The sequence below is a fragment of the Gastrolobium bilobum genome, unplaced genomic scaffold, assembly GCF_033153095.1.
Source record: "Gastrolobium bilobum isolate Gb01-03AN ecotype WA unplaced genomic scaffold, APGP_CSIRO_Gbil_v1 utg14484, whole genome shotgun sequence".
NCBI lineage: Eukaryota > Viridiplantae > Streptophyta > Magnoliopsida > Fabales > Fabaceae > Gastrolobium > Gastrolobium bilobum.
The window spans coordinates 28,996-89,943 of NW_026898077.1; the positions used below are offsets into that span (position 1 = coordinate 28,996).

Sequence of the window (60,948 nt, forward strand, 5' to 3'; positions counted from 1 at the left end):
CACAATGAGCCATTATACGAGAAGCATATCAGAGACATATAATACAAAATTATTAATATATCTTCATCTATCGACTTAAATTTTTAAGTTAAAGTGATTATTTACACGTAATCAAAAAGTTCAGATCCTACCTAGCTTAAGCACATGCTGGCTATTGGGAGAAAATCACAAATGACGTGATATGAGTTTCTTTTCCTAGCTTATGTAGTCAGTTGTTGTCTTTTTGCTTTCTTTGATTTTAAATAAATAAATCACAAATCTTCTATACTAATTTTTTTATATATAAATAACCTATTAACACTCCATGTTTACACGGTGGAAATGCCTATCTGATGCATGCAGAATTAATGCAATACACACCAAGAAAATCTAAATCTAAATAAATAACGGTTGGTACATTATTTTCAAGTGTATATCACCATATATTACAGTAAGATGGTAAATTTTAAGTTTAAATGTATAAAAAATATCAGTTTCAGTTAGATAATAAAAATTATAAATATAAAACAATATATTTAAGTGTAGGTGATTATAATTAGGGGATTGATTTAATTTTCTCATATTACGCACACGATACATGAATGAGATAAAAAAAATATATATATATGATCTACCTTTTAATTATAAGTGTAACATGAAAAAAGTTTGAAAATTTTTTTTCCTTAAAATTATGTTATCTAAACGTATAATCATAAGAGCTTGTTTTCTAGAAGAAAACAACTAAATAAAATATGATTACTATCTTTTAGTAGACTAAAATATGATTATTTAGCATGCCCGCAAAGTAACAGGCACGGCACAATAAGCGTCATCTATGACCTCATGATATATCATTGCATGGTCATTCCATGACGTCAATGAAAAGCACATTTTAAAAAATTGATTTAATGTCTATACGATAAATTTTTTTTATATATACATAAAAATGAACGAGGTTCATATTTATTTTTCTCTGTTTTTTCTTCATATGACACAGGATGGGTTCCATATTTTTTATATATGTATAAAAAATAATTTTATCTTTTGTAATATCAGAAAAATCAAATTCATTAAAAATACATGTTTAAAGTTAATAAATATGGATGCTTGACATGTATTGTAAATTAAATCGGGGCATCAATTTTTATGTTGGAGATATATTCCTTTTAAAAAATCTTATTCCAATTTTTATTAGTAATTATCGTTAACAACGTTTATTCCATATATGCAAACAAACCTTTCATCATCGCATAATTATAAGAAAACAGAGTCAAAAATTTAAGTATAAAAATTAATTTATGCCCCATAAATAATAAGAAGTATACAAATATAAAATGATACACGAGAATGTATAATATTTTTTTTATAGCCAAATTCATTCTCATTATTAAATGACCCAGTTTAGCATCGGTAAGGTAGTGAATTCTAATTTTAATTTAATATTTAATATTTATGTTGTTATTGCTTCTGACAAAAATATCATACTTTAAATGTAGGGCCAGAGATTGAGCCATTTTAGAATAAAAGCCACCATTATTTTTTCGTTAATTGGGCACTTTCTAATGAAGAGATGGAAATGTTGTATAGTGATGATGACTTGTACAATAGTTAGCAATCAAGGGATCCATTATATGTGCAACAGGAGTTTGGTTCCAAATCTGAAATGCAACATGCATGAAATTACATTGTATAAAGGGTCATCATACAACCATAGTTGCAAAAAGCGATGAGCATAAATTCGTGATGAAGTGCCGAAACTATGTTGACGGTTGTCCCTAGTATATGAGGGCAATCATGCCCAAGCATGGAAATACTTAGGTGGTCCAAAAGTAAGGTAAACACCACACCTGCCTGAACCATGGTCTTGCCCAAGATCATAGACAACTGGATTCAGAGGTTATATGTGCAGCCATTATAAGTATATTTTATATAATGTGCAGTTACATATGGTTTATTTGTTATTTATTTAGTGAAAAAATGTTTATTGATAATATTGAGAACTTGCTTTGTTTTGTATAGGTATGTTAAAGGAAGATCCAACTTTAAAACTAGTTCTGATACAAGAGAAGATACAATGTCTATATGGATACAATATAACCTACGGGAAGACTTGGGAGGCAAAAAAGAAGGGCATTGTGAAGCTTTTTGTGACTAGGACAAATCGTATGCATTTTTGCCCAATTGGATGACGTACATGACGTAGTGTAATTTGGGTTTTATCTTCAAGCTTGATACGTATTAATATTTTGACGAACATCGATTTTACAGCGACAAGGCCTTCTTTCATAGGATATTTTGGATATTTTATTAGTATATTGAGGCCTTCAAATATTATAAGCCAACACTTCAAATTGATGGTACTCATCTGTACGGGAAATATAAATGAACTCTTTTGATTGCGACGTTGCAAGATGGAGATGAATATGTGCTGCCAATTGCCTTTGCTATTATTCCTCCTGGTGAGAAGTTGGAAGATTGGTAGTGGCTTCTTAGCTTTCTACGTTTTCATGTGACACAGAGGCAGGGTATTTGTCTAATATTTGATCGCCACCATAACATCGTAAGGGTGGTCAGAGATCATGCTGGTTAGAAGCCTTTATTTTCCTATCACATGTTTTGCCTACGTCACATTGGAAGCAACTTTAATATTTGGTTTAGGGATGTGGAATTGAAGAAAATGTTGATGAAACTAGGCATAAAATTTCATTAATATGAACTTGTTATCTATTTTGATTCTTTGTATGGTAAATATGCTAATGCATTGAAACTCTTTGTTTTACAAGGTACACGAGTTCAAAGATTCATTTTGACATGAAATTTTTGGAATTTATAGCCACTAGCCCAGAAGTTGTAGCATGGATCGGATCTCAAAAGAGCAATGGTACAGGTCTTATGATGAGGAGGGACGCATGTTTGATCACATGATGACTAACCTATCCGAGTGTGTGAATAAGGTCCTCATGGATGTACGTAATCTGCAGATAACGGCATTAGTCAAGATGACATGTAGTAGACTTGTTGAATATTTCATTAGGAGACGTGATGAGATCCAGGAAGATATGACAGAAGGTACGGGAATTTCAAAGAAGGTTGAGGAAGCCATACAAAAGAATGACTAATTGATAGTAATGTACATCGTGCAGGTTTATGATAGGGATTTACACTTGATTGAGGTTCAAGACGCATATAACCAATCTACACATGATGCTAGTCACATAATGAGGGTGGACTTGATCAATCACAAATGTCAATGTGGTAAGTTCATAGCAAGAAGGTATCGTTGCAGCCACGTCTTACAAGTGTACAAGGTAGCAGAGTTGAACCACTACGATTATGTTGACCCTGTATTCTCTATCTTATACATTGCTCAGGTATATGTCTCACACTAGTGTCTAATCGACAATGAGTTGTTGATTTCACCAGGCGATGTTCGAACTGTAATCCCGAATGCAAATTTGGTACGCGCATAAGGAAGACCAAAGTCCTCAAGAATACAGAATGAGATGGATTGGGTTGAGTCTCAACCCTCAAGTAGCCAGGGTAGATGTAGGCATTGCAAGCAAGTTGGTCATTACATATGTACATGTCCAATGAGGATTAGACAAGCTTGAATACCATGTGGTTTGTATTGTATTGACAAGCAAGACGAATTGTGCTTTGTAACCTTGTGTTTTGTAATCAATATCAATTATCATGTGTCGTTCTTTTGATACTATCATTTATGTCCAAATATAGTAGTACATATAGAAGGAATGAAGTTTGCACCATTAAAGAAGGTAAATGACACTTTGGTGTATCAAAACAACCTTAAACTTAAGACTAGGTACATTTAGGGCATCGGTAATGCAAGAAAGGTCCTTTGATACCAAAAAAACCCCTCCCCAAGTCACATGGGATAAATTCATGATGATCCAAAATCATTTATAAAAAATATACGTGTAAACAAATTGATATGGTCAAAGCTAGTGGTGTAATCGATTAACTCATATCGGTGTAATCGATTAACCAGTAAATGGTAGTCGATTGCACTAATGGCTTTGACCATATGGATTTGTTTGCATGCATTTTTTTATCAAATATTTTGGATCATCGTGAACTTATCCCATGTGACTTGAGGAGGTTTTTTTGGTATCAAAGGACCTCTCTTGCATTATTGATTCCCTAAATGTACCTAGTCTGGAGTTTAAGGCTGGTTTTGACATACTAAAGTGTCATTCAGATTCTTTAATGATACAAACTTGATTCATTGCAGATGTACTGGTATATTAGGACGACAAAAACTCATTTGTGGGTCTACATGACATTTTAGGTTAAAAGTACCAATATTGAGGTTTCTTTCCAAAGTACGTAATTCAAAACTAGCATACATGAACAATAACTCATTTAAAACTTCAACAAATAAACATCAATGACATCAAAATAGACATAACATTCATTAATCAAAGTTTGTTACATAAAGAAAATCAACAAAATAAATGAAGAATACAATAACATCCTAGCACAACACAAAAAACGTGAAAAAACCCTAAATCGACTCTGACTGTACCTCTGTCTGCTACTCATCCTCAACTGAAATAGATGCGACCTTCGCATCAACATCGCTTGCCTCCTCACGATCTTTTCCGAGTGCAATCTGTAGCTGACCAAACCTATCTGATAAACCCATAGTTTATCTTATTTTAAGGACCGAAAATCACTTCTATTATATGGTCAAAGCATGAAACTTAGGGTTCTTTAGCTAAAATACATGAAGATTGAGTTATTGATTAATATGAGAGATCATTGCTTATTTTGTAGGTAAATTAAGGGAAAGATAGACCTAGAAGACTTAGAGCATGAAAGTGAAGATAAAAGAAGACACCAAACGCATCTTAGAAGCAACCCAAGTTCAAGATGAGGGTGCTTTAGCGCAGAGTAGTGAGCTAAAGCACTCAATAAGCATAAAATTGAAGAAAAGCTTCTGGAAGAGCGCACTAATGCACTATCATAAAGAAATTCCCCTCCGAAGAGTGCAGAGCATTTTAGCGTGATATCCAGTTTCGCAGTATATTTTCAGCGCGCTAAATTGCACAAGTCAGCACTTTAGCGCCCTACTGCGACCCATTTCGGCCCAATTCTTTGTTTTTACTTAGGGCACGAGTTCTATACTATAAAAAAGGATTTGTCAGAAAGAAAAAGACAACTTTTGATGGCTGAATTCTGGTTTTGGATAATAGAAATGCATTTTCCTGCAGATATAAATGAGTTTATTTACTAGGAAATATGTACATGTAGTGTGCCATCCATTTCTCGGCTCTCATGAAAGTAATATTTTAATATTGTATCGATGAGCAAAACTTCAGCATTTTGTCTATGTAGATACACTTTCACGATGCCACGTTGCCATGTTTTAATATTTTAATAAATGAATAGTACGTACACCATTTGTCCAGAATATACATGTCTTAGGAATATATTATTTCAAAGGGCAATTGATGTTTACGTACATATGGCTTCGTCTCAATAACTTTCATTTCCATATTTTTTTGGGTTTAGTATTAAGAAGGGGCAAGGCCCAAACCAAAGAACTACAATCTGGAGAAATCTGAGTCTAAAAAGTGACTCAAAAAATTGAGAGCTTCAGGAAGCAACAAAAAATCTTCCCTTGAGTCAAAAGCTTGGTTGGCTAAACGGTCAGCACTAAGGTTGCCCTCTCTCCTAACATGGCAGAAGTGAACATGCCAATCTTTGATATACCCAATGATATGTCTATACCCTCAGGCTCAGACTCCCGTGTCCTCCAAGAAGAAGGATGATCCTAAATTTGCTTGGTTCTTTTTTTGGTTCCAGTTGCGGTGTTCTTCAAAGATCATCTACGGCCAGCTATGATAATGTTGGAGAAGTGGCTTCAATACTTAAGATGGGGGTGAATTGAGTTTTACAAAATCTTTTCGCAAAGTGCCTCATTTGATATTTTAAAGAGTGTTTCTTCAATAAAATGATTTAATAAAGAAAAAAATCTAAGTGCGAGATCAAGTGTGTGATCAATAAAGTAAACAAGCAAATAGATAGACACAATCTAAAAATACAATTTCAATACTAAAGTAAGGAGTTTAAGGTTAGAGAAATTAAAAATTAGATGTATCCTGGTTCGGTCACCACCACCGTGACCTACGACCATATTGAAGTCGCTCGATCAATCTTTTTCACTAACTATCAAGCTTGAGGGTGCTTGGCAAACCACTACAACCTTTCAAGACTTCGAGTTCTTGATGCCTTACAATTTTTGTCTCCAAAAATTCTTAGAAATTTGGTGACCTCTCAAGTGTAAAGGGTTCACTCCCCTAACTGTTCAAGAAATCAAATGGAGGTGTTTAACAATGGCTAAGTACTCTCAAAGTACAAATTATAAAAGTTGAAGAACTATGGGTGTTGACACTCTCACAAGAATAAAGCTCAAAGAGAATTTATGATCAAGAAGACAAGAATAAAGCAAGTAGATGATTTAAATGAGTAATAATGATCAAGAAGAGTTGTCCAATCAATGAAACAGTAGTCTCTATTTATAGAGGGTCCCCATGAGCCTTTGTACAACCATTTTCGCAAAACTAACCGTTTATAGCCGTTATTTTCGTCCTCTGGTGCAAGAGGGAATCGATTCCCAATGAGTGAGAATCGATTCCCAACTTTTTCAAAGAGTGGGAATCGATTCTTGCTCATAAGGAATCGATTCCCAACCTGTTGGAAAGGTTGGAAATACGTTCATAAGCATCCATCTTTATTTTAAACCCTTTCAAACATGTTTAATTGCTTGATTGAATCTTGAAACATGTTTTTATAAATATGTGATGTATAAATCCTTTGTGTAATCAAATGATGATTTAATGCATGTACTTTGACAGAAATATTTTTGAGCTTACTCATGTAAGAAGTCAATTACCCTCACAATTAATTCTAAGTCCTAAAGTATATTACTTGGAATTTCTTAGACTTAGATTCTTCTTTTGAAGCTTGAATCTTGAAGAACTTCATGAATATTAGTTGTTTGTTTCTTTTTGATTGTTGCAACTTGATGTCTTCCTTCCATGCTTTGTTTGTTATCATCAAAATCCTAGAATCTTTATATTCTGCATTGGTTCCACAGATAACAACGAAAACCTACAAAAACATATGATAATTTATCAACAAACAAAAAGCAAACATAATAAAAAAACAAAAATCGGACCTGAAATTGGACAAAAATAAAATAAAACCTATGAAACCTAAACCCTAAACTACATACATAACCCTAAACCAAAATTAAACAGCCATCAAACCGAAGAATCAAAGCAAAACAAAAAATGTAATCGAACCAAACTATAGTGAATCAAACTACGGTTCATAAATTAGAAAAGAAAACAAAGAAAAATTTAAAAATACCAAAGAATACATACCAATAAGTGAGAGCAATGAGCAATTGATATTGTTTTGTGAACCCACCACACGATTTCAAGAAGATTTTGGATAAAAGTCATGAAGAACAAGCTTAATGTTTGGGGTAATTAATTATAAGCCCCCTCGGCAAATGAGGTTTTTTTTTAAAACACCTCTGACGTAAGTTAATCAATTACACAACAGTAGTGTAATCGGTTAACTTACGGGGTCAATGGTCAAAGATGTTTTTTGAACATTTAGATTACGTACGTGTTGTAATTGATTCAATAACCAAGTCAACTGTCAAATATGAGCAAATTGATGAAAAGTTTTTGATGAAAGACAAAGTGATTATTTTTTAATTAATTATAAGAAGCACAATGATAAAAAAAAAAAAAGCCATGATCTCTCGTTTGAGATGGAACAAGTATGGATCCTTTTGGTTTTTCTGTTGAACACGTAGTGGTATGTATCTGACACTTAAGTAAATTTATGAATGAAGTTGAGTTATTTATATTAGAGAAAGAAGATGCATAAACCCAAAGCATGAGCCCTCTATTTACTAATCACATTGCTTCCAGAAGGACTCGTAAGATCCAATATTGATTCAATTAAATTACATATTACCCATTTTTTTTATCTGATTGACCAACATTTTTATAAAGGCAATTTGTTTCCAAAAATTGGGATTATATAATTTCTGAAGATGGCAAGTGGGAACCAACAAGTTATAGTAAACAGGCTTTATAGAATTGAACCCGGTATAAATCATAAGATTTATGTGGGTCACGCATTGACTTGATAACAACCAGAGAAAAAAACGAAGAAAGAAACCGATACAAACACGGCATTAAAATATTACACTTATGGTAAGCACTTATAGGAAACCTAGCGTGATGAGTCCCCATGTGGTCATGTCCCACAAACGCATTGGAGCCACGTATTAGATCTATCTTATTCTCTGTTTGGACGTTATCAACCATGTCAACTTCACTGAAGTCATGACATTGATAGGAAAAGATGTGTTTCGCATCCTCCATCAATTCATTCTAGCTGTTTTAACGTGGATGAAAGGCCTTCCCTTGACCTATTGTTAAATGTCTTATTCTTAGCACAGAAAGGAACGAAGGATAATTATTTGGTTTTTATTTGGGTTTGGAAATATGCAACCGGACAAGAGAGGTTGGTTAATTTCTTAATTGGGTTGAATCGATCTATAAAATAATTTTGCTTCATCGCATATCTATCTAATTGTTTGATTGAAAAAGAAGTGTCCAACTGGATTTGTGGTTATGTAGTTAACTTTATTAGTAGTTTGGTTGATTCAGAAGGGTTAAAGTTGCATTGAAATCTCAAATGTAATAAATCATAATAATTATATCAAAAGAAACTTTATGAACGAGTGCTGTTGGTTTTATCTTCAATTCCTTAGCGTAAGGTTTGTGCCATGGAAAGATTTACCATATGTTGATTACATGCAGTGTATATGTACTAAACATCAATTTTGTTTTTGTTTTGTTGGTTATAATAGAAATATCGAGGCTTGAAATCGAACATCAAATGCTTCTTCCAAAAATTAAACATTATCAACCATTAAGTATCTGAATCAACTAGCACAAGGTCTTCTCGTTTTGAATTTGAGTCCTTAATAAGCAGTTACTCGATTAATCAGTAGAGAAACCTAAAAAAAATACAAAATACAAAATAAATGCTATCAAAAGTACAAAATCATAGCCTGCACATCCATCAAATTGGATATAAATATCTTAGTAATTTAATTACACATATTACATTCGGTCAAAGTAACTCATTTCTCTCTCTCTGACAAACAGAAAAAACAAATGACCTGTTTTTGTCAATATGTAAGCAATTTACTTATTCTGAACTATATATGTTATTCTTTTTTCAAGCTAAGTGCATGTTTGGATCCTCTTATTTTTAAGTTAGAAGCTACTTATAAGTATAAGCTAAACCAAACAGGTTTTGGAAAAAGCTCTTATAACGAAAAGCTCTTTTTTTTATAATAAAGAAAAAAACTGAAAATTAAAAGCTCCTAGGAGGAGTTTTTTTAAGCTCTTATATGTTTTTCTTGAATTGTGTGCTTTTTTTTTTAAAATGAAGAGTGATAAAGATAGAGAGAGAAATAATTTTCTTGAAATATGTGCTTTTAACTAATTTTTAAGCTAAAATTTTTATGTAATTTTCAAACAGCTTTTAGCTTTTTTTTTAAGCTCTTTTTTTTAACTTTAGCTTATAAGTAGCTTCTAGCTTAAAAATAAGAGAATCCAAACAGGCTCTAAAATAACTTTTCTTAATTAGATGCTTTTTATAGTGTTCTTTATTCCCTGTAGAGTTTCATCCAGTAGTCCTCCACCGAAACTAGTTCAAGCAAATCATTTTAGTATAGGGCCTAGAGAATTTTTTTAAAAAAAGTAGAGTAAATATTTAAATTAATCTACCAAAGTTGCATACAATACCAACTATCACGTTAGTTATTTAAAGATTTTCAATATTAAATAATTATTTTGTATAATATACAATAATCATTAATTCAAAGACAAATAACATTTGAAGTACATGTTAAATCAATGCTTGTTTTAATTACAAAAAATTAAATTAATATCAAAATATTAAAAAGAATAACTTAATAGCTTATATATTTTAAAGAATTAATTTAAACACTTTCTCGAAAATTTTCATCGAATTTGAGATTTTAAAATGGAAAAAAAAAAAAACCTGCGCATTCTATCAGCAACATCACTAATAATAATAACAAATTTGTGCATGTCCTATGAGAAAATGCTTTTCTGTTATTTTCTTTCATTCAAACGCTTCCATAAATTGTTATGTTTGTTGAATTGATTTATGGGAGTGTCATTATTGCACAAATAGAAATTTCAGTAATGTCAAACACTATAAAAGATAGTCAAAGGCAACCCTTTTATATATAACGCCTCGACAATGACTCAGCTCGCAATGACGCAGAAGCTATACTGACAATAATGTTTTTTTTTTTCTTTTAATAATCTAATGAACCAAGCATCTAGAAGTTTTTCATTTTATATATATATTTTTTATTGATTCATCATTTAATCGATTAATTCGATCCCCCGCAAGGCTACAAGGGCGGCAAATTCTCTTTATCAAATTTTTAACATGACTATTTATTTAAAATTTGAATTCAAAATCACTAGTTAAGCTGGAGAGTAACTTTTCTCTCATATTCATTAATCTCTTGGATAATTTGATAAAACCCAATTTTTGTGCTAGAACTTGGTATATTATAGTTTCTGGCATTTGGAGACTTCATAACGGAGAGAGAGTAGTAGCTAGTATCGAATATCCATGCTAACCATACACAATGAGTGTACACTATATGTGGTCCACCTTCAAAATGTAACCCAAGTTTGATGGACCAAAAATTATTCAAAATTATCGTGTATCACAAATTCAGAAAATTAAGGGCATAATTTATTAGACCAAAATTTCTAATATCTCCTCTTTTGTGTGTTGTGTGGCTTGTCCGGGAGAAGAATTAAAAGAAAATTGAAAGCAAGAAAAGAGAAAACCAGAAAAAAGGAAAATTATGAAAGGTTACAAGTTATTAGTTTTTTGTTTCTTTATTGATAAAAGCTAATTGGGTGAATATAAAAAGGACAATAGGAATGAATGATCCCATGATAATATGGTATGCGTTCGGGCGAAGGAAAGGATATATAAAAATAGAAATAAAGAACAAAAAGCAAAACAAAATGAAAGCAAGTCTCTTTCATCCCCAAAATCTGGTTTCTTTTCCATCAAGATATTTTTTGAAATGGAGTCTTCTTGTCCTCACTTTTTGGGTACAGAATTTGATTTAATGATAAATTAAACAGGAAAAGGATAAATTAGCTCGACAAGTTTTTTTTTTTTGGAACAAAATTAGCTAAACTAGTTAAATATATATTGCAGGATATTCTTTCACCGAGAAAGTATGAGAAATATTGGAAATTTATTGGTATCTGTGGTTTGTTAGTAGGGATAATAACGACTGAAGTTGAGTTTTGGTTTTAAAAAGTTAAGTTTGTGTTTAAATGTGTCAGTTTGACCAAACTTATTACTTGTTATAAATATAATTATCGGTATGTGATCTGACTTATTTACAAAAAATAAAAGTCTGTTTTAGTCTGTTTAAAAAAAAAATAAGACAACAAAAATTTATCCAAACAGAATATACAATCAACAACACTAGTAATTTCATAAATATTCATAAATTCAATGTATATCCAAACAACATAATATAGAACAAAATTATTCAAAAAGTCTGTTTAACCAATAAAATGGGATGAAATGAATTGAGGAGAAAGAGAAAGTTTATTACAAGTAGTATAAAAAATTAAAATAAAAAAAAAAAATAATATACTAGCTCAGCCTGAGAGGCTCTACGGCCGAGCTTTTGAATTGGAGCCTGAGGCCTTTTTAAGAAACGAGCTTTTATACAAGTTTAAACTTGATGCCAACAATCAATTTTAGAGATATAAGCTCAAGCCTTCATGAGCCGAGCCAAATGTCCCTAGAAGGCTCCTGATTCATTTAGCACACTTTGTTAGTTTGCTTTTCTTTTTCTTTTTTCCAATGGAATCTTAGATGACTTATTATGCGTGAATGACTAGTACACATATTTTAGACCATTATATTAATTGATGCTTAGGTTTGTTATTGTTATATTTAAAGCAATTTCTTACTCTAACGAGGGTCACATTCAAGAGGCGAAAAGTAGTAATTATATTTAACGTTACTTGGAATTGAAAAATATGATTTGCCAGTTTAAAAAAACAAAATCCATTCCAGGCTATTTTCTTCATTGATGTTTAAGTTTGGCTTTTTTTATGTTTTAAAGTAATCTTTCACAGTATTGAATAAACTATAAGACAGAAGCCAGATAGCAAAAGTTAACTATTAATCTTTTATAATTGAAAACTACCAAAATGTTAAGAGTTAACTTACACATATATTTTAGGTATTCATTATTTAATTCCATAATTATATTATAGTATATTTTACATTCATTAATTTGATTTGTACAGTTTTATTTTTCTCAAATCTTGAAAAATCGAAATTAATAAACAGTCAAAAATAAATTATTTTTAGTTGAGATTAAAATCTTGTATAAGAGGATAACAGTGTATTTAAGGTAAATCAGATTAATTCAAGTTTCTTTACAGTTGGTTAAAAAAATAAATAAAATTTATTACCCAAGCTGATTAAGATCTAGTTGTTTGAGTTATACAAAAATCAATCTAACTACTCAGTTCATTCCATATTTTATGGATTGATTCGAGTAAGTTGGTGATCAAGCAATGCCTATAAGGTGGTGTTTGGTTGGAAGTTTTTCAGCGGATATCTATGTTTCTGAAGTATGGCTTTTAGAAACACCATGTTTGTTTCAACGTATTTTCACAAAAATCCATCTATCCAATTTGTCTGGATTTATGAGAAACATAGATATCCGCACTGTTTAGAAACCCAATTTGAAGGTGAGATTTTTCGGAAAACCGGTTATCTGACTTTTAATGCACGGTTGATTTCATAAAGTTACCTAATTTTTCCAGTAAAGTTTTTCCCCACCAAACAATTTTTTTTTACATTTTTCTACCTATCTCACTTTATCTATCTTTCCAATCATTTCTCTATCTATTACATTTCTCTACTATTCCAAAAAAATTTCCTCAACCAAACGACCCCTAAGTGTCTATGGATTATAGCGCAAATTTCAAAGCGAAAACCCATTTAAATGTTTTTGCGAGAAGAATGTATTGTTCTACCACTTCTTGGGCCAATATATAACGTTTTTTAAATTACATTGGGAAATAATGGGCCTTTTTTTGGTAAACATAATGGGCCTTTTTTATTCTGTTTTTTTTATTTGTTTTCAAGTCAATTATTTAACACAACACTTTCAATAGTAAATTTACTGAAACAATATAAAAAAAAGGAAAAAAGTTTCTGATGTTACTTTAGATAACTTCATCTAATGTTCAACGAAACGACGTCGTTTGGGGTTGAAAAATTAAAAAATTAGAGTGAAAAAAACTATTATAACCCTGAAATAAATTAAAATTACAAAAATACCATGATTTCTGTCCCAAAACGACGTCGTTTTGATGAACATTAGATAAAGTTATCTAAAGTAACATCAGAAAAACAAACCCATAAAAAAAACAGTTTGGTTCATTTATTCTTTAAATAATTTTTAATAACAAAAAAAATTGTTTAAAAATAAAAAAAGGCCTTTCGGTAATTGTTTTTAAATTTATTCTATAATTTTATAAGGGAGAGGTTATAGTTACTATTTTTTTCTTACTACTTGTTACTGCCAAATCTTGACCGCTGATTTCTGTCAATCTAACGATTATAATTTATCAGAATTAATAATTAATTAATAAATATTATCCAATAAATTATAACCGTTAGATTGACGAAAATCAACGGTTAAGATTTGATAGTAACAAATAGTAAGAAAAAAAGGTAATAACTATAACCTTTTTCATTTTATAATAATTAATATTAAGGAAAAAATGTTTATCCTTTTAAAGGATATAAATTTGTGTTATTTAGATTGTAACCGTTGATTCTTATCAATCAATAGTTAGGATTTATTGAGTTTTATTGTCAATTAATAATTAATTAATAAGTTTGACCCCAAAAATCCTAACCTTTGATTGATAAAAATCAATAGTTAGGATCTAAAATGATACAAAGTTATATCCTTTAAAAGGACATATCCTTTACAAGGACAAATATTTTTCCCTAATATTAAATGTGTTAGTCCCATATGAACTCAAGAGGGGGGTAAATTAAGTTTTATAAAAATAATTCGCTAATTAAAAATTAACTCACAACAATAAATCAAGATAAGGGTAGAGAGATATTAACACAATAGTTTTTACGTGAAAAACCCAAAAGGGAAGAAAAACCACAGGCCCTAAAATCGAATACTGAAATTCGACGGGCAACTCCACTATGAAACGAAACTTATGTACAAAGAGTTCTCTAGTATCCTAGTTTCCTAGTCTACCCCTTACACAAATTCCCAAACTGGTATCCTAGTTTCCCAGTACGAAACCCTAACCCTTTAGGATTCCGAAACCCTAACCCTTTAGGATTCCGAAACCCTATCACACAAGGGTTCTCAAGTTACTCTCAATTTCCAAGAAAAAGAGACATGCTGGTATCCCAGTTTCCCAGCACAAGAACTGGTATCCAAGTTTCCCAATACAGACCTTCAAAAAGGTCAAGAAGAAAATTACAATTAAATGACTTACACGAGTGCTTCTTTTCCTCAAGCATATAGGTAATCTGAATTCCTATGGAGAAATATTCACTTTGCCAAAGGATGAATGTATGAATGAATGTTCTTGAGAAAGCTCTTCAATTGATGCACAAGAAAGAATCCTAATCTTGAAAAACTAACTCTCTCTTTTCTTTCTTGTATATTCTTCTCTCTTTTCTCTCTTGTCATTTTTCTTTTTTCTCTCTCTTGTTTTTTCTCTACAATGAAATAATATGCAATGAGCCCTATTTATAATAATACCATCTTAATCTATTATGCAATGCAATCCTAATCAAATCTTTGGCAAAGAATATTTTATTTCTCTTACATGAAATCTAAAAAGATAAAATCTTTCCTAATCTTTAGTTGATTCTATGCTTTTATATCTCTTCATGATATCTTCTTCAATCTTTATGCAATCTTCAATTATCTTGAATATTGATCCCGTAATATCTTCCATATCTTCTTTAATCTTTATGCAATCTTCAATTATCTTGAATACTATTTCAAATCAGAATAAATATTATTCTGAAATCTCAAACAATCAGCTCATTAATAATTTCAAGACAATAAAATATTATCAATTAAATTAACATTAAATTGATTGTAATCATCAAAACATATTTTAAATCAATTAAACAATTGGGGTATAACAAATATCCAACAAAATGCTTGAATTCAATTTCATTGTTATTATCTAATAAAACAACTGAGATTTAATGCATTATTACATCCTAGCTTATGATCTTCACACAAAAATTTCCCCTTCACACGGGTTACCCTTTTTACAATAGAGCCTATGCTCAGTTTTCCAATCGAAATTCACGGAAGTCTCTCTCTTACATTGCTTCTGTTATTATATGATATAATCTAAATTTTTATCTTGACAATAATGTGTATGAAAAAAATATCACATCTTTGGTACTTTATGAGAAATTTGTCTCACGACTAATGGGTGGGCCATTACAAATCAGTTTGGGAGACTTTTCTATCGTTACACATTCAGAGCTAGAGATGGCCCAAGGCGCTAATTCATGAGCCACGACATTCCCAATTCCCATTTCTCTTTATATGAAGATCAGAAAAGGATCGTGGAACTTGATTGTAGGACCATAATTGGATAACTAATCATGAGTGGAAAAATACGAGAGTATAATGAAGTGATTATCGTAATATTGTTTGAATATTTTCTCACGAAATGAAATAAAGTTTTGAATTTCATTATTTCAATTGTGTACAAAATAATAAAAGATTAGTGAATTGTAAGTTTAGTTGCTGTTGAGAAATATAGGCCCACATTGGTTGTGTGAGCAAACTAATGTGGCCTTTATAAGGCATTGGGCACTCCCACCCTTTGAGCTTGCTTTTGGGGTGGTGTATCCCAAGGCTCTGATACCATGTAAAGAACCTTGAGATACACCACCCCAAAAGCTAGCTCAAATATGTTAAAACTTGATCAAGAGAGCTTTGTCACCCATATGATTTTACTCTCAAATCGGATTAATCAAATAATTGAAAAACAATGGATTATATATTAAAAAAAAATCAATAAGAAAGAAGAACAGCTTTAAAAAAATATATAGATAATACAAATTAAAAGAGGCTGGTGAATACCAAAAAAAAAAAGAAAAAAAGAGGCTGGTATACCCATACATGATACACTTAGGCTCAAACCAAAGCATGATGGGATCAGAAAATTAAATTGCGAATTTAGTGATCAATGCGATCTTTATTTTCCTTTTTTATGTATCTATTGTATTAATGTTTTGTCCAATTATATTAAACGTCAGGAAATATTTTACAAGGTAGTAGAACTTGGGAAATGTATATTTGAAGAATTGTCAAAATGTTACATTTATCACACTTTTCATAGTCACAAATGAGTTCAGTAAACTTCTATCAATGCAATTTGAAGGGCATTTGAACATTCTTCAACTTTTTTTTGTTTTGTTTTTGGTAAACAACATTCTTCAACTTTTAGACAGATCAAGTATGCGATATTAAAAACCAACATCCGGAAGATATCTACAAAACGGCAGCAAATTAAAAATTCAACATGAGGGAAATAGAAGCACAAAAGTCAAGACAACACCTCAATGACTTATTGCACTATATGATGCTGAAGAATAAATGCAACTTCTTCAAATAAACCCCACAATGACTCATGTTTTGATGTTGCGATAACTCAAATTCTATATAGAAAAATAAAAATCATTCATTATTTAAAGGGAAAAATGTTTATCTTTTTAAATGACACAATTTATGTCATTTCACTCTCAGAAAGAGGTGGGACCCATACCTTTATTTTATTTTTGTCAACTCTCTCCTCCTTTATCTATCTCTCTCTCTTAAAATGACACAACTTTATATCCTTTACAATGACACACATTTTTCTCTTATTTAAATCCAAATTAATTTTTAAACCTCTAGTTAGAATAAATTTTCAGTACTACTAAAATACAGAGACATTGTCAGGCCTACTAAAATTAGAAACATATGATTCATCTCTTCGGTTTTTATTCTACTTATTTCTTTATTTTTAATGCCATATGAATTCATATATATTTCTGATTTTAGTGAAAGGGTACGTATTGCAATAATACTGAAAAATTGCGTAAACTGTGGCCTGGCTAGACAAAATTAGTTAATTAATTTGAAAGCATAAGAAGTATATAAATTTCTTGTTTGACTTCTTTTTCCCTTTTTTTTATAGGGTGAAATTCAAAGTACTGTAGATATTTGGGATGTAAGCATGGGGAAAAAATGATATGTTCCAAGTAAATTGCAGGTGACAAACAAAATAAAGTAAGAAATTTCTTTACCTGAAGTTCAGTGCAAATAGTAGGGTTCAACATTTGCATTTTCTGCAATCATCTTAGACATGGCTTCAGGATTTGAAATGCCAAACTGCAGGAAACAAACAACAACAATACTTAATGCGTAGTTAATATTTTTAGTCCAAAACACTTCTGGATATAAAACCTAAGCTTATCAACAGTAATGGTTTGGACAACTTGCATTAAGGTTCTAAGATTAACTTGATCATGGGCGCAGGGTGCAAAGTTAAGATGTATGCTTGTGTAAGACAGGACATTTGGTATATAAGCATCAAAAATCAATAAAATGACCCAGTTTTTAATTAATTTGGTCTATATAATTGTTGTGCAAAGCTAGGAATAAAAATGCTAAGGATGACCACCTATTTAATTTGTTTCTTTCATGACAACCCTACCTTTCAGAAGAGAAAGAGCGGCATTTTTGTTGTTGTGTGACCTTATTAACATCTTTGCCTCTATGAAATGGTGACTTTTCCACATATGAAGACCAAATTTGTAACAAAAAGTCTCCTTCTCTAGGGATTCTTTAACGATTATCTGGTAACACCATGGCAGCACAACATAGCAAGAGCTTGGACAGAAACAGTTAAGGCTGGTTTGTTTCTTAAATTTGATTTCCCACAAAGATGTGAATATGATCCTAGCTTTTATTGGTTGTTGTTCTTGTACAAAATTATTTTGGATAATCTCCTTCATCTTGTTGCATATAGACAGTTCATAGAAATTCGGAAGGCTTTTGGTTATGCAAAGATCAAGAAATAGAGATTTTAATTACTGTCACCCTGTGATCATTAGAATTCTCAAAGTTATTTCAAATAATTTTGTGATAATAAAAAGATAAAAAAATTAAAATTAAAAATCCTATGAAATTTTTTTAGTGAATTATAAAAGATTGCAAGGCCTAACCTCTCAGGGTAGTGATCCTTAGGATTTGGCCATTACTCCGAGTGACATTTAGTGATATGGATGGTATGCTGTGCTCTTGAAAATCAATAAACCAAACCATTTGTTCCTGAATGGAATTTATATTCCATACAACATTTTGCAAGCAGTAAACCGAGTATTAGATCTGCACAATTTGCTGAGTTTGTATTCTAAATTTGATAAACTATATCTTAGTTAAAACAATGAAATTAAGTTCAATTATGTTGACAATGACATCCAAAAAAGAGAAGGCTCTAGCTAAAACATAATGAAAATGAAATTGATGTGAATTCTTATCAAGCTATTTAGACTACCTCAACACCAGGTTTCATGACAAGATCAATCCTCCTTTGCTTGTGCAAGATATGATCTCTATATAGCCTTCACATCACTGCTTCTTGAGTTACATCAGCCTAATTGCACAAAAAGTAAAATGAAAAAATGGACAATTATCTTTTAGTTTCACTTATCTAATTAAGAGTGAATAGTTCATCACTATTTGAAATCTCACAATCATGCCCAGGGATTCTATCATGTAACTGGGAGAACAGAATAAAAGCTTAGAGAAAGAGAGAGATTTTGTTGAATCTTCGTTGGCTTGAACTCCTGTCTCCATTTTATCCTGCCTTTCAACATTTCTTAAAATTATATTTTTGTACTCTCAGGAAAATTTAGCTTTGATGCATCGAAACAATGAGCTAGGAACTTTCCAGCACTTGGAGCAATGATCTATCTTTCTGACATCTCCAATTTAAAAACACAAAGGAAAAAAATCGTTTTGGAATACAAATTTACTCCATAAAATTCTATCACTACCTCAAATAACATCTTAGATAACAAATAGTTTCCCTGCTAACCCAAATTCAAACAGAAACCAGGAAGAGTGAATTTCATTTATTTGAATAATACATACTTTTGGTAGGTTGGGGATTTTGTCAGAAACTTAATTGATTGACTAACATATACTGATGCATGCACATTTTAGGATGGAAAAACATCAATGTGACTGCGCAATATGCAATAACAATAAGCATCAAATTTATCATTACCTTTTTCATAAAATTGAGCCAAATCAATGTCAATTACCTTCTTGGTTTGCTGCTTTTCAGGAAACACATTTTTTCTTTGTTGCACCTTCTTTCAATTTCTTCAATGACATCTTTCTTTTCAATTCCCTATAAAGTAAAACAACCTAAAATATGAAAGACCAACAAAATGTCTTACTCCATCTGTAAATTCATAAGGTTGCATGGTATTTGAATATATTAAAGAAGTGTTCAGCTTACTAATGCCGAAACACCAATTGGAACTCAACAAGTTTCAATTGTAATATATTCCATAGCATTCATTACTTAGAGATAGAGATAAATTCTATAGCATTCTATTTTGTTGCTCTATTGTAATTCCAAACGGACCCACCAATTGAAGCACACCCAGTTTCATATTCAACCAACATGATGAGGAACAAGCTCATAAATCAAAATATTAAATGAGCATTAGAAAAAAAATAAAAAAGAGAAAAAAGTGAAGAAATTCATGCATTTATAACCTCTTCCTATACGAAGATAGGCTCATTCCACTTTCACCCAACAAGTAGGACAGAGAATTCGCAAAAGCAGATGGAAACAGTGGGAAGAGAAAAAAAAATGAATGGGGAAGGAGACATAACAAAGGTAGCAGTGAGAGAGAAACGTGAACATGAAATGTGAAATGCTGAAATTCAAAATGAATCATGATTCTTTCTTAAATCATACCTCACACCAACACTCGCCCTTATGATCATTCACGATGTCGTATGACCTCATTCACCTCTTCGTCTCTGAAAAATTTCGTGTGTTCCAGAAATAATGACTCAAGATTTGGGGTATAGAGGGGTCCACCATAAGAAAATGTCTTCATATTTGGGCATTCTTCAATGATTATCTCGTAACAATCAGGCAACTCAAAATAGCAAGAGCAAGAGCTTGGAGAGAAACAAGTAAGGTTGGGTAGCTTCTTAAGTATGATATACTGCAAAGATGGGAATACGATCTTAGCCTCTTTTGGCTCTACAGAATTAGAATTAGAATTAGAATTAGAATTACTCTGGATGATCTCCTCCATCTTGTTGCATTCTCTCATTTCAAGCCATGACAGACTTTGAAGGCTTCCTTCGACCATGGAAACATCCGGAAACACATATTTCATACCATTGCATTGTTTGATAATTAGATTATTCAAATCCTGAAAGCCTAAAACTCGAACATGATTTTTCCAAATGTGCTTCAGTGTCGGCAGACGATCCAACTCTACTAACAACAAATCATATTGAATTATATTATCCCCTTCGTATTCGTAATCATTTGTTGATTCGAATATCTCTTCTAAGCTGCCACATTCTCGCACAGTGAGTTTCAACAAATGAGAGAATAAGTGACTCATGTTAGATGGGATGCAATTCAATAGCTTCTCACAGCTTTTACTAACAAGGATTGTTTCTCTTGTGATGTAGCCCAGAAGCCCTTCATCTTGCTCAATACCTTTAAATGTATCTAATTTTTACAACTCCACCTGCACAATCACCAACGTACGTCTACTTTAAATTCATATTAATTAATTAATTGAGGAAATCCATATATATACTCATGCATATATGTACATACATACATACATATATACATACATACATACATACCTTGTATTTCACTGAATTTTGTATACAATGTATTGTCAAGTTAAGGTCTCCCAGTGTGCACATTGACTGCCATAATCTTCTTCTTACTTCAAGAAGGTTGGGTGTGCTTAGAGTTACATTTGTGATGTTTGGAGACTCTTCAATTATTTCTCCATTGCAACCCATCATGATGTCATAGTCGTATGCTCCTGAACTAAAACACTTTATCTTCGGCACTTCATAAAGACTGAATTCCTCTAATTGTGGCAGTAAAATCTGAACTTTATTATTCACATCCTTGTCCTCTCCAAAATCGTACAATATGATATCATAGTCATAATCTACTGAACAAACACATTCCAGATTTGGCAGATGACTAAGATCCAAAGTCTTCAATTGAGGAAATAATATCTTGATTTTACTCCCTCCTTCGTTATTCTCCTTTTCCTTTGTAACTATCTCTTCCATCATCTTGCAATGATAAACATTTAGATCTTGAAGCTGCATAAGGCTTTTGGCCATGGAATGGGAGAGCAAGCTCTTCAAACTGTTGCACTTTTCAATAGTAATTGACGTTAGCTTCAGGAAGCTTACAAGCCCTGTGATATTGGGTTTCCATATGTGCCTCAGTTTTGGTAAATTTCTCAGTTTCATCTTTTCCAACTCATAATTTGCAATGGCATCCCCTTTTCTTGTACCCACTCTTTCTCCCGATTCAAACACCTCAACTAATGAATTACATTCTGCTATTCTGAGTTTTTTCACATGTTGAAGTTGAAGCATATGTGCCTCCTTGAATGGAACAAGCTTCAAAAGTTTATGATATCTTGTCATACTCATTTTTGAGTTTTTGATGAAGTATCCAAATATGCCATCGTCATTGACCTTGCTCCACTCCAGCATCTCGGATCCTCGTAAAGCCACCTGCAAAACATTCATTAATGCATCTTCCAAAAGTATTGCCTTAATTTTATTCCTAAAATTACTAATTAATGGCAACCTAATAAACTATTAAGATTATTTTAAGTGTAACTGATCATCAAAGTTATAGTTTATGAGTAATTTATAAGAAGATGCATACAAATGCTTTAAATCCTTGTATAGTGGCATTCAGGTCTTTCCTCTGTATATGATTGCTGCTGTGTCTTTTGATCTCTATGGTGACATCTTCAAGCATAAGGGTGTCAGAAGATCCTCGTGAAAACACTTCCATATTGGGGCAATCTTTAATTTCCACTTTTTGCAATGATGGGAAGCAAAAATTATAGGAACCTTTGCAGAAGGCCTTGAGGTTAGGTAAACCTCCAAGACATAGATAAATCAATCTTGGGAAAGTAACAATCTTATTTTCACTTGTTCCTATTTCTTCTTGACATACTATTTCTTTCATGTTCTTGCAATGCCATACTTCTAACTGCTCAAGACTTGCCAAGGATGAGTGAGAGAACAAGCTGTTGATTTTGTCACAGGTTTTTATGAACAAAGATGTTAAGTTTGGGAACAAGGACCCATCCATAATTGGGTCACGTTGCATCCTTCTGTGATCTCCCTCGCATGCACCCTGCAAAATTAAGAAAATCATTTTCAAACTCTGCTATTTCATAATTCACCTTTTTCTTGCTATATTCCTTGTTCAGTAAGTAAAGCAATAAAATATTATTGTTTGAGTTTCCTCAGTTACTGTGTTTGATATATTAAATCTGTGTGAATAGAAAATATTTTTCATTTAAAAATAAAATAAAATAAATTAGGCGTATAGTGTTGTAAAAGTATGCATTTCGGTTTAAGTGAATTATTACTAATTGTCTACTTATTAACAATCAATTTTTCATCTACATGTTTGATAAAAAATATAATACCAAATACTAGCGGAAAATAACTTCATTACCCACCATGTCCTCTTGTTTGTCTGAGGAATTACAGGATTCAGAAAAGCAAAACTTCTCAAGATTTGGCAACGCTTCTAGGTGAAGAAACTCGAGTTGAGCAAAAGAGGGTATCATGACTGTTCGTCCTTCTCTTTTAGCCACAATGGTCTTTAACTTATCACACTCTTTAATTGTGATGCTTCTCAGGTTTGTCAAATTGTCTTTTTCCTCTAGCAAAAATATCCAACAAATCACATTTCCTTACATAAAGGTCTTCTAGAATGGGCATATGAGCTTTGTCTATCGTGCTCTTCATTTCCGAATTGGAAGGTACATGATCTTGTGCTAATGATACTTCCTGCAAACTCACGGGTAATGTTATTTAATAAGAGACTTCTCAAAATCATTAAAAATAATAAAGAATCTATTATTATTATTATATAAAACACATTTCAAATAACTACAACCAATGCAATTCTTTTAGAAATTGTTTTCCTCCAGAATTTTACTTTTTTATACAGATGTGTCATTGACTAATTAATTCTATTTTAATAAGTTTCAATTTTAACTTTAATTAGTTTTTTTATTTTACTTCGCAAATACAAACTTATCTCGAACTTTGAATGTTTTATTCTTTCTTCACCTTAAATTTCTAACTTCATATTCCCCAATATAATAATTTTTATACCCAAATCAATCTTAATCCATTTCAAAACATCATTTTTCAAAACTCAATTTGAATCTTTATTCAACTTTTTTTTTTCTTGTAAGGTGTTTTATTTCTATTTTTGGGATTTCTTTCTGTATATACTTTGAGAGAGGATTGGACACAAACAAAGAAAGAAAGGCAAAAGTTTGTACTGGTTCCAAAAAAAACACAAAAACTATCTTTCTCCTTTTCTTTTTTTTGTATTTCTTTTAAGTATAATATTTATTTTTATCATTCTATTCTTGGTTAGCTACCACACTTGACTATAAAACTGGTTATAGGAAGGGGGGAAAAAGCATAATGTAAATTAGAAATCTATCAAAGTACTAGAGTGATACATTTACTTATGCTTCATATCTTTTAAATTACATTTGCATATTTCTCACCATTATACCTTTGTTTTGAAAGATTAAGATGAAAGGGAAATATTACAGAAGCATGCATATACACTACTAGAAAATATATGCGAAGAGATTTCATACCTTGCTACTGGTCTTATTTGTGCTTCCTTTGCGAATAATTTTGGGCACCAATGGAATTAAACCAATAGGCAAATTAAAACACCTTGAGTTGTTTTCTTTGAAATTGGAAAAACCACCATCTTTTATGTTTGCATAACATGTGAAGTTGAGATTATCTCCCTTTGCAAGCATATGATTTGGTAATATAGATATCTCCAACATAGGACAATCATCAATCTTGAATTCTCTCAAGGATGGAAATTCTAACTCAAGCAAATCCGAAGAAGTGCTGACAAACTTCGGAAGTGTTGAAAGTGATATAGAATATAATTTACTGAACACAATAGTTGTCACTTGTGTTTTATCTTTATATTTGTCCATTTCTTTCTCTATCCCCCACCACACTAAATTTTCCATCAACTTGCAAGAGCTTACTTCCAATTTCTCAAGATTCACCATTGCTCTAACAATTGCAATAGTAAATATATGTCTTAAAGAGTCACAATTTGAGATTATTATGGAGCTCAAATTTTGAAAGCCTTCGACATAGTGTTGAACATTACCCCACATATATGTTAGACTAGCGAGGTTTGATATCTTGATTTCTTTCAATTGAGGAAACATAGTTGTCACTTGTGCTTTATCTTTATCATTGTCCTTTTCCTTCTCTATGCCCCACCCAACTAAACTTTCCATCAACTTGCAAGAGCTTACTTCCAATTTCTCAAGATTCACCATTGCTCTAACAATTGCAATAGTAAATATATGTCTTAAAGAGTCAGAATTTGAGATTGTCATGGAACTCAATTTTTGAAAGCCTTCGACATAGTGTTGAACATTACCCCACATATATGTTAGACTATCGAGGTTTGATATCTTGATTTCTTTCAATTGAGGAAACATAGTTGTCATCACTTGTGCTTTATCTTTATCATTGTCCTTTCCCTTCTCTATGCCCCACCCAACTAAACTTTCCATCAACTTGCAAGAGCTTACTTCCAATTTCTCAAGATTCACCATTGCTCTAACAATTGCAATAGTAAATATATGTCTTAAAGAGTCACAATTTGAGATTATTATGGAACTCAATTTTTGAAAGCCTTCGACATAGTGTTGAACATTACCCCACATATATGTTAGACTAGCGAGGTTTGATATCTTGATTTCTTTCAATTGAGGAAACATAGTTGTCACTTGTGCTTTATCTTTATCATTGTCCTTTTCCTTCTCTATGCCCCACCCAACTAAACTTTCCATCAACTTGCAAGAGCTTACTTCCAATTTCTCAAGATTCACCATTGCTCTAACAATTGCAATAGTAAATATATGTCTTAAAGAGTCAGAATTTGAGATTGTCATGGAACTCAATTTTTGAAAGCCTTCGACATAGTGTTGAACATTACCCCACATATATGTTAGACTATCGAGGTTTGATATCTTGATTTCTTTCAATTGAGGAAACATAGTTGTCATCACTTGTGCTTTATCTTTATCATTGTCCTTTTCCTTCTCTATGCCCCACCCAACTAAACTTTCCATCAACTTGCAAGAGCTTACTTCCAATTTCTCAAGATTCACCATTGCTCTAACAATTGCAATAGTAAATATATGTCTTAAAGAGTCACAATTTGAGATTATTATGGAACTCAATTTTTGAAAGCCTTCGACATAGTGTTGAACATTACCCCACATATATGTTAGACTAGCGAGGTTTGATATGTTGATTTCTTTCAATTGAGGAAACATAGTTGTCACTTGTGCTTTATCTTTATCATTGTCCTTTTCCTTCTCTATGCCCCACCCAACTAAACTTTCCATCAACTTGCAAGAGCTTACTTCCAATTTCTCAAGATTCATCATTGCTCTAACAATTGCAATAGTAAATATATGTCTTAAAGAGTCACAATTTGAGATTGTCATGGAACTCAATTTTTGAAAGCCTTGAACATAGCGTGGAACATTACACCACACATATGTTAGTCTACTGAGGTTTGATATCTCGATTTCTTTTAATTGAGGAAACAACAAATGTTGTAGCTGGATATTCGATTCTGAATATCCTTGCAAGTCAAACACCATCTCCAAGGAAATGCATTTTTGTAATAAAATTGTTTCCAATTTTTGGAATTGTTTCATCCAATTAGATGAAAACAACTTTGCATTTATTAGTGAGTGGGATCTGCTCAATACTTCATCATCCTTAACTATTGTTGAATCAGCTAATTCAATGGCATTACTAAACCTCTGAAAAGGTGCAACAAAATTTAGTTGGCTTAACTACTAGAAAAATCTCAATTTTCGATAGAAAATTTTCTGTAAAAATTAAAGACGAAAATTTCGACGAATTGAGTTATACAGTATAATCTCTATACATAAGCAACAAAATAAGCTATTTGATGATTATAAACATATGTCAACTAAATTATTAACTCACTGAAACATAACACTTTCAAAAATTGAACAAAAGTTCAAATGCTAAACAATATATATAATATACGTGTTTTATTTGAAAACAGAAAAAAAAAATACATTTCCCGATAATATGCTAATAGATTATTCATAATAAAAGAGATTCCTGCAATTAGATAGAATTTATTTTTTCTCAAAATATCATTATTTGATTAAATATAATATAAAAGTGTAAATAGTCTTTTTTTTAATAGTTATAACTACTTTCAAACACTCCATATGTTTTAATTATATAATTTCTTAAAATGTGAGTACTTTTAACCACCACCTAGCAAGTTCTTGCTCCCCTTCCCTTCGAACATTACTCAGTAAACAAATTTAAAGGTAATGGAAATAAAACCAATTACATGTTAAAAAAGAACAAGCATATCACAACAACATAAGATTATCAGGTACAATGTATTTCAAAAAGAAATAAGTAAATTAAATAGGCAGTGAATTAATTGATAAGCTATTAATTATCCAAAATGTATGTAATAGGTAATTTAAGTTGTATAAAGTGGTGGAAAAAGAGAGATAAAAATAACATTTTATGGTAAGTGATGCAATGCTCAAGATTGAGTTGAAAAGAATTGGTAAATAAATGACTATAAAAATAATAACTAACAAAAATAGGAAACTTACGTAATGAATTGACTGATGTGGCTCATTCAAATCACTGGTCTCACCGAAGCCAATCAAATTTGGAAGGCCATTTAACACCAATTTCTCTAAATATGAGAATTGAGGCAATGATTTCTTGACTTGGCGGCGATCAGACACATTGAATATTTCTTTTAACTTATTGAGATTATTCAGAGACAATGATTTGATCAGCGGGAAGACAGAGTAAGGTGTACTACAATCTACGATATACTCAAGATTGGGGCAAGAATCAAGCAATAGATCTTTCAGTGATTGGAGTCCACTATCATCTATTTCATAGATGATATTTTTCAAGTTCTTCACTTTCTTTAATATGAGATTTTCACATTTCTTTACCAAAGGCATGATTATTGAACTCCTACTCTTGATAGAATTGTAATCTGTAGATTGAAATTCTAATCTATTTGACTCCAAATACCCATGATGCTTAGGATTAATATAAGGGACCACATAAACCCAAAACTTTTCTAGGTTTTTAAAAATCAAATCATTGGGTAAAATTTCTACCTGCTTCCTCACATTAATGTCAAGAACCTTCAACTGTTGAGAAAGACCTTTTAACTCTTTGAAAACTGCTTCATTTAGCCTCCAGGGAAAATTTGCTACCCTGAAATAAAGTTCTTCCAACCGAGATAGTCTTGCAAAGACATTAGTAGAAATAAAGTTGAGATCATCACATCTTGTCAGATCTAATAATCTTAAAAATGATAGTTGCCCAATTTCAGTTGGAAGTTCTTTAATATTTGAGTAGGCAAAGCCTAGGATTTCAAGTTTCTTAAGCTCCTTACCAATTACGGATATATCTCCAACATCACAACCTTCTACTTGCAATGTGTGGAGGTTGACCGAGGCTTGGAATAGAGATGGTATTTTTGGAATGCACAAGTCTTGCAGAGCTAAAACTTTGAGCATACCCATACCTTGGAAGAAATGTTCAGGCCACAGATATGGTTTCTTGCTTTGCGATCGTACTTGTAAAAGTTGAAGTGTTGGACACTGCAAGCCATTTTCTAACTCCTCCATCTCATCCATGATAAGTGATATTGCATTAATATGACTCAATGTGTCTTCTTTCAGCCACTTCAATTGATGACTATATTTTACCATAATCCTATGTTCTGCTCTGGAAGCAACTGATAGGATAACATCACGAACAACATCATGTATACGAACACACTCCGGCTCATAGCTGTCCAACAACAAGAAGCATCTCTTTAGATTTCCCACCATAGCATGCACTCGATTTCTTGCTTTCCATAATGCATCAATTGATTCAAACAATCCCCAGCCTATTCCATGACGCAATAAACTTTCAATAGGAATGTCAAAGTCTTCTGGGAACAAGCTACAGAGCATAAGGAGGAATTTGTGTTCTTCACTACCCAAGAAGCTAACACTTAGCTCTATACGTGAATACACAAATTTTTGCATATCTAATAAGAAGGAAGAAGATTGGGAGTTTCTTAATTGTTCAAGTGCAACCTCCCATTTAAGCTTATCCTCATTTTCCAGTGCTCTTCCAACCGTCACAATAGCAAGGGGCAAGCCACCACATTCATTTGCAACCTGTTTTGCTATTGGATAGATATCGGGTTTATCTACAACATCACCTGCCATGTCCTGAAATAGTTCCCAAGCTTCTTCCTCTGACGAAACAGAAACTTGAAAATTCTCTTGGCTTCCCATATTTCGACACACTTTTTCATTTCTTGAAGTGAACAATATTTTGGTCTTTTTCTGATGATCTCGAGGAGGAAGTCCAATCTCCTCAAAATTAAGCTCCTCCCACACATCATCAAGCACTATTAGTACTTTATCTTCTCCCTTCAACCTTTGAAGTAACTGACTTGCTTTTGAATCACTTTCCGTTTTGAATTCCAAGCCCAAATCAGCAGCAATTTCACTTTGGATCTTCTCGTAATTTGGATTTTGGGATACCACTGCCATCACAACTACATCAAATAGCTTACTATTTTCTACAATTTTGATCAATTCTTTCACCAGTGTGGTTTTTCCTACTCCTCCCATCCCGCAAATGCTAATCCTTTTCAACTTATCATCCTTCAGTTTCTCTATGAACTCTGATATAATTTTATTTCTGGACTCCATGCTCTTGATGTCATCTGTGAAGGTAGATCCAATTCTTGATGGAGCTTTGGGGAAGGATATGTGCTGTTGAAATTTACTTCTTTCCCCTTGTAAGGTTGTGATACATTCAGTGCTTTTAGTGGCTCGCTTGCCCAATGAGTAATTAAATGCCAAATCTGGACACCGCCCACCAAAGCATTTCTTGCTCTTGTTAACTTCATTTTCATAGAATTTTTCTAACTCTTTTTCAGTAGCTTCCACATCGGAGAGCCATTTTTGCACGTCAGGTGCAATTTCATATCCCTTCCTTCTTTCTGCATCCGCCCAACCTTGCAATCCTTGTTTCATAGCCTTCAACTTGTTGTGTTCTTCCTTCAAATTGGCAGTGATTTTTTTGTGATGGATCAGATATTTGAACTGCTTCACGGTAGACTCAGCCACCAAATCTCCAAGTTTAGAGACAGCTTCAGTTGCCAGATTTGTGAGACACTCCATCTTCCTTCGTCTTTAAATTATCTCGTCATGTTCAAGTAAAATCAAATAAGGTAGAGAACAAGGAATTACAATAGGTATAGGTAATTGAAGATAAAAGTAGTACGTACTAGGCATCTTTCTAGCCAACATAATATACAGGTAATATCAGAACTAATAATCACCATCTCTTAATACTTGTTGGCAATTAATTCAAATCAAATGTAGAATTTTTACCTTAGAAGCAAACGTTTGGAAAATAAAATATATTATGTTATCTTAGTAGACTTTAGTAGGTCATCGGTAAATATTTTCTGAAAATTCTTGTTAAGCCTTATGATATAGGTCCAATTTTTGAAATCGGAGGTTTCCTCCTTCTGAACTTTCAATTACAAAAATAAATAAATTCAAAATAAAATTCAAAACTATTTGAAATTAAAACAAATGTTATAAATTTACATACATTAGTTTCAAAATATATATGTATAAAAAAAAGTTTCAAAATATATAATTTTTACCAAACATGGTTTTCAACTAGCTTAATTAATATTAAAAAGAAGTTGGATGAATATTAACTTAAGCCAGTTTGATGAATCTCAAAAGAGATTTTTCCTAAATTTTTAATAAATGAGAAAAATAAAGTGGGAGATAATTAGTTACATAATAAAATAACCTATTCAAATATAAATTAATTGGTTTAAAACTAACTTTTTTCCCGAATATATTTACGAATGTGCTTTGATTTAAAACTGATCTATCAGTTTGTTTTTATAACAAAATAAATAATTGCCTTAGCCTCACAAAAAAATGCCACGTTCTTCAGTTTTGAAAATATTTTTTTTGGCTCCAAGTTTTAAATTTTATTTATCATACATATCTTATAAAATAAATGAAAATATGTTATATTATGTAATAAAAAATGATGAACTGTTCACTATATAACGATCTTTTAAAGAAAGGTGAGAAAAAAGATTGGAGAGGTTATTTACGTTAATCTATGTTAATTATAAATAAATTTAGTTTTAATAAAAAAAAGGGGAAGAATGCAATACATGCAATATTAAATTAGGGTGAAATATCATATGCTAAATTATATGAATTAGGACGAAAAAAACAACTTAATTAAAACAACTTTGCGGGGGGGGGGGGGGGGGGGGGGGGGGTGTTGTTTTAAAATACACTTCAACCAAATTATTTTAAGAGTAAATATCATTTTCGGTCCTCAGCAAATTCTACGATGCCCGTTTTAGTCCCTAGCAAATAAAAAGGCCCATCGTGGTCCCTAAGAAATACAAAATGAACCCATTTTAGTCCTTTTGAGGACTAATATGGACCTTTTTTGAAATTGTGAGGGACCACGATTTCAACTAAATTGGTCCATTTTGAATTTCTTAGGGACCAAAATGAGCCTTTTTATTTGCTAGGGACTAAATCAAGGATCGTAAAATTTGCTGAGGACCAAAAAAAGATATTTACTCTTATTTTAATGATGTAATCAAAAGTTGTTAATAATTCAAAATATCCTTTTTTAGAAATTTGTTTTTCCAAATGGTTTGATAAATTTTAATGGTTATAAATATACTATAAAAGGATAATGAATATGCTATATACATGTTACTATACCATGTACAGTTATGCACTCTACTTGCTATATTTTACTTGAGTTATGCGATGAAATATTTGTAGCATACCTCATAGAGTGTATTTAACAATTATTTATATATATTATAGTAAACTAATATTGGATATGACTTTATTTGAATAATTATATGTATGATGCACATTCAAATGTTATATTATTAGGAATAATACGTATTGGACACAGAGCTTTTTATTGCATCCTTCATAAAACATATTTAATAGTAATTGATTAATGTGAGCATTAAACCTAGAGTTTTTTCTTATATGTATGTGCTACCTAGAGTTATTTGTAAACTTTGAGATGTTGATTTAGAAAATTTGACTAATTATGCTTTTCAAATAATTAAGGAACCTCGTAGGAAAGTTCAAATGCCAAGAGTGAGCATTAAAGCTAGAAAATCAAAGATCTTAATTATTCTCGACCGATAAAAGGAGGATGATAAGATCGTCCAAACATTTGATAGATTTGAAGAGAAAATATTTTTGGAAACTTGGATTGCATAAAGCTAAATGACTAGATTTGTCAAATTTTCTCTTATAGGCTTTTATCCTTTACATAGATAGAGGTTTTACAATAAGAGAGCTCAAATATGTTTTTGATCTTTGAAAATATTTTCAAACATGCTAAAATTCTCAATAAACGTGGGCTGAAATGCTATTGATAATGATAGTTCATTATGAAAAATAGTCATATGCTTGAGTTTGGACAAAACTTACTTTTAGTCACTATTTTAATCATAATTTTCAAAATACTTTGAGTTTGGACTTAACAAACTTTTTATTGAAAATAGATTTAAAGCTTTCTCTAAGAGTAATCATTTGCTTACTTGCCTTACCCCCTTTTTTTTTTACTAAGAAGATAGAATTTCATTTCATTTCATTAATTTTGTAAAGGTATCAATATTTTGCACAATAATATTCCATGAAGCAAATGAAAGACCAACTCATAAACATGCAAGTTATCTTGACATAAATATCCTATATATATGCATTAAAAAACAAAACAAAACACTATCTACTGCTGTGTAGTTTACTCAGCATGAATAATAAACAAACACATAGGAGGCAGAGGTTACTTGGGGGAAAATAACATTATTGAGAAAGGATATTTTTAATTTGACTGAGTTACAAATTATCAATTTGAATTTCTCCATTCACTATTTTTAAAATTTCTTTGGCAATGATCACTTTATATATAAATACTAAAAAGAATAAGAGAGAGAGAGAGAGAGAGAGAGAGAGAGGATAAACCGGTTACTAGTACGGATTAACCTGTTTATGCTTATTTATTTAATTAAATACGTTGACTGAGGATCAGCTGTTACTTTATGGATCCAACCTATCTATTATTGTTGTCTGACATATTGATATTTATTTTAACTCGGATTAATTTATGTCAAATTCAAGCCACTTATTAGATGCTTGATTCGAAATTATTCTATATTATATGTAAGGACTAAGGACAGAAATTGTCACCCCCTGAAAATCATTGCTATGCTGATAAAATTGTATCTAAATTCATTTTTTTAAAATGGAAATTTGTTTCATAATACACGCAAAGGGAAAATAAATATCAAGGACGAAGCAAAAAAAAAAAATTAACAAACACAATCCAAGCAAAAAATAAAACTAAAAATAGGAGGGGAAAAAAACTTACTTGAGTGAGTAGTCTCGAGGGAAAGCAGAAATATATATAGTAGCTTTTTGAGTGAAGAAGAGGAGCAGATGCGAGTTGAGAGAAAAAACAGGAGAGCCAAAGTAAGTTCTAATAGTAACCAGCCCCTTAGCGAATTGGGTCTGCTTACGACAAAGAACACTTAGACCAGCTTTACGTGAAACTTGGCTTCAGGAAATTAAGTATGTATTTCATAGAACAATGAACAAGGTGAAGAATATTAAGTTGAGTTCTGATGATATATATATATATATATATACAACTAATGTAAGGGTCCTTTGATTCTAATACCTCAACCAACCCACAAGCAACTTAAGGCCTAAGAAAAGGATTTGTCCTTCGCACATTTGAAGGGGGAAAACAAGACAGAAATTTTAAATTCGTCCAATAGATGATAATGTCAGTCTTATTAATACTAACCCAACACACTTAACAAAAATAATTCTGAGAATCGCAAGTTTCTACGCATAATATTATAATATGTATTTTCTTTTTGTATAAAATCAGTACATGTAAAAGCAACATATAATAAATATTAATTGATGTATCATATATGTAATAATATTATATATTGACTTGTTTTCACACATGCTGGATATTAATTTATTTATTTTTCACATAAAAAAAAATATTATTACTATGATAGTTATTAACTTTCACACTAGATATTTTGGCCTATATAAAATAGGCTTGAGCAAGTTCTAAACACACCAAAGAAAAGTATAACAAATATTTTAGAGAAAGAGTTAGAGAATATAGAGAGAAACTTCAAGTGAGAGCATTTCTAGAGTAAGGGAGTTAGAGAAAATGATTTTATAGGGAGATAATTTTTATAATACTCCAGATTTTTTTAGTGGATTTCTAAGAGCTTTTCCTTTTGATTTTTCCCAGTTGTAAAATCTTTTGCGTCATTAGTATTTGTATGTTTTGTACTATTGATTTCTTTGCGGTTGAAATTACTGTAAAGAACCTTGACATACACCACTCCAAAAGCTAGCTCAAAGGGTGAGAGTGTCCAAGGCCTTGTAAAGGCCACATTAGTTGCCCACACAATCAATGTGGGACTATATATCTCAACACGCCCCCTCACGCAAGGGCCTTTAGGCTAGAAGCGTGAAAATTGCACAGGCCCAATTTTTGGTTTACCTTTTTTGCTTTTTATTTTAAATCCACTTTAAAGTGGGGAACGGTGAGGCTCTGATACCATGTAAAGAACCTTGAGATACACCACCCCAAAAGCTAGCTCAAAGGGTGGGAGTGCCCAAGGCCTTATAAAGGCCTCCCGCTTTAAAGTGGAATTAAAAATAAAAAGCACAATAAGGTAAATCAAAAATTGGGTCTGCGCATAATCCACGCTTCAAGCCCAGTGTGCTCTCGTGTGAGGGGACGTGTTGAGATATATAGTCTCACATTGGTTAGATGTGCAACTAATGTGACCTTTATAAGGCCTTGGGCACACTCGCCCTTTGAGCTAACTTTTGAGATGGTGTATCTCAAGGTTCTTTACAATTACAAATAAAGTTAATTTATTAATATATAGCGTTAATATCTAGGAAAGTGACTCAAAAGGCATGCATATGAAGTTCAATAATTATCCTTATATAATTTTTTGTTTATTATTCTTTTTGTTTGATTTACTTATGTTAAATGCAAAATAAGAGACAAATTTGTGATCGTACGTATCCTTATAATACTTGGCTCACGAAAAGAAGAAAATGAACTTAGCGTGCAAACGATGCATTACTAAACATCAAAGAAAAGAAAGTAATGTTAAAAGTTGCACTCATGGTATATCTTGGAGTTAAGAGAAGGATACTAATTGCAAAAGATAGCCAGATTCTGTTATCTTCTATCATTATTAATTAAAAATGATATATGCATGATAGATTGATAGGAAGGAAATTATACAATTCTTTTCCCCAAAAACTAAAAGAAAGAAAGAAACGAAATGAGTGAGAAATGAGAATATGTATCGCTGTACCTTGTAGTGAAGGAAGGGATATATACAGTGGAAAAAACAGAGAGAAAGTAAATCAAAGTCCAAAACTAAATTTTGGTCAAAAATCAATACAAAACAGATGTGACCGATAAAAAAAAAAAAAAAAAAATAGTCAAAATAAATAGATATATCAATTTGCAAGAGAACACAAATTCCGTGCGATTGTGAATTGTATCCATCAATGTAGATACAATTCGTGTAAAAAGAAAGAGTGGTAATACTCATTTTGAATATTAAGGATGAAATTCCAGTTTTTCTTCAATTTACACCATTAAATAGAATAGGCCCCTTGTAGATCAAAAGGAAGCCAAATTAATGTTATTTATCACCATATACATTATTTTCACTTTATAAAAATTGCAACCAAATTATTGGGGTTAATCATGTGCAAAATGCAAGAATGAAAGTGGACAAATCACAAGCGCGGCTTCGGTCACTCTTATTTGCCAACTTACCTTTAGCATTGTCCTCACCATCATGGGCCTCCTAATCACCATGCTCAACTCATCATGCAGCAAAAGATATTCCAAATTTCAAAACACAAGAATACAGAGCAAAGAATTGGCCATTAAATTTGGAGTACAAAAGTTCTTCAGCAGCATTTTAACTAAAACGTAGGATATGAAATATTGGGGAAATATTGAGTTGTAACAATCAACTAAGGATATGAAAAAATAAAATAAAAAAATAATATTTAAGAAAACACAAAAACATGGTCAATTATTCCTCTTGATGACAACTCTGAAGAGAATTTTTTAAAAGATGGTAATGAGCCAACCATAATTTGTTTGAATAATTGTCTATGACTCTACTTCACTTAATTGGTCCGGAAATTCAAAAATTGATAATATATTGACAAAAAAATGTCTCATAATCCATTACTTGGTTATGCAGTCCAATCAGGTCAATAAATTGAATAGTAGTACCAGAGTTTCAAGAAAGTAAAAGGAATGATTCTTCTATTTCAACCATTGGCAATGATATTCTATAATATCAATTATTAGTGTTTGTTGTTTTTAAGTGATAAACTCGTGTGAGATATGGGGTTTTAATTTCTTGCTCAGTTATGTGCCGAAACCCATGAGATTGAAGGTTTTTTTTGTTTCAGCACTCAACCAAGCCAGAAATCCCCAAGCCTCACATGGATTCATCACCTACAGAGCACAAACAACAAACTCTAAAGAAACCAAAAATAATTGCATGCAAGACAAGACAACGGTTACGGATGTATTTCATGTTTTTTTGAAGAAGAAGAAAACCTAGCAGAGGCTTTTCGGTAACACAAATAGTATTGTAAATTTGAAAGAATTAAAGGTCATACAAATAAATTAAATTAACCTATTCCAACACCAAACCTATGCAGGAAAGGTTATACAAATATCCCCACAACCAAAAAAATGAGATTGAAAAGTTTGGTATAGAAAATGTTGGGGAATGGATTAATCAGGCCAAGTCACTCTATTTTTAGTTCACTTGTCCTTAAATGCCCATATGCAGTTGCTTCGATTCACTCATTGGGTCACATCATTTTTAGCTTCGAGTGTGTGTGTGTGTGTGACTTCCTTGTCCTATCAAGCTACTACATGAGATAAATTCGGATTTCGGAATTATGCTAAAAAGAAAGTGGGAGATAATTAATTACATAATAAAACTATTCATTCAAATATAAATTAATTAGTTTAATAGTAACTTTTTTCCTGAATATATTTATGAATGTGCTTTGACTTTAAAACTAATAAAATAGGAATTAGTTTTTTAAATTTAAATAATATAATATCTTAAAAATAAATGGAAATATGGTATATTATATGCAATAAAAAATGATGAACTGTTCCTTATATAATTATCTTTTCAAGATAGGTGAGAAAGAAGATAAGAGCTGGTACTTTTGAATTTTGATAATCTAAGTTAATTATAATTAAATAATTTTAATTTCAATAAAAAGGGGAAAATGCAATATACTTAATATTAAATTAGGGTGCAATGTTTTGTGCTAAATTACATGAATTAGGATAAAAATGCAACGTGATTAAAATATTAGGGGGTAAAATGCATTTTAACCCAAATTATTTTAGTTATTTAATAAAAATTAATAATTAACAAATATATTCAGTAGAGTTTTTTTTCCAAATGGTTTAATAAGTTTCATTAATGACTAAATATATTATAAAAGGATAATGAGTATGTTATACACATGTTAATAAAATATGTTATACCAGATTACCAAAAAAAAAAATTGTTACGCACTTGATCAGTTCAAGAAATGTTGGCCCTGTGTATACCGAGTTGAGCCTGGTCCAAGTGGTGCTTATAGTGATATTACAACTGGAATTGGGAACAATGGCAAAGGATGACTCCGCGAGATGGTTGCGCTAGTATTAGAGATCTCTGCTTGGTTGGGACAGATGGTGAAGGTACTTGCAAGACACATTCACGTTCAAGTCCGTGTTTGATTAATGAGCTTAAGTAATAATGGTGAAGATGGTCATACAACGACTTTGTGCCTTTTTTATATAGCAACATCATGACATGCTTATGCCTCCTTAATATGGCGGCATTCAATCACATTGGTGAGTTTATGTGGCTTCTAGTACTTGTCTTTTGATCATCGGCAGTTGAGGAGGCCTAAAAACTCTGTGCTGCTATTATTCCAACTGTGTCCTTAAGTCTTTATTATTGGGTTTCTTGGGCTATTTATTGGATTGGACCTTTCATCTCACTTAGTATGGGTCCATATCAACACTCTACTTTACTATATTTTAGTTTATTCATGCAATGAAATATTTGTCACATCCTTATAGAATGTATTTAATAATTTTTTATATCAATTACTATGAACTAATATTATATACGATTTTATTTGATTAATTATATGAATTATGCACATTAATGTTATATTATTAGAAATCATACATATCGGACAAGGAATTTTTTATGGCATCTTTTATAGAACATATTTAGATTGGATGTGGTTGAGACTCTTATATGCATGCTGTACTGACTAGAGTTATAAATTTTGAGATTGAGTTATAGAATTGTACTATGTTTTTCATGTTAGCAATCTTGTCTAAGATAGTTCAAGTGCCAAGAGTGACCATTAGTGCAAGCAAGTGAAAGATCTTAAATTGTTCTCAACTTAAAAATTAGGAATGATAAGATTATCCAAATATTTGATAAATCTGAAGAGAAACTATTTTTAAAAGCTTTACTTGCATTAAGAAGCCAAATTACTATATTTTTTATATTTTTAGGGTTTTCTCCTATCCAACAATACATTGGGGTTTTACGACAAGAAGTTCAAATATGTTTTTAAACTTTAAAAATATTTTTAAACATGCTAAAATGCTCGGTGAAGTTTAGAAAAGTTAATGATAGTGGTAACTCAAAACAATGAAAAATAGTCAGGTCTGAGATTATAAAAAACTCAATCCCTAGTTTCATCAGTACTTTTAAAATACTTAAAGTTCATATTAAGAAAAAATGTCAACAATAGACATGTATGAAATACAAGTTCTGTGACCATGTCGTGAAAACATGGTACCATTAACCATTTCTTACATGCACCAGTTTAGGTTGCAAAGTAACACTATTCACTATAGTTTATAAGCCATACAATGAAGGACCATAAGTTTACACTCTACAAACCAATATAGATAATAAACAACTGCAATTTAAGACATTCATTCTTGGCATCAAACATGCACTTCTTGCGAATTTGACAGTCCTTCCATATAGAGAATTACACATGAAAATAGAAGGAAGCAACGGGAAACATTGGCACACCAATATTTCAAATCCATGTAGAGAAAAAAATTTGATCAACAAATAAATATAGCCCCACATTCCAAATACTAAAATTCTACCAAATATGACCATCAATTTGTTAACTCCATAATGGCAGCAACAATGTCGCCATTGGCAGCTTTGAGAGCTTTAACTGCTCTTGATCTTGTCACACCAGCTTGAGTCATCACCAACTCAATATCCTTGGGATCTACATCAGTCTCATCCACATCCTCATCATCTTGAGCAATACTAGAGGATTCAGGCTTCAATCCCACGTTACTCAAATTAGGAGCCTTGAACTGCTCAGCAGCCTGATTTTGTAGCTGTGAGCTCAAGTCTTCAATCTTAGCTTCCCCAAATATAATGTATGTGTCAGAAGTTGGGCTCTTGAAAACATCTGGTTTTGAGATAACGAACAGGATCTAAACAAACAAAAGTCCAAAAATTCAGTTTTGACCAAAATACAAAATAGATGTGGCAATTAAAAACTCGTCAAAATAAATAGATATGTCAAAGGCTAACATTCTTGCTCTTCTTGACCGTCACACGACTGACACCGGTGACAGGTTTCATTCCAAGTTTAAGCATTGCCTTGCGACTCTTCTTTTCACTTCTGGTCTGCTTGGACCTACCAGATACATCACCTTCTAGACCTGCAATATAACACAAATTCCTCGAGATTGTGAATTGTATCCATCACTGTAGGTTCAAATCATGCAAAAAGAAACAGAAGTATTAACTCAGTTGTACAAAACTGAGAACCATCACAATCTACATGCATTTTCATTTTTATTCTGATACATATTAAACTAATAGTGATTTCTAAATCAAAGCACATGAAGGTATAACTTATTATGGGAAGCAAAAATATTCAAATTACTAATACAGAAATTTTTAATCAAACAGAACAATTAACAACTTTGTGAACCATGATGATTAACACCGTGTAAAACAGCGCCCCAAATAAAAGAAAATAAAATTGAAAAATATTGACCAAAATTTGCAAGAGCCAATTTCTTAAATTAAAAAAAAAAATACAATAGGTCACTTGTAGAACAAAGGCAAGCCAAATTAATATGATTGGGCGTTTACATTATTTTTACTTTATACTAATTCCAACCAAATTATTGGGGGAATGTACTGAACATTGTCCAGATGCAAGAATAAAAGTGGGCAAGTCATAAGTGCTACTTCAGTCAATCTTATTTGCAACTTACCTTCAGCATTGTCATCATCCTCATCATCATCATCGTCATCCTCTTCCTCCTCATCATCGTCATCATCCTCAACTACAGGCTCATCATGCTACAAAAGATGTTACTCAAAAGTTCAAAATACTAGAAAACAGAGCAAATAATAGGCCACTAAATATGGAACAAAGAAGTTCTTCGGCAGCTGCTATATTTTAACTAGAAATAGTAATCATGGCAAAATATTGAACTGTAATAATCAACTAAGGTTATGAAGAAAAATAAAAGAATAATATTTATAGACACAATTTGCCATGTTAATTTAAACTGTCCTTCATGGACAGAGATTAAATTCCTTTACAAATATAAGTGTTCCATCTTTTCTAAAGGTTGTGTTATCCTTTTATTGATTTGAAAATTACACTCTCCTTTTTAACTGAAACCTTCTAATTTCGACTCTCTTCCATGTCTCAAATTACTAATCCAAACTCTAATTAACAATAATGACTCAGCCACTCAATTCCAAAAAAAAAATAATCACATCAAAAAACAGCAGGCAAACAGCATTTAGAAAATCAAAGCATTCTGAAACCTCAATCTTCTCAGATCAAACACTAAACGCAAACCTTTAACAAACCCCTTTACAACCCACAAGACACAGAACCATAAAACAGGTTAATTGATGAATTAAAAAGAAGGAAAATATTGCACAAAACCAATATGAACCAAAGCATTTTTTAAATCCAATTATAATCCACAAAGAACACTGTAACACAAAAATTACAGTTAAGAACAGAACATGTGTGGGTGTAAATTACATGGATCTTTTGCTGTTCGAGGAGTGCTGCAAGAAGCTCTTCTTGAGTCTCAGCAGTCATAGCGATTTATCGGTGTTGTCGGAAATGGATTCTGCAGTAGATCCAACACAAGCAACAACCTTAAACCCTAGAACTACGTTTTATACCCATAATTCGGGTCGACCCGATTTTAACCCGTTGCTGCAGTCCTGTCCCTTTTTTTCAATGCGGTTCTTAAGGAACCCTTTTACAATTCTTACCGCGGCACATCAAATTAAAAACCTTTGTTCATTTTGTAAGACAGGTCAATTACGTGTGGATAATCAATTTTATGGAAAACTGTCATGTGATTAAAAAAAAAATTATGTTAAAAAATGGTTTGTAAATTTCATCTTCATCAACAAAAGTTTATAAAAAATAAGCAAAATACTGCAAGAGATAATAGAAGATAATCAATAAAAAGACATAAATATAGATTCAAATAGGTGGTTATCTATACTTATGTTTGATGTTTTGTTTCTATATTAAATATAGATTAAAATTTGTATTCTTATATTATTATATTTATAGTTTTTTATAACTCACTGTATTTTTGTATTCGTATCTTATGTCTTGAATTATCATTTTTGTAGGTGGGAAAAAAAATCATTTGCATGTAGTAATAATATATTTTACTTAAGGGTGTGTTTGGTTGGAGGTTTTCGAGGAGATTGATAGGCAAATGTGAAGTGGGAAAATTGGGTGCCCATGTTTGGTTGAGAGAGGTTTCAAATTTATTTACCTAAATGAGTATGCTAGCAAACCACTTTGTCTATCATTTTGGAAAGAGATTGCAGGCCAAAAAAACCCTTTTCATATGTGGTATTTGCGGTTAGCTATGTATTTGGTTTAGTGGGTGTAATAAGCAAAAGACCAACTTACCCTCTGTTACGAGGGTACTTCAATGTTTTAATATTGTAATGTTGTCGTCTACTTTTGATTCTTATAAAAGACAAATAATTTATTATTAGTTTAGCAAGCATCATCTTTTGTTTCTGTCCATGCATTACTATCTGTAATTCATCTTCTTTTTTTCTTTTTTCCTTTTTTTATAAAGAAAAAAACAAACACGATTTACCTTAGCTATTCGTTTTAATTCACAGTCGTTAAGGTTATTTTTGTAATAGCACATTTTTTCTCCATCTATATTTTACCAAAAGCCAAACATAGACTTTACAAAAGTTACTTAATTTCTTCGGTAAAAATTTTCTCAACCAAACAACTATTTTTACATTTTCTTATCAAACTCACTCTCCAACCATTTCTGTACTAATCATATTTTCTTATGATTCATAAAAATTTCTCGTCAACCAAACCGCTCATAGAGAAATTTTTAACTACAAGCTATTTACTCTATCATTTCTTATTCTATTTAACAATTGACATCTAATAAGTTTGGTATCGAACCGTTTTATTCGATTGGGAAAGACTTCTTAATATAGACGATGATACAAAGCTATGGTATCTTAGTTATAAATAGCTATTTAATCCTAGTTACAAATGGTCATTTAATCCTAGTTACAAATAGCAATTTAAATTAATACAATTGTATCCTAGTTACAAATAGTTATTTAATCCTAGTTACAAATGGTTATTTGATTTAATTAGTAAATACCAACAGAAACAAAGCATATACTAGAATCTTCAATTTGAGTTCAAAAACAGCCTCCGCAATTTTTGGAGTCTATTAACATCTATAAAGACATTCATTGAAGATTAGTACATTTTTAATAGGGTTATACAATCTCGCACTTGTCTAATGTTGAATGTCACACTTTTAATGCCAAAATTGAGTGTCTAACCGACAATTACACCCCTTTTGGGATACGCACTTATATTAGAGATCAAGTTTAATAACATTTATTTCAAGTCACCGGAAGGAAAATCTCCTATGGTAAAACTTGATCTTAGAAACTGCTTCCCTGAACAAGAGTGAGCAAATTCCTCTTTAACTTCCCAAATCAATCGCTATTTGAGGGCTGCCCTATCATAATCCAAAGCCAGAGTGGTTATGGCCACTCTTCTAAGTTTCAAGAATGAAGGTTGGCCCATGAAATCCAAAGCACTGAGTTCCCAAGGGATGAATATTACAGGTCCATTACCCATGCAACAATGAATAGAAAAAAGTAAATCACACTGTCAAAAGAAAAGCATCCAGAAAAATATGGGAGTGACTACCTCATCTAAATCCTCGAAAGTGCCTTCAACTATATCCTTCAACATCAACATAATCAATAACACATTTATCTCAAATTAGTTAAGAGTCAGTGGCATAAGAACCTAAATGAAAAATACAAAAAGATTAAGGGAAAAATGTGCTTTCCACTGTATCCTTGTGGGCATATATTCCATAATGAATATAAGAATTAAAATATATTAGAGCAATCTAATATAAAATCATTAAAGTGATTTTCACTTAATAACTTGAATTTTTAGTTGACATGGTTGCATTGTATAATAACTGTGTGACCAAGTGTTCAAGAGCTTGATCTGTACATAGACCTACACTTTATCCACCATTCAAGTCCATTAAAAAGTTCTTGTGTGAAGAAGTGTGTTAAAAGAAGTCCATTAAGAGCTTAACTTTTTTGGTGAAGTGGTTGCTTATCAAAATAAGATATGAAGGTCCATGTGAACGATGGTGGTGGATAATGTTTTTTCCGGGATCTTTGCGAGACATGAACAGGATAAAGATAGAGATAAAGCTAAGCATATGCACTTTATTAATCAACAAATTTTTGTTAAAGGACAAATCAAATTAATCTCTTTTTTAATGATTACTTGTTCAGAGGATGGTGTTCTATTGATCATATCCTACCAAACTCCAAGTTTGTCGCAACAACAACCCACATCAACTTAAAGAACTAGAATTACAACTGATTTATCTCAATCCATGATATCTAAACACCAAAATTGAAGAAAGAAAGAAAAAAAAAAAAAATCATTTTTTCGGTGAATGCAGAACATATCCATGTTCACTATCTTCCAGTTTTAAATCAAATGCCAGAACTAATTAAGAAACTAAACAAAATATTATATGTGAAAAAGCTTCGTTCTGATTCAGATAGCTAATCTGGAAATGTAGGAAATGATCTAAGATTTTACAGCTAGCCCATTGGGGAGAGGGGTACTGAAGAGTTGCAGATCATACATAAACTTGAATGGATGCCTCCTAAATAAGAATTGATGATTTCTCTTTGTAACTAATAAATTATGGGGAAAATGTGTCCTTTTAACCAATTTACACAAAGTCTGGCCGGTCAGACTTTATATAAATCTGAAAAGTTACTTTTTTTTCTCTTCACATCGCTGATGTGTAAAGTGGAAAAAAAAAAAATTCAAATTTAAACAAAGTATGACTGATGAGACTTTATGTAAGTCACTAAAATAACACAAATTGTGTCCTTTTAAATGACATTTACTCAACCCATAAATTATTCGTTCAGACAAATATCACCACCCCCCCCCCCCCCCCCCATGAATTTGTTGTCAAACTGCAACTGAGGTTAATGTCTAAATCTTAGTGGTATCTAATATCTAACATTACTATTTCAATGTCTAGATTAATCACAAACTTACTTTCCAGTATGTGAGACATCGTGCATGGGTAACAGCTAAAGATTACAGGCCTGGAAAGGAGCCTTGCAATAATTCTTGAGGTTATGAAGATAGTAAATCAGAGAGATGTCCAGTGGTAGAAACACCAAGTGGTGTTATAGCTGCAGGAGGCTTGTTTGACTGTGAGGTAGAGTTATGGTTTGTTTGTACTAACGAGAGATTTGTTCAGGAACTCAATGATATGGTGCACATTGACTTCCTGGACTTCTTTGAACTGGACAACGATGAAGAACACAACGGAGGGTTTGGACTCATGGAAGTTTTCTTAGCTTTTGAGGAATAAAAGCTATAACCATGGTTTCAGGGTCTGATCAGAATCAATCGCTGAAAAATGTCCACGGTTTGCTCCTTTGTTAATTGTGGCCAAATTCCGTTCACATTGTCCAGCATAAAAAGATTATTTGAACCGGGTAGTCAAATGCCATGTACCCATATATATATATCACTCAGATTGTATTTGGTTGGTAAAGCATAACGCCTGCCCTGTTTGTTGTCAGGAATTGCCATCGCAAGGATTAAGTAGCGACCATGGCTCCAAATAGTAGATGTAAAAGCACTAATAGTAGCAGTGCAGAGAAGAACCTGTTTCCGTGGCCTCTCTGCTCTAATTCTACTAGTGAAGAGAACAGCTTGTCTGGCCAAAAGGAACATCTTTTGGAATAAACCGATAGTTTTTTTTGTTCATGTAAATGATGCATCTATTCACGCCAAAGAATTAAACTCGTATGGTGTGTTAGCCTTACCTTCCCATATCCATTAGGTTGACGCAAGCTGGGTACCATGCTAAATTTCATGTTCAGTGGCCAAGTCATGAAAAAAGGCTACCACGAACCATTTCTTACCTGCACCTGCTTATGTGCGTCGAGTATATTTATAAGCCATACAACGAAGGACCATAAAGTTTACACTTTACTGACCAATATAGATATTAGATTAATTGAGGTAAGATCCATTGACACCGGTGTCAAATTTAAAATTTGACACCTCACCTGATAGCCAGATCAAAAAAGATCAATGGTATCACATGCTTACAAATCAGAGTCGTTGATTTTTTTTTATCTAACAGCTCTCAGACGAGGTGTCAAATTATTCTTGGCATTAAACATTAAACATCAACACGTGGCGAATGAGATGGTAGTCATTTCATTCCACACGGACAACTACAGAGAAAACAGAATAAGGCAAAGGTAAATATTGGCAAACCACTATTTCAAATCCAAGGAGAGCAAAAATTTCGATTAACAAAGAAAAATAGCCCCACATTCCAAATTCTAAAATTCTACTAAATTTGAGCATTAATTTGTTAGCTCCATAATGGCAGCAACAATGTCGCCACTGGAAGCTTTGAGAGCTTTAACAGCTCTTGACCTTGACACACCAGCTTGAGTCATCACCAACTCTATATCCTTGGGATCTACATCGGTCTCATCCACATCCTCATCATCTTGAGCAATAATAGAGGATTCAGGCTTCAATCCCACATTACTCAAATTAGGAGCCTTGAACTGCTCTGCTGCCTGAGTTTGTAGCTGCGAGCTCAAGTCTTCAATCTTAGCTTCCCCAAATATAATGTATGTGTCTGAAGTTGGACTCTTGAACACATCTGGTTTTGATATAACGAACAGGATCTAAACAAACAAAAGTCCAAAAAATCAATTTTGACCAATACAAAACAGATGTGACAATGAAAAAACTAGTCAGAATAATTAGATATGTCAAAGCTAACGTTCTTGCTCTTCTTGACAGTCACGCGACTAACACCGGTGACAGGTTTCATTCCAAGTTTAAGCATTGCCTTACGACTCTTCTTTTCACTTCTAGTCTGCTTGGACCTGCCAGATACATCACCTTCTTGACCTGCAATAGAACACAAATTACTCAAGATTGTGAATTGTATCTGTCACGGTAGCTTCAATTTATTTAAAAAGAAACATTAGCATTAACTCAGTTGTAAAAAACAGAGGCCCATCTCAGTCTACACGTATTTTCATTTTTATTCTGATACCAGATTAAATTGACCTGTGAATTTCCCACAACCTATTTTTGAAACTGATTTATTACAACTCTAATTCAAGTCTATAAACAGAACAGTGAATATTGAACATGTAATTAAGGATGAAATCCCAGTTCTGGCTCAATTTGCGCCATTAAATCATGTGAACTTCACACTTGTACTGATAGTGATTTCTAGGTCTAAACAAATTAATGTATAAATTATTATGGGAAGAAAAAAAATTTAAATTCCTGAGAATAAAATTTTTAATCATAAACAACATTTGGACAACTTTGTGAACAATGTTGAGTAACACCATGTAAAACAAGGCCCCAAATAAAAGAAAATGAAATTGAAAAATGATGTCCAAAATTTGCAAGAGCCAATTTCTAAATTTTAAAAAACACAATAGGTCACTTGTAGGAAAAAGCCAGGCCAAATTAATCTTATTGACCATATACATTCTTTTTACTTAATACTAATCCCAACCAAATTATTTGGGAAATGCTACTGAACATTTGCCAAATGCAAGAATGAAATTGGGCTAAGTCATAAGGGCTGCTTCAGTTAATCTTATTTTCCAACTTACCTTCGGCATCATCCTCATCATCATCATCATCGTCGTCGTCCTCCTCCTCTTCCTCATCATCATCATCCTCAACTACTGGCTCATCATGCTAGAAAACAGAGAAAATTGTAGGCCATTAAATATGGACTAAAAAAGTTCTTCCTATACACAAAAAGATAAAAAAAAAATATTCAGCTGCAAACCAAATAAGGTTATTTACAGCTTAAATTTCAAATAGAAACTAAGTGTTCATTCTTTTCTAAAGGTTGAATTCTTCAATTTTGATTTGAAAATTAGACTTTCTTTTTCATACAAATTGCTGGAACATTTGAATACCCAGAAACCTTTCAATCAAATTGCATAGACAATGTTCAACATGGAACCAATTGAAACATAGTAATTACACTTTTTATCCGGTCTCAATTGACCAGTCCAAACTCTAATGAACAATCACGACTAAGTCACTTAATTCCAAAAAAAACATGGGATAAAACACAGCAGGCAAACTAGATAGAAAATACAAAGCTATATAAAACTCCAATCTTCTCATATCAAATACAAAATGCAAACCCTTAACACACTCCTTTACAGGCCACAAGCCACAAACCCATAAAAGAGCTAGCTTATGGTAAAATCCCAAAACATTGCACACAATGAAATTGAAACAAAGCATCTTTAAATCCAATTCCAATTCACAAAGAACACTTTAAAATTAAAATGAAATAAAAACGCAAAGGCTCAACACAATAGCATCCATATTGAATGGCAGCATGAAATCCGCACGTCAAAAATGCATTAAAAAAGAGAGAGACAGAGAATCGACAAGACAGCAAGGTAGTTAAGAACAGAACATGTGTGGGTGTGAAATACATGGATCTTTTGCTGTTCGAGGTGTGCCGCAAGAAGCTCCTCTTGGGTCTGAGCAGTCATAGCGATTTATCGGTGCTGTCAGACACGGATCCTAGTACAGTAGGTACAACACAAGCAACAATCTAAAACCCTAGAACTATGTTTTTATACCTACGATTCGGGTTGACCCGATTGTAATCCGTTACTTTCGGTTGTCTTTTTTTTTTTTTTTTTCAATGCAGATGGTACGTACGAACCCTTTTGTATTTCTTACCAAACCGCATCAAATTAAAAACCGTGTTCATTTTGCAAGACAGGTACCATATTGGTTATTACACGTGGATAATCAATTCTAATGAATATTGTGATGTGATTTAAAATATATATATATATATATATATATATATATATATATATATATATATGAAAAAGTGGCTACTAAATATTAGATCCGTTAACAAAAATTATGTACCATGCATTTATTTTCTTTTACACCAAAAATGGGCAAAAGACTGAATTGATATTTTAATAATTCAAATATTGAAGGTTTATGATAATTTGATATTGAAGCTTTCCATCAATGCTACATTTGAGAAGCCAATAGCAAATTAACAATGATATAAAAGGGACGTCCCATGCACAGAAATCACATTATACGTAGCATAATAGGCTCCCTTTTTGGTAATGCTTTTATTTTAAACAAATATATTTTTTTTTAGTTATGTATCTTAAATATATATATATATATATATATATATATATATATATATATATATATATATATATATAGGAAAGTTATACATACAACTTATTTTCACTTACAACTATTTACAATCATATCTTAAACGTTGATTTTCGCTAATTAACAGTTATTATTTATTGTGAATTAATAATTAATCAATGAGTTATCTGCAATAAGCTCAACAAGTATACTGCAGATAAGTTATCTGCAATAAGTTCAATACGACGTCATTTTGGAACGGAAATCGTGGTATTTTTATAATTTTAATTTATTTCAGAATTATTATAGTCATTATAATTATAATTTTCTAATTTTTCAATCCCAAAACGACATCATTTCGAAAGTAATGGTAGATAACGTATCTGCATTAACTGCAGAAATATTTTTCTGATATATATATATATATATATATATATATATATATATATATATATAGGGGAGGGTTATACTTACCACCAAGTAAATTTACCACCCTTACAACCAATCTCCTGACCGTTAGATTAGAATTGAATCTAACGGCCCATAATTATCCCTTATAATTCTAATTTTTTTCTCTCATCCCTCCCTAGGTTTGGAAACTGCGCCTCTCCAAAATTCATCTCTTCATTGTTACAGTTTCTATCAAAATTCAAGGTTTGTCCCAGTTTGTTTCATGAATCCGTTTCTGATGATGGTGGGAGGATATTATGAAATCGCTTTTTTATTATTTGCCATCGATCATCTCCCCATGATTATGGTTGAATTGTTTATAATAAAAAAGTTGCGAATCAGATTTTTTAAGGAATTCACAACTTTTTATTAAGGAGCAATTCCCATCGCTTTTTAAGGAATCAGATTACAATGAATTCCCATTAAACAATGATTTTTTAATAACGAATAAATTGGTATAAAATAATGGAAGAATTCCCATTCAGCGTATACATAGCAATTCATAGCATGCATCCATGGCTGTATACGGTGTTTCAAATTCAAACAGAATAAACCACAAAGCATCATAAAGATTGTGACCGATTTAGTTTACAATCGAAATCAATCGGAGGAAAAACATGAAATGAAAAAATGAGGATGATAAAGAGAGGATGAGAGAGTTGATTCCCAGATCTAGAGAGAAAGGTGTGCAGATCTCAAACCTAGAGAGAGACAGAGAGAGAATGGAAGAAAAAAAAAATTAAGATTATAAGGGATAATTATGGACTGTTAGATTCAATTCTAATCTAACGGTCGGGAGATTGGTTGTAAGGGTAGTAAACTTACCTGGTGTAAGTATAACCGTCCCCATATATATATATATATATTTATATTACAACGTGTGCTCTTTATATAATCTTATATTAATTACTTTTATGTTTTAACAATGTTTCTATTTTATAATATTCAAAACCTACTGAATTTTTATATTCGTCTCGTGTGTCTAACGTTGACTCTAATGGGGGAAAATAAGTTCACTTGTAATTGTAGAATAATTCACCGATAAAGATGTTGATGTCGTAGAATAATATTTTCACATCTCTCTTGGAGAAACTTTAAGCTAGGCACTATCTATTACTTCATCTCTTACTCTATTTAACAATTCACATCCATAGAAACATTAGTTGAAGACAAGTGCATTTTTAACAAGGACAAAGTAATCTCACCGACTCAATGTTGAATCTCAAACGTCTAATGTTAAATTCAGTGTCTAAAGTAGGGAGTATCTATCGATAATTATTACTCCCTTGCGAGATATGGCACTTAAATTAGACATAATAACATTTCTTCCCAAGTCACCAAAAGGAAAAACTCGTACGCTGTTCGTTGGCTTTTAGCCATAAGTCATAATCCAAAGCCAGTTCTTCCTTACCGGAAATCCATCAGAGAGTTCAGGACATTGATTTAGAAGTTGACGACAAGAACATAGAGGACTGTGGAACATCATTTTGATTTCATTTCTTACTCTAATCGATACCATTTATAATGTGGCCTCATTTCTCAATGAAGACTGCCTCCTTTATCACCTATTTATTCGTTCCGTGCATGGAATGTTTCCTCTTCCTCTGCTGATGATGTGCTTTTCAACTCGGGCACACAGGAATCATGCTAAGTGGTTATGACCATTCATGTTTGACGAATGAAGATTTTTTCCTCGGAATTCAAAGCATTAATTTCTCCAGGTGACCCATCTGATGTAATTATGTACAAATGTGGCGCTCAACAAATGACAAATCCCACCGTGGGAGGGATATCCATGTTCATGGAAAATACAGACAAAAAATCCATTACATTCCAAAAAGAGACTTCAGGATCAACCTAAATCCTACAGGTAAGCTAAACTAATTTCCAAGGTGAGTTCACCAACCAGAGCCGCCACCAGAATTTCCAGACCCCCATCCATTATCAGCTGCTCTTTTGGAGCCAGTTCCCCAGCCAGAGCTTCCATGTTCAGCATCACTGGGACCAGCAGCAGCAGCACTCCCATTTCCCCAGCCACCATTGTCACTGGTACTAGCTCCACTTCCCCAACCACTGCCTCCACCACTTCCACCCCAACCACCAGGAAAAGCTTCCCTTCCAGGAGAATTCTGGACCTTAGCCCCGGGAAAATTGCTTAAACCATCATCTCCATCCTTGGCAACAGAACTCCATCTGGCGGCACCATAACCAGAGTCCTGCCTTTCATTATTGGAGTTGTGTCCTCTACCGCTATTGTTATAAGAACCTCGACCACGCCCACGTCCACCACCATACGGACGAGGCATTCCACTAGGATGTTCATCACGATTCCCACTGTTTCTGTAATCACCCCGTCCTGTAGAAGAAAACAAACAAAAAGGGTACAAATTTTGAATATAAGCCAGTGAAAGCTATTAAGCGGATGACCAGTGAACCAGAGACAAGGGGGTAACAGAAAGAACCAAACAAAATGCAGGGAAGGGAAAACCAATAAGCATTTTAACAGCAGAAAACTAATGATACTACACAAACATGAACATGGAATTGTGCATATTTAATATCAAAGCAGCAGGCGATAAAATAAATTATATTCATTTGACCCCAAAAAGCTGCAAGAGCACATACATTAGTAACCAGAACTAAATTAATTAGTTCATCCGCGAACTAGTTCCAACACGAATAAATTTAAGCTTATAAACTAGAGCTGAATTCAAAATTAAATTGATATACCTGTCCTGGAACCAGGAGTAGAAGATCGATCCCTATCATAAGAGTGACCTTTCCAGCCACCCTCATTATTTGAACCACCCCAGCCACTACCCGCAGATGCCCCTGATGAGCCACCACCAGCAGGGCTTCGCATTGGTACCATAGCAGCTACAGATCTAATGGAAGGGGCTGAATCATGCTGAGGATCATCAATATGCCTCTGAAAATAAGCCACCAGCCGATCAATGTCCTCAAACATCTTTTTCCGGAACCTGAATCCTTTTGGATAAAGCCCAATGTACTCATGGTGTGGATTTGAACTTCTTATATAAGTTAATATAAATGTGCCAGGATGATCATGAGCGATGCCAAAACTATAGACTATGCGCATGGGATTCTCGCCTTTCTCCGACTTCAAAAGTTCATCAACTTCCAACTTTGTACCCCTCCTGAACTTGCGATAATTTAACATTGCCTTTAAGTGAGTCACCAAGGGATCAACATAACGGTCCATAACCTAAGCAATAATGAAAAGGGGAAAGTAAATCATAGTGTCTGACAGAAAAGCATCCAGAAAATCAGGGGAGTGACTAACCTCATCTAAATCCTCAAAAGTGTCCTCTCCAATTTTTAACGTCTTCCCAATTCGTAGTAAGCTTGTGATGTCCTTGTGTTCCTTCCCACCTTCAACTATGTCCTTGTGGGCATATACTCCATCATGAATTTTAAGAGTTAAAGTAAGATACGATGGTCCACGTGAACTAGGGCGGATAATACTTTCTCCAGGATCTTTGTCAGACAAGAACTGCATAAAGATAACAGGTAAAGCTAAGAATGAACCTTATTAATCACAAAACTTTGCTAAAGGACATACATGATTAATCTTTTTTCCTTTAAAAGATTACTTGCTCAGAAGATGGTGTTTAGATCAAATCCTACCAAATTTCAAGTTTGTCACCCAAGAATCCACACCAACTTTAAGAACTAGATCTACATTTGATTTTTTTGAATTTATGATATCTAAATACCAAAAATTTAAGACAATTTATTATTTTAGTTAGCATCACAGGTTTTATTCTTCTAAACAAGCAGCAAATAGACAGAGGATAATAGAATAAAATATTACTAAGGAGCCCACAGAGATTGCCCCCTGTTGATATTGCAGTGAAAGGTAATATCTAGGCATAGAATGGCAAAGGTAAGTAGCATTAGTATGCATCTACCACAAAATTCCATAAATCGATTGGAAGTGGTCACATCCAAACCAATATTACCAGTACAGACAACCAATTGAAGCCTAGGAGACAATCATCAATGAATAAAATTCTTTGTCACCAAGGATTCAGTTCTAACTTCTAAGACATATTGACATTACACAGAAAATTAGCACAATCTCAAATTTGCAAAATCTTATGATTCTAACAAAAGGTCAATAAATCACATGGTATGGTATAACATAAAATTACTCAGAACAAACCTCCATTGCTTCATCAGCAGTTATGTTCTGGAAACGTGGATGAACAATCATCCTTGGCTTGAAATGCTTCTTTGCAAGCTCCTTTTCTTTCCGAGCTTTGTCTTGTTCACTTTGTAAACAGCTCCGGTCTTCATGGTAATAGGGATCAAGATCACAATTATTCTGTAACCGATTACTTCTCATTTCACTATCCCTACAAACAAGGAAGACTTGATACCTATTCTTTTGGATTGACTTGATTTTACAAGTGAGCATGTCACCTTCATGTAACCTATCAGATAATTCAATAATATCTCTCCAGTCATCCGTATAGTCTTCTTTCATGAGGATTCCAGTCATTCCAGTTTCGAGTCCACATATTGCTTTCTGGGCTTGCACTCTGCGAACTGTGGCTTGGACAATTTTACCCTCAGCAAGGGTCTCCTCAGTCTCACCTGAAATCATATAGAATTCATTATCCTGACTTGGTTCTTCATATTTCTTACGCCAATCCTGAAAACCTTGAATCAATTCTCTTTTTATATCATAGAAAGTTTCTATTTTGTTCTGACGTCCTTTCCCAGCAGCATACTCCTCAACGTCCAGGTTTTTTAAATAACCAGGTCGGTCTCTCACATGCTCAATGGCCATCTCCAGCGCATCGTCATCATCATTTGCATCACCTGTGCCATCTTCCTCATACACATCTTTGGCCAACTCTTCTGCAAGAACATAAGATTCTGGATGAATTCGTGTATCATCCAGCAAATCAATAACTTGGCTGCTGCTAGCAGCCAACCCACTTCGCCGGACACGCAAGAAACCAACCGCATTGTGAAACACCTTTTTACCAAGTTTATGTTCTATCAAAAAGTCCTTTCGAGTAAAAATTGCACCAGCTCTTACCAAGGATCTCTGTAAGGATGCAGCCTTCCGTGGACCAAGCCCAGAAATAAATTGTAATGGAGAAAATAACCATTCGTGACTTATTGCTAAATTAATGTCTAAGCCAATCTGATTGGTCACATCCACCATAACCTGCTCAACCATCCCAAATTTATCATCTGGGTTGAGAAAACTCTCCAAAGAGCTCAGTTTCCATGATAATATTTCTCTTCTAGGTCCACATAATGTTGCAACCATTGCCAATGGGTTCTGGAGATATCGACCAAGAGCAACAGCCCGTCTCACTATACCTACAAGGGAAGATAAATAGCATCAATTATGGGATTCCTTAAAAAGAGGAAGGCAGTATACACCCAAAACAATATTTACCTTGCTGTGAAGGAAGTTGTTCAGACGAAATTCGAGAATTTTCATAAAGACGGGGAAGGGATTCATCTCCATACACAATGCCGAGCCCATCCATTTCATGCCCAAGATCTCTAGGGTTTTCCTCCACCATCTTATAAATGACCTAATAAAAGTAGAGCAAACCACAGATAACCCATCATACGGCAACATAAAAAGCATTTTCCAAAAGGTGGGATCAAATGATTAATAAGACCCACCATATGAAAATAAAATAAAACGATTTGAACTGACAAAACCATGACTCAGGCAATCTATTTCAGCTTAATTGTAATTATCATATATCAGCAGCTTACCCAGTAGGAGGTAAACATGAATACTAATTTTACTTATCAAATGGTTTTACACTTACTCTTACTAACCCAAAAATTCATTCCACATTTCAATGCAGAAGTGTTATATGATCACAATATGATGCTTAGGATGTTGAAACACGGCATTTTTGAAAATTTGGTTACATTAAATACAAACCAAACTACTAAATGCATGTTTGTCCAGAAACGGAACAGTATGGAAATTGGAACAGGATTGAGAATTGATCATTCTCATTCCACGTTTAGATAGGTAATTGGAATTAGATAAGCACCTCTACAATTGCAAGGATAGGTATTACATTACAAAAGTGATGAACCCCCAATTCCATCTCACCAAATTATAGTTGTAAACAAAGAAAACAAGATGCTAACCTCATATATATCCTCCTTCAAACGAGTGCAAGACAAGTTAACTGCTCCTAAAACAACAACATGTGGTTGGTGGTCTGTCATAAATTTCAACACACGTTCCTGGTCATTCTTCTTCCGTTGTTGGTCATTAACATTCTGTGACCTTAAAGTAAGGGACCGAGTGTAAAGTACATCTAGCACTTCTCCCGATGAATCTAACATGACAAAAGTTGTTTGTGGGTTTCCAGGGCCCCAACAGCAGGCCATAACCCTAGGAGCAGCCTCATCATCGGAGCTAAGATCATTTTCTTTCTGTTGATAAGGTCCCACATAGACCTTATTCCACAAGGCCTTCCCATACTCCATAAGCAACCAATTCTTCGCTTTGCTTGCCAAGACACCTCTTGCCTCTTTTTCCATTGATGGTAAGAGAAATCGAAAAATTGCATCATGCAGTATCAACTTCCTCTGTTCATTCCACAGTTGAGCAGATCTGCTAACACTGTCACTGATATAATACTCATTGAATTGGTCTATTAACTTATTCAGATATGCTTCAGGAAGCTTAATAGTAATTTGAATGAGTTTCTCCTCTTCTGCCTTCTGTATAAGGAGCCATTGCGCATCCTCAAATTTAGACAGAGGCTTCTCCCGCAGCCATTTCACCCCGGCAAACTGATGAAAAGAATCTATTGTTATATTTCCATCAGCAGTAGGACAAGTTGACACCACACCGTGGTCAAGAAAGTGGCTACGAACATGTTTCCTAATGCTAGGCTCACAACTTATCTCAACAGCTGCCTGAAACAAAATAACCATAAGATAAGAACAAAAAAAAGACTGCCTTTTAATGATTTTGAACAAGGTTAAAGATACTTACCATGTGCCTAGAACATTTAAGTACTTCTTCAGAGGTATCATACATAGCACACGTAAAGTTAGAAGCCATCTCCTCCGGTGTTTCCTTTGGATCTTCCAACTCGTGCTAGAAAGGAGGGCAGGGAAAACAAAACTTTAGTCTAGGATCAAAACAAAAAGCAGTTCCAAATCTAGGTACACTTACCAGCTCAACCAGAGATAGACATAATCCTAGTTGTTCAGAACTACACCCGAACTTGCTTGCAACCTCCCACAGACCTTGCTTACTGCAATCGCTATACAATGACCTCCTTTTTGGCCTCTTGAATTGTCCTTCATCAACACCAGCTTCACTTGGTGGGAAATGCAAGTTGAACTTGGAGTCAACATCATCAACCTCCCTCTCAGATTCTGCCTCCTTTAGTGATCTCATAACTGATTCAAACAATTGCCGATTCAAGTTTAGTCTTGTTTCATCATAAACACGGCGGGATTCTTCTTCAAATCGTTTACTATAGTATGATTGGAGGGCACTCTTCCGCTTCTGAAGAAGCAACCACTTCCTGTCCAAGTCCTGAAGTGCCCAAAGTACCTAAACAATGCACAAGAATCCATTTGTAGTGTTTTAATTATGTAATAAACAAAATAGTAACAAATAACAATTTTACTAAAATCAATGTTAACAGACCTTGTGCCATTTTAGAGTAGGTGTCTTGTTATTCTTATCCCAATTTTCATCGCCAGCTTCAGGTTGCTCTAGGTCTTTCAATAAGCTTAAGCACTCCTCCTTCCGATACATAGCAATAAAAGGAATCTAAATAGACAAAAAGTCCAGATTAGGAAAATAAAGATAAAACTAACAAGAGATGCAAATAACACAAGATCAGATAACACAGACATCATATTTTTGCACATGATGCAGTTCCAAAAATCTGATGATATCATCCTTGTCAATTGGTATTTGAGAGCTTGAGACTTTCTTGCAAATCCAAGGGACCGCTCCATTTCCAAGTTGATTAACTATCCACTGACTCTCTTCATCTATACTACTTCCATCCATCGGAGGAGCACCAGTACTCTCCTCTGATATCTGCAAAAAAAATAACAATAATAGTAAATAAATAAATAAAATCAGCTCTCTTACAAGAAAGCACCAAGTAATCAGGAAATTTTGATCTATTTCTGTATATATCTCAGAAGACCTGCATCCTCTCTGGAAGATCAAGCTCCCTAATCTGGTCATCCTTCTCTGTCATATACTTCTCAGAAAGAACAATAGGCTCAAATTCATCTTCAAGTCTAGTCTCTCTATATTCCTGCAATCCAATATTTTGCTTGCGAGTCTGAAGCAACTCTTCAACGTCGCCAAATAATTCTTGAGCTTCTTGTAAAGCTGAGGAAGAGACACCTGGTGCCTGCCTAGTTTTCTTTCTCTTCAGCTTTCTGCGCCTATATAGAATTGCAGTAACAGATCATTAGATCAAATAATGGAATTCTTAACAACAAAAAATAAAACTCACATTTAAAATACCTCATTGGAGCTCCATTCTCATCAACTTCTTCTTCATCCACAATGAAGTCGGCCATTTCATCATCTTCTCCAATGTCAGCATCCTCCTCCTCTTCTCCTTGCTCCTCCTCTTCAGCAATGTCTTCAAGTGGAGCTCCTATAATTCATGGAAGGAAAAGTAAGCATATATTTGGTTTATTGGTGAATGTTTGAGCAGACAAATTACTTTTGGCATACAAAATGGGGTTCAACATTGAATGGTTAGAATTCATTATGCTGTCTAAAATTCCAAAAACCTACATTGACACCCCAAAATACAACGGGACAGAAATGATCGTTTACACATAATTGTACACTTTTCTTAACATCTAAGTGATATTTCAAAATAACTAATAATATTTTAGTAATTTCACATTGAAAAAATATTCTACAATATTCAAATCAACCTCATTCTTACAAAAATGTTCTTTAGTGAACATTTCCAAGCCTACTGAACTCGTTCTCCCAAAAGTGGTATTTCTATAACCATTCAGTTAAAAAGTAATTTTCCACCAACTATCAAGTCCGGTAAGTGAAAAATCAAAAACATAAACCAGCACAGCTGGGGCATACCTTCATCATCACCAAACAAACTGTGTTTAAGCTTCTCCTCGGCAGTTCGTCCAACTTTGCCACTTCCAATAAACTCCTCCTCATCAGATAGCCCAGAGGACTCCTCAGTATCCCTCTGGCCCTTTTTCAGCCGCTTGAACTTTTTGCTCTCCTGATGAATTATAAAAAATTACTGTCAACAAAATTTGGGTATTATGCATAGTATTTGTTAATATTAATCTTAATACACACACACACACACACAAAAGTTCCAAAACCTTCCGACGATGAATATTGATATTATTGTCCTCCAACAACTCATAGTCATCTTCATCAAGGACATACTCCTCCCTAAAACAGTGGGAATAAATATGTCAAATATTTAGAATGTAGATAATAACATCATGTATGTGTTGAAACTTTAAAATAGTACAGATGAAAATACACAAACAAAGTTATTCACTTATCTCCACCTTCCCCTGAAGGGACCGGGAGAAAAAGGACCAAAGGGGTAGCAGGGGGATAAAGAACAACAAAAGAAGCCAGACCATGTGCATAGCTATTAACATACATGGCATACTTTTAAAACAATTGAAGACAGATTTATATATCATACAAAGAATACTTCAATAGTTTCATGAAAGGAAAAGTTATCAGCTACTTGATGCAAGAGTGATTATCAAATATGTATATACACATTATCTAAATTAATAAAAAATATTTACATATTATCAAACATTATGTTTTCTTCTCTGAACATATAAGTTCATCAACTTCAACCATAGAGTGTGAAGAATTGACCTTTTCTTCTTCTTTTTCTTCTTCTGCCGCTCCTCATCACTTTCAGCTCTCTCTTCATCCTGCTCCTCTTCATCCTCAATGTCATCCACTATAAATCCATCCTTTTCATATTCATCCTGCCCTTCTGAAATGAGGGGGAAAAGAAAGAGAGTATCAACAACAATAAGATGGCATCAGATAAAGCTTATGAAGGGATAATTCTATGCACATGATTAGCTCCAGACAACAAGACACTATCTGAAAGATCACATTCATATAAAGAGCAAACCCGGTGCACAAGGCTCCCTCAACTAGCAAAAATAGGTGTAAGAGTCGATCGTATGTAGCCTTACCCTGACATTTTGAAACGAGGCGTTTTCCCATAACTAAACCCGTGACCTTCTAGTTACAAGAAACAACCTTACTACTACTAAACCAAATGGAAATATCAAGAACAAAAAAAGAAGCAAAATACTAAAAGATGCTAAACTCTTAACCATCAATCACATTAGAGCACGAGGAACCAAACAGTAAAATGCCAACATCATTTCAACAAACAAACAGGCAACTCTAAAATAAATATCACTCTTTCCAAATGAGAAACACCAAACAGCAGCCACCAGACAGTCTACCTCAGCAGACAGTATTTGAACTCTGATGACAGTGAGGGAAGCCCACGGGTAACTGCTATTAAATCTTATACAGCAAAATAGAGGATAAGGATTTATAATTCACTAGCCCAAACAGAATTTTGTGCTCCATCTAAAACCAGACAATAAAAAATGATATAAAAATTCACACACTCAATTCCCACCGACCAAACTGATATTTGAACAGCATACATAACTTTCGTTTCACGGTCCACAGCCAGATGACAAATCTCAAGCTAAGAGAAATCAAATATAGGCATAACCATGCTCACTTTTTCGGTTTCTCTCATGAATTGCAAGTTTGTTTTCGTTTCCAAACATACGTCATCAACCTAAAAAAGAGAACTTTTCAGCATTTAACACTGAAATTAGTTCTTACTAACATCAAACAGGGAAACATGCAAACCCTAATTTGAAGGTCGAAATCCCAGTGTTCTTTCAAAAAAAAAAAAAAGACAACGCCGCCACCACTCAAGGGATTTGCAAACAAAAAAGTGGGAACAAAAAATAACTCAAACAGTTCAGAAATTTCAACCCAATCGAAGTTCATACCCTCTTCTTCGTCCTCGTCATCATCATCCCTATCGCGACCCTCTTCCAATCCATCCCCATCAGCGGGTTCCCTCTCATCCTCGTCCACTTCAATGTCTTCTGCGCGCATTGAAGAACCAAAAATTGAAAAAACAACAAAAATGTGAGTCAATCAGAAGGAAAAAAGGAAATGCAAAGAGGAATCTTGAGAATCTCTAAGGTCTAGGGTTCACCTTCGTCGTCTGATATTACGCCTTTGCCCATGATTGGTGAACGAGACAAGACTACGAAACGCAAAAAACTTGCAAAATCGACAGAAAAATAGAGAGAGAAATCGAACTAAGCAGTGACTATCGAATGTGAAGAAGAAGAAGAAGAAGAAGCAAAAGAGTTTTGGTGTTTGGAAGGGGAAAATGAAAGAAGAAAAGAGAGAGGACGCTGTCTATTTATTATATTTCGTAAAAATTCAAGTCACGCTGAGCTTAGGCTAATAAATAATTTAAAAAAAAAAAAAAAAAAAAAAAAAAAAAAAAAAAATTAAGAAAAGATTTTTAATTCAAACGGAGTATTAAAAAATGTTTTATAAGAGTTATGTTGTAGGAAAAATGATTGTGTAATTTTCTAGAGATTCGTTTTACGTGCCTTAATTTTTTATTTATTTTTTTATTTTAAAAAGTGTGGGCCTCACATAATGTTGTGAGTGTAGGAAAGTTTATTGTGTTATGTTAAAGGATAAAACGAAAACCCATTAAA

General features: G+C 32.9%; 3 protein-coding genes and 1 pseudogene across 12 annotated transcripts; all 4 read right to left on the bottom strand.

Moving 5' to 3' along the window:
- Nucleotides 1–20,223: 20,223 nt before the first annotated feature.
- On the bottom strand, nucleotides 20,224–29,832 carry LOC133312693 (uncharacterized; annotated as a pseudogene).
- Nucleotides 29,833–38,660: 8,828 nt separating this feature from the next.
- On the bottom strand, nucleotides 38,661–41,071 carry LOC133312712 (nascent polypeptide-associated complex subunit alpha-like protein 1). 3 transcript variants are annotated; one of them, XM_061513960.1, is made up of 4 exons: nucleotides 40,918–41,071; nucleotides 40,127–40,214; nucleotides 39,432–39,553; nucleotides 38,661–39,331 (listed from the first exon to the last, which is right to left on the bottom strand). In XM_061513960.1, the coding sequence occupies exons 1-4, from the start codon at nucleotides 40,975–40,977 to the stop codon at nucleotides 38,999–39,001; spliced, it is 603 nt and encodes a 200-aa protein (XP_061369944.1). In that variant the 5' UTR covers nucleotides 40,978–41,071; the 3' UTR covers nucleotides 38,661–38,998. The 3 variants fall into 3 exon arrangements, with proteins under 3 accessions (XP_061369944.1, XP_061369943.1, XP_061369941.1); XM_061513959.1 differs by having other exon boundaries at nucleotides 38,691–39,331; nucleotides 39,432–39,556; XM_061513957.1 differs by having other exon boundaries at nucleotides 38,701–39,331; nucleotides 39,432–39,562.
- Nucleotides 41,072–45,487: 4,416 nt separating this feature from the next.
- LOC133312706 (nascent polypeptide-associated complex subunit alpha-like protein 1) lies at nucleotides 45,488–48,129 on the bottom strand. Of its 3 annotated transcripts, none has more exons than XM_061513953.1 (4): nucleotides 47,985–48,129; nucleotides 47,136–47,223; nucleotides 46,280–46,401; nucleotides 45,488–46,181 (listed from the first exon to the last, which is right to left on the bottom strand). In XM_061513953.1, exons 1-4 carry the CDS (start codon nucleotides 48,042–48,044, stop codon nucleotides 45,849–45,851), a joined length of 603 nt encoding a protein of 200 aa, XP_061369937.1. In that variant the 5' UTR covers nucleotides 48,045–48,129; the 3' UTR covers nucleotides 45,488–45,848. The 3 variants fall into 3 exon arrangements, with proteins under 3 accessions (XP_061369937.1, XP_061369936.1, XP_061369935.1); XM_061513952.1 differs by having other exon boundaries at nucleotides 45,499–46,181; nucleotides 46,280–46,404; XM_061513951.1 differs by having other exon boundaries at nucleotides 45,507–46,181; nucleotides 46,280–46,410.
- A 2,195-nt stretch (nucleotides 48,130–50,324) lies between these two features.
- LOC133312702 (transcription elongation factor SPT6 homolog) lies at nucleotides 50,325–60,561 on the bottom strand. Of its 6 annotated transcripts, none has more exons than XM_061513947.1 (17): nucleotides 60,429–60,561; nucleotides 60,217–60,315; nucleotides 59,036–59,156; nucleotides 58,513–58,585; nucleotides 58,256–58,394; nucleotides 57,665–57,800; nucleotides 57,336–57,582; nucleotides 57,032–57,223; nucleotides 56,822–56,947; nucleotides 56,333–56,725; nucleotides 56,156–56,260; nucleotides 55,297–56,076; nucleotides 54,575–54,716; nucleotides 53,321–54,495; nucleotides 52,439–52,648; nucleotides 51,877–52,360; nucleotides 50,325–51,490 (listed from the first exon to the last, which is right to left on the bottom strand). In XM_061513947.1, the coding sequence occupies exons 1-17, from the start codon at nucleotides 60,457–60,459 to the stop codon at nucleotides 51,033–51,035; spliced, it is 4,911 nt and encodes a 1,636-aa protein (XP_061369931.1). In that variant the 5' UTR covers nucleotides 60,460–60,561; the 3' UTR covers nucleotides 50,325–51,032. The 6 variants fall into 6 exon arrangements, with proteins under 6 accessions (XP_061369931.1, XP_061369927.1, XP_061369925.1 ...); XM_061513943.1 differs by having other exon boundaries at nucleotides 51,865–52,360; nucleotides 58,256–58,406; XM_061513941.1 differs by having other exon boundaries at nucleotides 51,865–52,360; nucleotides 56,339–56,725; nucleotides 58,256–58,406; nucleotides 59,036–59,159.
- Between the last annotated feature and the right edge of the window lie 387 nt (nucleotides 60,562–60,948).

Excerpts from the sequence above, each read along its gene's own strand:
- LOC133312712 (XM_061513957.1), bottom strand. The coding sequence starts at position 40,977 with ATGACTGCTGAGACTCAAGAAGAGCTTCTTGCAGCACTCCTCGAACAG. Across the intron at positions 40,215-40,917 it reads TCGAACAGCAAAAGATCCAT|CATGATGAGCCTGTAGTTGA; the intron begins GTAATTTACACC and ends CATCTTTTGTAG. Across the intron at positions 39,563-40,126 it reads GGATGATGACAATGCTGAAG|GTCTAGAAGGTGATGTATCT; the intron begins GTAAGTTGCAAA and ends GTTATATTGCAG.
- LOC133312706 (XM_061513951.1), bottom strand. The coding sequence starts at position 48,044 with ATGACTGCTCAGACCCAAGAGGAGCTTCTTGCGGCACACCTCGAACAG. Across the intron at positions 47,224-47,984 it reads TCGAACAGCAAAAGATCCAT|CATGATGAGCCAGTAGTTGA; the intron begins GTATTTCACACC and ends TCTGTTTTCTAG. Across the intron at positions 46,411-47,135 it reads TGATGAGGATGATGCCGAAG|GTCAAGAAGGTGATGTATCT; the intron begins GTAAGTTGGAAA and ends GTTCTATTGCAG.
- LOC133312702 (XM_061513942.1), bottom strand. The coding sequence starts at position 60,459 with ATGGGCAAAGGCGTAATATCAGACGACGAAG. Across the intron at positions 56,948-57,031 it reads ATCATGTGCAAAAATATGAT|ATTCCTTTTATTGCTATGTA; the intron begins GTCTGTGTTATC and ends TTGTCTATTTAG. Across the intron at positions 54,496-54,574 it reads ACAACTTCCTTCACAGCAAG|GTATAGTGAGACGGGCTGTT; the intron begins GTAAATATTGTT and ends CTTCCCTTGTAG.